This window comes from Hemicordylus capensis, chromosome 2, assembly GCF_027244095.1.
Source record: "Hemicordylus capensis ecotype Gifberg chromosome 2, rHemCap1.1.pri, whole genome shotgun sequence".
NCBI lineage: Eukaryota > Metazoa > Chordata > Lepidosauria > Squamata > Cordylidae > Hemicordylus > Hemicordylus capensis.
In genome coordinates this window covers 146,895,594-146,967,682 of record NC_069658.1, presented here as the reverse complement: position 1 = coordinate 146,967,682, position 72,089 = coordinate 146,895,594, and positions in this window count along the sequence as shown.

The following is a 72,089-nucleotide window of genomic DNA, read 5'->3' as shown; positions in this document are numbered from 1 at the left end:
ATGTAGTAAATCACTTGGGAGGCTAGAATCAACATGCATAGCTAGTTCCCACAGCCAGTCCTCAAATGAAGCACAGTGAGATAGCTGCCCTACAGGGGTGTAGCTACCAGTGTTCAAAGGTGTCCAATGAACACAGGCCTCCATGCCCCTAGGGGCCCTACCATCTGCCTCTCACCCTCATCCCTCCCACTCCCACAGCTTGCCGACTGCCCTGCTGCCCCTCTCCCACATTGTATGCCTCCTGCCCTGCCACTCCTCATTCCTGTGCTCTTCGCCCCTGCCTCTGGGGCAGGGAAGCTGTGCATGCACCCTAATGCCTAATCAGGGCACGTGCACACCCTCTATTGTGAAGCCGGTCACTCAGTGGTAAGGGGTTTTATATTTTCTCTCATTCGAGCAAGGAGAGAAGCCATGGAACCCTCCCAACATTGTGCAAACTGGCAATGACTGATAGGAGCAAGGAACAATGAGGCAGGAGTCAAGCGGCAGGAGTGAAGAATGGCGAGGGCAGCAGGAGGAGGAGGAGCATCAGGAGTGGCGGTAGTAGATTAAGGAAATAAGTTACAAATGTTCACCAAGGCCCCTTGGCCCCCTAATGTTTATTTATTGAACACAGACCCTTGCAGGCCTTGCTCTGTCCCTGCTGCCATGGGCAGCAGATTGGCAGAGATGGTAAATTAGCTGTCTCCACTGGCACACCACCTCTGGCACCTGCCTTCATGAACCACTTCACTCTGCTTTCCAGTGGCATTACAGATGGTGCATCTGCCACCACTACACCACAATTCCTTCTCCTTCTCCTCCAACCCATGCAAGACAAGGTCCTCCACACACTATTTCCTGCTCTGCTTCATCCTCCCGCCAACGTTTTCAAAAGGCAGGGAGTGAGACAGGTGAGTAGGGGGAGGGTGGTAGTGGCATACTCCAGGATGAGAAGTGTTTGGGGGAGTATTAACTTGAGGAGACAGATCAGGGTGAGAAGGTGCCTCACAGGATGGGGGGAAATTGGCCCACAGAGTGAGAGTGGGAGGCAGAGATGGGGTGGGAGACAGTGGCTCATTGCAAAGCCGCAGATGGCAAGGATGTTTGGGCTGGGCTTGCCAATTCCAATAGCGTGTTGTAAACATGCAGCTTGATTATTATCCTGTTCCAGGCCAAGCTGAGGCTTCTGCTGAGGCAGGGATCTCAAACCTTGGACAGCTCTGATGAAAAGGCAGTTCAGGACCTTGGATAGCTCAGCGCAGGTGATTGAGCTGGGTACAACAGACATGCTGGAGTTGCTCCAGCAAATGCTTGTAACTCTTGCCTTTTATAGTTCCTGTCCAGTTAGAGTGCACTAGCCTTTCCCTGGGGAAAGGCTTTGTTATTTAAAGGAGCCTTGCCTGATTTTCTAAGCACTGTCAGCATGTATGCTTGCTCCCCATGTGCTCAACCTGTTCATTAGTGCATTAGAAAAGGCAACATATATCTTTCTAGTACATACTGTTGCAGATCCCCTGATGGCCCACAGCCTGCCGTAAGAGATCAGACAGGCACCCGGAACCCTACCTTCCCAGAGTGGCCAGTGTCAGTCCCTCCTGGCCATGCAGCCCTGGAGGTGGCTGCTTGCCCCAGTGAGGGAGCATCTGCCTGGCCCCCACAGGATAGCAGTGCACCTTCACTTGATGAGTCATTGCAGGATCGGGGGCAACTCATGCGAGTTCTCAGCTTGAGTTCTCATGAGACTTGTTCCACCTGCCAAAGGTTATATAAACTAGAGCCGGCCAGGGATGAGGGGCCAATCCAGGAGGAGAGCTGCCAGGAGAAGGAGCCCTGTGACTCCCTTGGAGAGCTGGAAGCAGCAGTTCCCTGGGGCAGTCTGTGAAAGAACAGATGAGCCAGCAGGGGAATAGTGCTCCCCCAGTGGCCACAATTCTGAGACCATCTGGAACCCTCTACACAGGAGGAGGTGGAACCTTACACCTACCATCATTTGAATATTGGTTGTTGTCAGGGGAGGGCTATTGCTGTCATGCCCCATTCATGGACTTTCCAGAGGTATCTGACTGGTCACTGTTGGAAACAGAATGCTGGACTGGTCTGATCCAGCCGAGCTCTTATCCAAGGAAAGCGACAATGGCCGCATACGCACAGAATGAAAAACTGGAGCTTGCCGAACCCACACTTAATTTTTCAAACCATAAACCATATTGCAGATGTTCATCCTATTGCAGATTGGCAACCTCCATTTTCAGGGCAAGGGACCCCCTCCCTCTTCTTGGTCTGCTGAGTCCACATCCCAGCAAGCTCCATAGTGCTTGCATTGCCAGACTGGGCGAGGCATCAGAATGTCTGCAAGATGGCAGCCATTGGCCACAATCTTCAAGGGGATGTGCTGAGTGCAATCATGCCTTTTTGGAAAGGAACGCCTGCCCTTGGCAGGGAAAGGGCATTTAAAGGTAAAGTTGTGCCGTCGAGTCAGTGTCAATTCCTGGCAACCACAGGGCCCTGTGGTTGTCTTTGGTAGAATACAGGAGGGATTTACCATTGCCTCCTCCCGCACAGTGTGAGACGATGCCTTTCAGCATCTTCCTATATCACTGCTGCCTGATATAGGTGTTGCCCATAGTCTGGGAAACATACCAGCAGGGAAGTTCCCATAGTCTGGGAAATATACCAGCAGGGATTCAAACCAGCAACCTCTTGCTCCCTAGGCAAGTTATTTTCCCGCTGTGCCATTAAGTGGTTCAAAGGGCATTTAAATCCCTTTAAATGCCATGCAAGCCCTCCATTTGACAATGATTGCACCACTGCCTTTATAAGAGCCCTGCAACGAAACAGTCTTGCACAAGCACAATTTCTAGCAGCAGGGGGATGCTGTAGGGCACTACTTTTCTGTTACTCTGGAAAGAGAAGGGAACATGTTGACCTCCTAGGAGGGGGTATGTATGTGAAGGACGGCAAAGGATCCTGGAGTCTGGCTCATGGTGGCCAAGGAAGCTCTTGTGATGGCTCACCCTGGCAAAGGGAAGGGAACATGGAGACCAAACCATGGAGTCCAAACCACACTCTGGCCCCCATGGCAGCTTGCAGCCAGGGGATTAGTGCTCTGATGAGAGGACCAGTCTACTGGGGAGGACCTTAGGCTTGGCAACCTTCAGTCTTCCATTGGACTGCACACTCATGAGTTGAGCCATCCAAAAAAAGGGGGCCTGCTTTTGTGGGGGCCTGTTCTCTCTGATTAATGATAGAACTTTTGCACAGTGGCTCCCTCCTCTCCAGGGAAGCCTTTGAAGCTCCCAAAGGAGAATTTGAGGTTCTGTGTGTCTGGACGTTGCTGGGTGAGCGGACAGGGGACACACTGGGACCAGGGAAAGATCTTTACCCTCTTTCAAATTTCCCAGGTTCAGACTGTTGTAGCGGCATATGCATATCTGCCACCATGGGAAATCACGGGAGAGGGAAGCCCTGGTTGTCCTGGTTGTCTGCAACCCTAGGAGAATGGGGTCACTGCTCTGGGCAAAAATGAAGATAGATGTGTTCAGATGGGCGGAGAGCTTCTTCGTGGCAGTTGCTAAGACAAGGAGAGGTGTTGCTGGGGTACCTGTCTCCGCAGCTTGTTTGGGTTAAGCAAGCAGACTGGGTGGCATCTGCCACCTCCCCCGCATGCCTGTCTCCATGGCCTTCCACTCTCATGAGAAAACGGTCCACTCAGGAGCAGCATCCGTTGTCATCACACATGTAGAATCACTCCTTTAACTGGAGGCAGTGCTGATCCTGCTGCCCGGCCCTTCTCATGAGTAAGCCTAGGGACAGCTTGTGTAAACCCAAGGGGAAGGGGCTGGGCCCGCTTCCCAAAAACCAGTGTACAAAAAATAGACCTGAGTCACTCAAGAATTCCCATGTGGGTCTGCCTTTGAAACCTGACCCCAGGTATTGCTGCACTGTCATATGTTACTATCCCAATGATCTAATGGGGTTGCCCTGTTTATGTTGCCACTGCAACTGCATGCGCTTGTGAACATATATCTTTATTGCTTCATTTTCGGAGAGCAAGGCACATAGTGCCCATCTTTGCGTCTTGTCAACTTTCTTTCCTGATTGTCGGAGAGTGGTGGGGAACAAGGGACATAGTGGGAAGAGGGCATGCCCCCATGTGACTTTCCTGTTTGATAGGCTGACAAGCTTGGAATGGGATGTGGTGGTGTCCCTGTTGCCGGGCAACTGCTTTATTAGATCAGAGACAGGGGGCAGGGCAAGTGCTTGGAGAGGTGGCCAGTAAGAAGCACCATAGGCATGGAATGGGTGCAGTCCTGGGCAGGTCTGGGCTGCCCTCTCTATGATTAGTTTTCCAGAAACAGCAGAAAACCATGGTTATGGCGGCATCCATTTTCGGACATAACGCTGCTACCACAAAACCTCACGTTGGGGAAGTGAAACTCACTACAAACTGAAGGTTCAAACTGGAGTTTGGTGAGGGAAACCCACAGGTCGCTTTTGCCATGAAGCCGTGGTTTCACACATTTGGACGTACACAAATTCAACCTCTGCCCCATTTAAATGTGGTTTTGCATTATGTACAAATGCGGCCAATGTAAAAGGTTTCCCTGGAATTCCAAACCACTTGGGAATGAAGAGGGTGATATTTCACAAAGATCTGTGCTTGGTTTAGCACTAATCAACAATTTATCAGCCATCTTGATTAAAGTGATCCTTGCACAGGTTGATAGATAACTAATTAAGGAAACAAATTGGTGTCACAAAAGCATTTGGAGGAGTTTGACACTAAGCAGAATGTAATTCATTAGGACTCAAACAAGGCCAAAATGATTCAAGTCTAGTCTATGCAATCAGCAGACTCAAGTGGTAAAGCATTTCCTGGATGATACTGGTGAAGAAGATGCTCCCTGTTTAGGAAAACAGCATATCAGGAAGAAGGCTAGGTGGAAACTTAGTTTGCTACATGCAGGGAATCTTCTTCTTTGGAGAGGATGCAGTCCTATACCTGCAGTGGTACAGGCCAGAAGAAGAAATGCCACTTGATTATGTTGATGATTGGCTCAAAGAGTGTTTACAGGAGGATAAATGCTTAACCTGGCAACCAATGCTTTGCAAAAAGACATAGGCAGGACTTTCTCCCAGCAATTTGGAGCTGAGGTGGAAATGCACATTGCACCTCCCTCCCATGAGGCACAACCCACCAGGAAGTTTCCCCTCGCAAGCCTCACTGAAAGTCATCTATTTAGGGTAGATTTGGAGACTCGAGGCTAAATCAGGGAAAGGGGAAATGTCATTGAATCTATTTTGTAGATTATTGCTATTGTTTCCCCACCCTGAACTTTCTGTATGGGGCAGGCTATAAATCTGAATGGATGGACGTACATGTGCATACATGCATGAATTAACTGATTGCAAAAGAGCATTCAAAAGCTGCAATTAAGGTTGGCTGAGTGGGAGGCCGAAGGTTTAAGGCAGCCAGGGTGTGTGTCTTGAACCAGGACTTCTAGCCGTCGGTCTCTGGCACCTTGCCTGACCCATCATCAAACACATTTTCCCACCTCTGGCCCTCCATTTTTCACCTGCCCTTATCTGAACTGGGCCACTCCTGCTGCAGCCTACCTTAGAGTTTGGCCAAGGCTTAATGGACAGTTCTGAAGTCTAATCTACCAAGACGTTCTCCCACACAAGACTCATTGAAATGAATGGGAGCTTACCGGTTGTATTTTCTGGCTCATTTCATTGTGATGTGCACCAGAAAACGTCCTGGAGGATTATGCACCATGGATCAGAACTGTCTGCCTCTCTCTTTGCCTCTTTTGATTGTGCTCAGAATCTGCCACCTAAATGGGACATCTCACTTTGCCTCACCATTGCGTTGTTCCTGCATGGAGTGCTCTGTCCATCTTCACTTCAGTACCACCTCAGTTGCTGTATGAGGCTATAGCAAAATGGGGCTAATGTGATAATTGAATGCACCACATCCAGCTCTGCCAGATGGGACAAGAGCTCATTTCTGATAAAGAACTCTCAAGAATATCAAAACTCCAACTGGGGAGAAATCTGACAGTCCCAACAAGAACATCAAAAAGAATACCCTACAGCACTATGTATTTGGTCCACCCATAACCTATTTCACAACCTTGCTAGTGTGGGAGGAAGAAATAAATGGTATGCTTATCGCTACAGCCTTGGAGATAGTGATGATATTATTTTCAGTCTGCAGCTTGCTGCACACCAAAGCCTCAGGGTAGATAATAATAGGTCATTCATAAATAAATAAATACATTAAATAAATAAATAAATAAATAAAATCAGCTTAAAAGAGCTGATGCTTCCTACTACCAGGAAACACCCCCCCCCTCCATTGGCTTTATCTCACAAAAGATGCTTGCTCCTTAGTGCATTGATATAGGATGCTTGGTGTGTGTATGTGTCACTACAGGCTTTGGAGCTTTACCTTCTGTGCTGCCAGGGATAGGTTTCTGCCACACACTTTGCAGACTGAGCTGTGTTCCTCAAGGATACCTCCTAGGCTGGAAAATAACTGTGCTACTCACCTCTGGCCCCATTAATGGACTCTTCCCTTCCCCAAGACCCTGAAATGTGACTACTTGGGGCCTGATCCTTAATGGGCCCTAGCAGTTACAGGAAAAAGGGTTTCCATAGTTGGTTAATTAATGGTCATGAAGAACGCGTGCTATCCTGATTTGGTACACAGATCATAAATTGAAAAGGGCATTCAGGAGAGCTGTGTATACTTCCCAGTTCCATACATATGAAGTAAAAACACGTTGCTGTTTATAGGAGATCTCAGCTTTCTGAGAATTTTGTCTTTCTTTAACAAAAAAACAAATTTGTTGTCCTTAGGGCTGTGAAGGCATCTTTTGACCATCACAATCTGAGAGGCCAGTGGAGTGGTTGGATGAAACTTCCAGTACTGAGGAGCTGAGTTTCTGTGCCCTTCCTCTGTAGCTTCTAAGAGAGAGCAGAACACTTTGGATGGCTGAGGGTGGTAGAGTTGGAAGAATAAAGGTCACAAGCAAGGAAATATCTGAAAAATAGTTGGGACAAAGCCAAGATGAGATGAGATGGAGGACAAAGCACTTGCAGGAGATGAGAAGCCAGTGTTTTGTTGAACTATATTAGAGTTCAACAGTATGAACTATGCTGTCAAGTCTGCTCACAGAGAGACAGACAACGGGTCAAACTACATGTTACATTATAAATGCCATTTGGCCCACTGATCCAAATTGGGACCATGGTAGAGGTTGCTTTGACCCTTTCCCTCCATCGTGGTCCCAATCAATCCGGATTCCCCCTGCCTCTGTCAATGACCTGCAATTGCTATTTTTCCAGGACAGATGCTCCCATAAGCACCAATGGATATTTCAGGAGAGGGCAGAAAAATAGGATGGGGCAATCCCGCCGAAACAGTGCTGGCAAAAGGATTGTTGGCACCCCCCTGCACCCTTTACCTGTGCGGGTGCCCCCCACCCTTCACCTGAGTGGGCAGGCATCTCTGGGAGGGCAGGCCGTCCTCCTTGCCTGGCTGCCCACTTGCTCTCCTCACTGCCTCTGCCTGCTGCCGCCAGCTGCTTCTGGGCAGGTGGCTTGCTGCAGCATCTTATAATGACATCGCTGCACAACGTGGCAACATGATTATAGTGCGCTGTGGCAGACCAGCTGCCCAGAAGCAGCCAGCTGTGGCAGAAGCAGCAGCAGAGGTGATGAGAATTGCAAGCGAGAGGCTGACAGGGATGGGCAGTGTCCTCTTGGTCTCCCACTCGCTCTGATGATGGAAGGTGCACCCATCTGCCCAGGTCGCATGTGACCCAGGCCATCGGCACCTCTCCCTCTTTGGCGCCCTAGGTGCCTGCCTAGTTCACCTAGTGGATGGGCCAGCCCTGCACTGGAAGCTATGAAGGTAAGGACAATAGGTTTGTGCATGATGAGAAGCCTAAGTATGGAGGCAAAATATTTAGCAGCCATTATATTGTATGCATCATAAGGACTATCTTAACTGCTAAGTACCCATATCAATTGAGTAAGCAGTTCGTCTAGAGTACAGATGATAGCAATCCTTGTTGTTTTCTAGCCCATAGATGCCTTGCAGGGTTGCAGGAAGACAACTGAAAGAGCAGCATCTGCTATTTTTATATAAATCTCACTAAATAGCTTTGTGATTCTAAATGTTTAAAGTTTTTGCTTCTGGGCCAAGTGCTCTGCAAAAATGTTGTATCCCTCCAACATTTTGGCACGCCTTGATCTGCAGCACTTGGTGTTAACTGACAGCCCTCGGGGCTAATGTCTCTCGCGTTCTTTGTTTAAAAAGTAACATGGGCTTTTAAAAACACAGCACTCTACCCGAACAAGAAAGAATCAAGGCTTTAAAGCCCTAATGCTGCTTGCGTCCCAAGGTGCAAAATATGCCAGCTTTCTGTACACACAGCTCAACTTCTTTTATCCACACTGACAGGCAGGAATGGGGGGGGGAATCACATGATGAGAGATTTCGATCGAGAATGCTATTTATGTAGGCTACGTTGCAATTAAGCCCATGGAAGTGACTTGGTTTTTATTTCTATATTTTATAAGTTATACCCTGCCAAATATGGCTTCATGGAGTCCTTGGGGTAACTAACAATGTTGCATACGATAACAAAAACAGTATCAATTTAAATTACACTGAAAAACCACAAATCAACAGCAGCAAAGGGATAGGAGGGAAACTGTCCAGCAGATTCATTAATCACAAACACTTACAGCAGCTTATATAACAAGGCCTCATCCCCATAAAGGCCATTGGAACAAAACAGGTTTTACTAACCTAACAAAAATCGAGCTGGCTTCCAGACCTCTTTGGGGAAAGAGTTCTATAATTAAGGACTCTGCCAAGATGGAACTTAAAACAGGAACCTTCAGCTGAGCACGGTGTAGGGGAGGGCTCATATGAGAAGATGGCTTTAGAAGATGGAGAAACTGGACTTAGACTGACTTTAAAGATTATCATGCCTGGAAACAAATGTGTTTGGGGGAGCAATACAGATTGGCTAGAACAGATGATGACCTTCCATTGACTCACTCCTCCTGGTGTGAGGTATTGCATTGCATAGGATTTTGTGCACGATGTGTGGGCCGTGCCACCGGTGACCATGGAATGATTCTCCCAGTCTGTGATGTGGATTGGTGGGGATCATCACTAGGGATGTGCACAAACTGGTCCGGAGGCCATTGTAGAGGCCTCCGAACCGGTTCGAATGTGGCGCAGTTCGAAGGTTCAGCGCTGGGGGTGGGTGGTTCTTTAAGGGTGGCGGGTGCACTTATCCTTCCCGCCACTTTCCCCCCACCGGTGCTCCTTAAAAAAAAAAAACTTCTTGGGGCAGCAGCGTACCTCCTTGCTGCCCCTGCCCCTGTTTTCAGCCGGAAGTACCGTGTGTGCTCGGTTCTGCTGGCTCAGTTCTGGCAGCCACGCTGGGTGGTAAGAATACCTTTTAAATGACCTCTCTTGCCACCCCCACCCCCGCCTCTTCAAAGGAGCCAGGACCCCCACTTAACCGGATTCCCCTTTACAGGTATAGCTGTCTAACTGCTACGGTAAAACAGACCGGACCAGCTAGTTGGTTCGACTGAAACTGTTTGGCTCAAATTCGATTCAAATTTGAGCTGAACTGCATTTTTTGGTTCATTCATACCCCTAGTACGAAAGGTAGATGAAAACTCTTTTGCTCAATGTGCTATAACTTTCCATGGGCAGGACAATTTTTGATGTGAGAAAGCATCAACCTGCACAGGTCGGAAAGAGTACAGTCCCAGGCAGTGGGTATAGGGAGGGCATCATAGGCAGCCTGTGTTCTCACAGGCAATGCCTGCTTCCCCCCATGGCAGCGGCATGCTCCCTACCTTGTTGAGTGTTTCCTCTCCTGGTGTTGGCAGCAATAGCTTCTCCCCCAGCAATGGCATTCGGCATGTGGCACACCACAGGGGATGGGAAGCACATGCAGGGAGGAGAACCCCGCTGCTGGAGACTTCCATTCCCATGCCACTTCCCCCAGGGCATGCTCTCTCACACAGCCTTGCCGTGCCACACACCCCACACCCCACCCCACAGCAGTCCCTGTGGAGCAAAGTGGCTCCAGAGGCAGGAGGGTGCAGGTTCTTCGGACCCATGCACCTTATTTTAGCTCTGCCCCTGGTCACAGGATGGCTGTACCACATGATATTTCTGAGAGTCCTGAGTAACAAATAATCAGCTCCACATATCATGTGTCAAAGAGCAGTGCTTTCAAGTTAGGGCCATTTCACCCTTTACATTTCTAGGTGTACCTGTAATGTTTTTGTGTACACCAAAACATGTAAAGGGTGAAGGAGATAAATATGTGTTTGGAAACATAGGGCTGGTTCTCACAATCGGATGTCTCTGCCTCTTCCATAAAGTAATTTTGGAAGATACACAGGTGGTATATAAATATGACATATAATAAATATTCATTATTACTAATAATAATTATCAATATTTTTTTATTATTAATAATAATAAGTATATATAATTATTAATATTTATATTAATGACACATTAATATTTATTAATAATAATAATAATAATTTTATAAACTATTAATAATAATTATTTATTTTATAAATTAATAAAATTGAGTTTGAGAACCTTGAATTTACCTGTGCCTGTTTCTGCAGTAATGTTGGTTGGGGATCAGGGAAGTGATCATCTGCTTCAAGCAAGCTGAGTTGGGTGACGCAAGCAGCTGACATCAGTAATCAGAGATTTGATGTAGGGTGGAAGGTCTCCCTGCCCATACCGCCTGACTGTGATTGCTTGCAGTAGACTATCACTTCCTGGTCTCAATCACACAGTCAATTATTGGGAGTGTGCACAGCTCCCAAATATCGGCTGGAGCCTCCACCTCCTTACATCTAATTGTGAGAACCAGCCCATACTATTATATAGGAACATTCATTAGAGTGCTGAAATTGGCTTTAGCTCCCTTTGGCAAACTTTCATTTGCTGCTGGCACGTAATGTATGGAAAGGCCCTAAGGATGTATGACTTCCAGGCAGGCTCGAGCCTTGGCAATTCACTTCCAGCAAATTGCTTCCATCCCTCTGGATGTGAGTTGCTGTGACACCTTGTGATGGGGAATTGCCTGTGCTGTTTGGCTCCATGGCTCTCCAGCAAAGGCAGTGGGCCAGATGCATTTCTAGGGAGAACAATTTGAGACAATTTTGTCACAGGTGGACAGGTGGACATGGTGGACAATTTGAGACCTCACAGGTGGACATGGTGGCTACAGATCCTGCTGAGGCGCAATACTAGCCATGCCTTGGCCTCTCCAGACTCTTTCAGCAGTCAGGTGTGACCCTTCCATGTACTGTCATGAATGGGAGGGATATTGTCCTCATCTGGATTTCCTGACATGAGACTCTCTGTTCATCCAGTAAAAGTTTAGGCTCAGTGGTTTTACCTTTTTCAAGCCACTCCTACCCCCATGGCTTATTCTTGACTGCCTCAGTTATTCACCGCCGTGGGCTTCTTTCCTGTCCTGGCTCTGCCCCCTGGATCCCCCCACTGCTTCTGATATGCCCTACTTCTCTCTCCACTTCCAGGTCTGTCCCTGGCCTCTCGAGTGAGTCATGAGGTCATCTATCAGAGTGGGTCCCATTCCAATCATATAGTAGTAAAGCTTTAATATTTCCAGTCTTCCGTGTGCAAATTGAATTTTCCCCTAGTTTAAAAACAACAACGGATAGCTGAATTATGCGCCAGCACACACTTGGAGCATGCTGTGGCATCAACCCTTCTTCTTGTTGATTTTCTTGCCCAATTAGTCATGCCATTAAATTGCAATGCCTATAGGACAGTAAATTCAAAGAGCAGTAAGTATATTCAAACGCATTGCTGCGCTCCTATGACTGTATTTAAATAGACACTGCCAAGAATAAATACATCTCACCTGCCAAACTGCTAATAACCTTTCCGAGTGTCAAAATGAAGTTTTTGCGTGAAATGCAAATCTGGCCTATTTCTGCAGTTTTGTTCCTTTACACTTCCAGCTATACTAGCAAGGAAGTGATATTCTCCAAGGATCCACACACAACAATAACAACAACAAAATATCTATATACCACTTTTCAACAAACGTGTCCAAAGTGGTTTACATAGAGAAATAATACATCAATAAGATGGATCCCTGTCCCCAAAGGGCTCACAATCTAAACAGAAACATAAGATAGACACCAGCAACAGTCACTGGAGGGGTACTGTGCTGGGGGCAACTTGGAAAATATGTAGGGCTGTTCAGATGTTATTCCTTCGTCGCCAAGATTGCACACCAGAGAGATTGGGAGTGGCTCTCGCAGGCTCAGGCTAACCTTCCCGTGTTCCTTTCAACTTCCTCCCATTTGGAAGTGACTGAATGAACAAGAGAATCACACACATAACTCAATAGAAGATCTATCCTGCCCATGAGATTACATTTTCATTCACGAAGGATTGTTTCAGTTCATGTAAACACAGGAAGCCCTGATTTGGTCCATTGCAGCTCCCCATAGTTACCGGTATCTCATACTTCCTTCATATCAGCAAATGTATTTCCATTTAACAAATAGATGAATTGGTTAAAATAAAAATGACCAATTAGCTAAAACAACTTTAATTGGTGACAGCTTTACAATTTCCTCGCTCAGTCTACCATTTAGGGTGTATCCTAAATAGGTAGTAAATACTGGAATTCACTTAATAGCTGTCATTTGGTTGACACCATATCAAGGCTATTCACTTGACTGTGCGGGTGGAAGAGGGAAGACAGGCAAGGTCCAACTCACCTTCCCCCCAGACAATCTGGCACATGTTGCTGGGAGTGTGGCTCGCGCTCCTGGACAACCCATGAAAATGGCTCCCTCGCTGTCTTGCTTGCTGTCATGCCAGAGGGCTGGTGTGGTGTAGTGTAGCGGCTAAGTGACTGAACGATGGACCAGGAGCTCCCTGGTTGGAAGTCCACCTTGGGCTTCTCTCTCTCTGCCTCAGCTACAACATGGGGATAATAATGGTTACAGGGTTGTTGCAAGGATTACAGCAAGAGAATACATGCAGAGCACTTTGACTATCTGAAAGTTCTATATGAATGCGAAGCAGAGTCATAGGATGTAATTCTTCTTTGCAAAACAAGTGGGCCCTATTTTCTGAATGGATGGTATGATCACTATCCCAGATTAATCTTGCAATTACTGTTTCCTGTAAATGTGAGCTCTATCCATGTTAGGAGTGTGCGGACTGGTTTGAGCTTGATCCGGGTTTGAGTCAAATCGGCCTGGTTCAACTGGTTCAAGTTTGAACCAGAAGGCCATCCAAAAAGCGGGGCAAGTCTGAGTCTGAGCCGAACCCGGTTCTACCAGTTCAAATGTTTGCAAAGTGAAATCCAGTAAGGATTCACCTTTACAAGCATCAAGGGTGGTGGTGGTGGTGGAAAAGGAGCGAGGATGGGCAGGAGGTTACTTTACATGCCACTGTGGCAGTGGCAAGCCCAAGATGGACTTTCGGATAGTAAAAGTGCTCTGCATGTATTAGCTTGCAGTAATCCTTGAAACAACCCTGTAACCATTATTATCCCCATGTTGTAGCTGAGGCAGAGAGTGAGAAGCCCAAGATGGACTTCAAACTACTATGGCTCCTTGGCGGTGGGCTGATGGCAGCTCCCTAGAACCTGCCGGTGCTGCCCCCCATCAGCCTGGGCTGGTAGAAGCCTGGTTTGGGCCTCTGCGCAAGCATGGAGATCACTCTAATTGCCTCCACCCTTGTGTGGAGGCCCGAACCAGGCCCCCGCCAGTCCAGGCTGATGGAGGAGAGCGCCAATGGGGCCTAGGGGAGCCACTGCAGCCCACTGCCAAAAAGCCGCGCTGCTGCTGCTGCTGCGGTGCATAAGGTAAGCTCTTACATGCCCCCGTCTGCCGCTTTTCAACCCATCCTTTCCCACCCTACCCCCCATGCTCCCTTTACAAGCATCCAAACCAGGGTGAACTGGACTGACCCAGTTCATCCCGGTTTGACTGCTCTGACCGGATTGATGCTGGGTCAAATGAACCAGCTTGCGGACTGGTTTGAACTCGAACTGAACCACCCTTAGTGGTTCCATGTAGGGGTGTGCACAGAACCGGTTGATCAAACCAGTTCAGTCCGGCACCCCCACAAATGCCTCCAGTCTGGTCTGGGAGGTGTGTGTGTGTGGGGGGGGAGTTTGCGGACCTTAAAAGTAAATTATTATTTTTTAAAAAATTACCCCCTCTGGGAGGCTTCTCCAAAGCGACAGGGGGTCCATGGAGGTCCCCCCTCCCCCCCTCCCGCCAGCCTTCCTTCCTTCAAAAATGGCCCTGTTCAGTCTTTTTTTTTTTTTTGGCACATTCAGGTCTTTCTCACAGCGCGGCAGCCATTTTGGAGGCTACTGCACCTGCATAATGGGTCTCTGGCCTCTAACAGATGCCATCCCTCCTTTCATGGCTACCCAGGACATAAATTGATGTAAAAGTGTGGGCTTATTTTGTAGGCCTTCATCATAAAGGATTATGCATTGAGATGGGGTTGCTTCAACAGAGTCTTGCATGACCCAGGCCTCACAGAGCCCATTGCGCAGGTGCGGCGGCCTGCAAAATGGTTGCCGTGCCAGGCGAAAGGACCGAACAGGCCAAAAAATGGCCAAATGGGGCTATTTTTAAGGAAGGGTGGAGGGGGAAGGGGAACTTTCATGGAACCCCCCACCCCACCCGCTGCTTCAGAGAAGCTCCCCAGAAGGGGTAAGTTTTTTTTAAAAAAAGAATTTATTTTTTTTGTAAAATGTCCACAAACCCCATAAACGGGCTGGGTGAGTGGGGTGTTGGTCTGGCATCAGGCCGAACTGGGGTGGTTCGGCTCGACCCCCAGCCTTCAAACTAAACCGGTCCGACTTCTAACCAGTTCATTTCTGAACCTGCTCTCACATCCCTAGTTCCATGCACAAGCCTTATCCACATCTTTCCTGGGTCATATCTTTTATTAGACAGACCTAGGCAGTTGCTTAGAGTACTAGTAATTGGGCGGGGGGGCTGCCTAATGCATCAAATTTTGATGGACATGGATGCTGTGCTGCCCAATACCGCAGTATACCAGTCAGATATCTTACCCACCTGCATGCAATGCTGTCTGCCTGGCTAAGGGGAAGTTGCTGCGTCACTGCTAGTACCACAGTTCCATGGATGGAAATCAAGCAAAGCTTCCAAACTCCATTTTGGTTTGGACCATTTGGACACAACATGAGGAATCTTGTAATGAAGAGTTACTCTAGTGTCTTCCTAGAAGCTTTTCCAGATGAACAACTCTTCTGAGAAGTTCTTCTGCACAAACTCCATTGAAGTGAATGGGAACCATTGAAGTGAATGGGAACCATTGAAGTGAATGGGAACCAAGTGAATGGGAACCATTAGTACTTTTGTGTGGCTCCCATTCATTTCAACTGAGCTTCTTGGACCAGGGGTGTAGCAAGGTTGGAGGCAGGCCTGGGACAAGATTTAAAGATGGGCCTTTCAACCCTGTCACCTGCCTGGTCACCTTGACTGTCACCACCTGGCTGGCCAGCTTCACCAGAGCTGCCTGCCCAGATGGCCAGCCTCACCATTGCTGCCCAGCCGGCTTCACTGCCACTGCACCTACTTGTTTCACCCTGTTGTGGGCCGATATCACAGGCTGTGCAGATGATGAAGAACAGGGCTGCTGCTTAAAGGAGCTGTCTGTTCTCGCTGGGATCAGGGCAGCTCTGTGCAGCTCAGTGATATTGGGGAACTGCTAGTGGAGCACACAGTGCGAGTGTGGGTGCAGGGGAGGTGGATAGCGGCAGACCTTGGAGAGCCACGGCCCTGGGCATTTCCCCCTCTGCTCAGTTGTACCTATGCAGGGAGAGAGAATTTTTAAAGCTGCAAACAGAACTCCATTAGTCAGAGAAACTAGCCCCAGGAGGCCTCTGCCTTGAAGACAGCACATGACATGTCTGCAGCAGCCAATCCTAAACTTCTGAACATGGCATCATGTGCATTCTATAACTGTTACGGCAGCTACTGGCTGGGCTGCAACTGCTATCTGGACCGCATGTTTGTCTCCACAGCCTGACACTCTCGTGAAAGAGCGGTCTGTGGGAGAAGGGATGTCATCGCACATTATTAGCAATTCTGCCTGACACCCCTGTCCCCACAGATGGTTCTTCTCATGAGTTGTGAAGGGGTATCCCCATGGCCTTACACTCTCATGAGTGAGCAGTCTGCTCAGGAACAGCATCCATCCTCATCACAGAGGAGAAATCTCACCTGTCACTGTTGGCATGGCAACACTGATCCTGCTGCCCAGCATGAGACTACATGTGAGCACTGTAAGAAATCCCCCTTAGAGGATGGGGCCACTCTGGGAAGAGCAAGAAGGTTTCAAGTTCCCTCCCTGGCATCTCCCAGATAGGGCTGAGAGAGAGACTCCTGCCTGCAGCCTTGGAGAAGTCGCTGCCAGTCTGGGTAGGCAATACTAAGCTAGATGGACCAAGGGTCTAACTCAGTATATGGCAGCTTCCTATCTTCCTACTGTACCTTTAATCAGAGCAACTGATGAAGGCAGAAACCAAAACATCTTGAACATTATATTTATGTGCTAATCAACAATATTTCTCTGTGTTAATCAACTCTCTGTGTGTGTGTGTGTAAATTGTAGTTACAGATGGTTGTTTTTTAAAAATCTTATTTTGTTCATGGAGCTGTGCTCTCTTTGTACTATTTTTGATAGCCTCATCCTGTGCTAACCCACCTTGCACTTGTTGCCTCCATTTTGACCTCAGGCAGTACTGCCATGAGATTAAAAAAAAAATAAATTTCAATTCTACCAGGGCTTTTTCAAAACAAATCTCAGAAAGGAGTAATAACTGATACCAACAAGCACTTCCCGCAGATGAAAGCAAAAATAAGTAAATATTTAATCAGGCTAGATGAAGGGATGACTTAATTTAGGGTAGCTAGATAAGCTGTACTCTTGCCAGGGAAAACGCCAATGCACCACCCACCAACTCTTTCAGAGATAGGAATGTGAGATGTATTCCTATGCTTTGTAAGGCTGACACCTGATTGAAGAAATTCTAGTTGATTCCTTGCTTACATTCACACATGGGTAAAAGCAATGATGCTGAAGAGAAAATCATTTTCTTTGCAGTGCCCTAACTAGCCATTATAGGTTCCTGGTTCCATGATCCCCTGTCCCTTGGACATTTTAAAAAACATCTAGCTTAGAAACAATTTGTAAAGTAGTTAATGTCTGAAACAGAAGTTATCCCTAGACTTTCTGAAAACAATCTGAGGTGAGTTACAAAGTGTTGTGGACCTTTAAGGGCACTACTGCTGAAATTCCATGTTCTCTCTCTCCAGTAGCACGTTTCTGATTTTTTCCTGCCAGCAGTATTGTTTGTGCTCTGCTGTATTAGGCTGCTGATCCTGTGCCAGTGAGAAGCTGCGGTGGTACCAGTCTGCCTGGCCTGGTACCCCCACTAAGCCTCTGAGTACACTGACATCTGTCTCTTCATATGCCCTCTTAAAACATCTCCAATTACAGTGGTCCCTCGACTTACGAAGTACTCGACATCCGAAGATTTCGACATATGAACGACAAAAAATACCGGAAGTCGTTGCCAGTTTAGATGCGGCTTCCTCGACCTACGAATTTTTAGATGCGGTTTCCTCGACTTACGAGTGTTTCCGGACCTCCGTGGATGCGCTTTTCGACTTACGAAAATTCCGACCTACGAACGTGCGTTCGGAACGGATTATCTTCGTAAGTCGAGGGACCACTGTATTCCAAACTGAACATGTTGTTGCTACTGATATACCTATATATCCTTTGGTGCTCCTGTCCAGATGCCCCTGTCACCCTGCCCAAGTTAGCACTGCTGTGTCAGAGGCCGTGAGAAGTGCTGGGTAGGCTAAGAAGCTGTGCCTGAGATCCAAGATCCTCCGTATGCTACTGAGTGGATTAACTGAGCAGCCACTGCCCCAGCAATGGCACATCTGCAGGACAGATGCATCCTTTGGGTCTGTCCTGCATAGCGCTGCCACCTTTTTGTAATGGCCTGGTGCCTATAGATTGGGCAGTGTGGGGATTAAGCAGGCTTGCAGAATGTATGACCCAGCCAGCAAGCCAAAAAGCAGCCCATCCGCCATTTTTGTGTGTCCCTGCAGGGGATTAAGAAAGCTCCTGTATTTGCTGATTGCCCGGCACTGCAAAAACAGGACAATTGCCAAGCACCTGGCAGATCACAAGGCATGGCTGCTGGGGGCTGCGTTTGGCTTGCAGGGGATTCACAAGTTGTGCAGGCCTAAAGGGTGGGAAAAGCTTTGCCTGTATCATTGGGTGTGTGTGTGTGTGTGTGTGTAAAGGTGGCAACTCTGTACTACTACTTTGAGAGCATTGTGCCCCAGACTTAACACTTACCCAGAGGTCCTCCACATGAGCTGGACTTGCTCAGAGCAGGTCTGTGCAGCCTGGTGCCTTCTTAGCCGTGGATGCTTCTGAGGTATGCAAAGACCTCCTGGCCAATTGTGCAACATTGTCCAAGGGGAGAAATTCCTTTCACCCAAACTGTCACCTCATATCCTCCGGCAGGCAGGTCGGTGCTTCTTATCATTCCCTTTGCATGCAGATGCATCATTGACTTCAAATTATCCACCCCAGCTTCCAGATCTGCCCTGAAACCTTCAACACGGAGGACATTTATATCCCACTTTTCAACAAAAGTTCCCAAAGCAATTTACATAAAGCAGTGGGGGGGAAATAAAGATGGCTGCCTGTCCCCAAAGGGCTCACAATCTAAAAAAAGAAACAAAAGGTAGATACCAGCAACAGCTACTGGAGGGATGCTGTGCCTGTGCTGGGGATGGACAAGGCCAGTTGCTCTCCCTCTGCTAAATAAAGAGCACCACCATGTTAAAAAGGTGCCTCTTTGTTCAGTTAGCAGGGAACATTCAATTCACTTACCCATGCAACAAATTATATTTGATAAGCATACGGCTGTTGTTGTTGTATGTAGATTTTTCTTATATGGTCAAAGTGCTTCATATACATAAGCCAAAAGATGCTGATACATACTGAGATGTAGTTGCTAATTTAACTGAATGTAGAAAGAAAATGAGAGACTTTGAATGTGAGAGGAAGATGGGCTCACTCTGTAGATGCTGCTTTACAGCTAGATGTGCCTCAACTCTGCACATGTTTTGGGGAGCAGCCCCACTGACTGAACTCAGTTAGACGTCCTTCTGAGTAAAAATGTGCATTGGATCAGGAAGGCTACAAACAGACCAAAGTATTGAGGATCACAGAATTTAGTGTTTTGTGGTGCAGATTTTGGATTCTTTAGGACAGTGAACTTCACCACTTTTTCAAGTGAGAGCCACTTTGGCAAAAAAAACCCTCAAAAAACTTTGATGTGAGAGCATTTCCCAATGTGCTGACCTCCACGCAGTGCCACGCTTTTCTCAGCAGTGGGGTGGATCCTTTAAGAGAAATAAAATCCCGCTGAGCCCAGCACCATCTTGAAGGTGTGCACAGAATGCTGGGACGTGTAGTCCTGTCCAGCACTCTCTCCACAGAGTTCTTTGGGGAAAGTGCCAGGAAGGAATACACTTCCCAGCACTCTGTGCATGCCTTCAAGATGGGGCAGAGGCTTGAGAGAACTCTCTTTCCCTTAAAGAAGCCTCACCAGTGCTGAGCAAAGAGCAGTACTGTACAGTGGGAACAGTGGTCACCACATGGTGTCAGGGGGGACTGTGTGGAGTGTTTGGCTTTGACTGAAGCTTTGCACATGCCTAATTAATAATAATAATAAACACACTTGGGAGTTGAAGAGTACTGGCCAAGGTGCAGAATTTTTGTTTCATTTTTATCTTGAGCATATCATGCTCTCCTGTTCATATCCCTGACTTTAAGGCCTTTTAGAGCTGATCTCCACATTCAGAATAATTAGAGTAACACTTGATTGAGGTTATATTATTTCACACTGTCCCCTTGTGCAAAAAACAAGACCAGAACAGCTCCCTGCATGTAAAAATTCCCCCTGGTGCGCTAGTTTTCTATGTGCAGGGAGGGGTGTGGATTTTTTAAAATGTATAAGGTAAAGTTGTGACGCCGAGTCAGTGTCGACTCCTGGTGATCACAGACCTCTATGGCTGTCTTTGGCAGAATACAGGAGGGGTTTACCATTGCCATCTCCCACACAGTATGAGATGATGCATTTCAGCATCTTCCTATATTGCTGCTGCCTGATATAGGTGTTTTCCATAGTCTGGGAAACACAACCTCTGGCTTACTAGTCAAGCCATTTCTCCACTGCACCATAAGAGTATTTAAACATGCAATCTCCTACCTATAGTTTGAACGAATACAGTTTTGAGCTGTGCCATCTGGTTATTCTGAATGTGTAGTATGAATGGAGTTTTGAATGATGGACTGATACGATCCTCTTCAGAAAGAACAGAAGAGTTGCCCTGTGGGTGTACAATAACTGCAGTGCTGTTGTGTGCATGTTGGGGGAGAAGATCTGAGAACCAGCAAGCAGCTTGCCTTTGAGAAAGTATGAAGCGTGATTTGTAAAAACAAGCAGGGTTTATAACTCAGATAAGGGGCCTGTCTTAACATAAAAACCCAGTTTTGCAACAGCCAATGATTCATTCTTTCAACCTTCTCATATTTATCCCCAAACAACTCATAGCAGGCGCCAGTCAGACCAGTGCAAGAGATTTCTAAGGCTTTCCAAGGACAGCTGGGAATGTTTATTCTGCAAGCATTTTACCAAGCCACCTGGACTCAAGTGGAACAGGATTCTGCAGGCGTTCAATGACGCTGCTTTAGCATGAAATGTCTTGCTGGATCAGGCCAAAGTCCCACCTAGTCCAGCATGCTGTTTATATCAGGGGTCAGCCAAATGTGCCTCTTAAAAGCCACAGGTACAAAGGCATGAAGACAGTAGTAGGCTTCTTGTGGTGTTTGGGCCCTGCATGTGATATTCAGAGAGAGTCTGTCTCTGAACACGAGGGTTCGATTTGGCTATCGTGACTAATAACCAGGGGCGTAGCTATAATTGAATGAAAGGGTTCAAAGAACAAGGGCCCCCAGCTCCTGAGGGCCCTCCAGCTCCATCCCTCCCTATTTTCTTCATTGTCTGGGGGGGCCCCGAGATAGGGATGAACACGGGCCCCCTCTCCCCTAGCTACGCCCCTGCTAATAACCACTGATGAATCTCCGTGTATTTCAGTCTTTTTGAGCCATATAAACTAAAGGCCACCCTCAGATTTTGTAGTAGTAAATTCCATGAGTTAACGCTGCATTCTGTGAGGAAGTGCTTTCATTTATCTAAGCTCTTTGTTTATCTAGCCTCTGAGTACTTTCATTTATCTAGTATCTGAGAAAGGGTGAAGGATTTCTTAGAATTTCTCTTTCTACTCTTTCCACACAATGCCTAGTTTTTATAAATCTCTAACCTGTTCCACCTTAGTCCTTCTTTTTTCAAAACTGAAACATCTCAGAGGCGTCCACTTCCACCCTGTAAGCAAAGTTCTTCAGCCTCTTAATGATTCAGTTTCCTTTCTCTGTTCCTTTGCCAGCTGTATCCCGCCCTACACACACACACACACACACACACACACACACACACACACTTACTTTTTTTTTAGATGGGGCAACCAAAGGGTATCTTAGTATTCCATGACCTCCTCCCTGATTGGACTGTTTGCTTTCTGTAGAAAATGCATGTTATGTTACTTAGGTTGGGACTGATATGTTATGTTGTGGGTCTGGGAATGTCTTTTGGAAAGCATATGGCATCAGGAACTCATCATGACTTGCAAACTGTTGTGGAATGGATAGAAATTCTCAGGATCTGTGAGAGTGGTGATTTGCAGCTGAGTGTACCCAGGAAACTCTCCTTAAAATGTTCCCCGAAGACACTAAAATGGGAGCCATTGTCTGGAGGCCTTCCATCTGGCTCTTGATCCTTTATTTGTTACATTCTCACTGCTTAATTTCACATCCTCCTGCTAGCAACTCTTCGCTTTCCATTTATGGCTGCAATGTACATCTGCTTTATAGTTGAGATTTGCATAAGAAAAGGAAGCCTGGGCAGTTAAATCTCCAGGACTGGGGGCGACTGCTTTTGGGTTTTCAAATGCAAATAGACACTGTTGGGTAAAATTCCTAGAGATTTTTGCTTATTGTAAGACTGTAATCTCCCCCTACCCCCAGGATACTTTTGAGTCGTTTTAATGAAGTTGATGGCACAACTCTAGGGAAAATGTCTGGAGAGGAGCCATGGCTCAGTGGCACAGCTCATGCTTTGCATTGTGAAAGTCTCTGGTTCAATTATTGGCATCACCACTTCAAGGATTTCAGAAGAGAGGGCTGGGAAGGCCTTTGCCAAGACCGGGGAGAACTGCTGCCAAGTCCAGGTATGGACCAGTGGTCTGACTCAGAATAAGGCACTTACATATATCTGACTTAAGCCTGCATACCATTTTATTTCCGTATATTTTTATACATACAAATATTTGAGAGCCAGCGTGGTGTAGTGGTTAGAGTGCTGGACTAGGACCGGGGAGACCCGAGTTCAAATCCCCATTCAGCCATGAAACTAGCTGGGTGAGCCTGGGCCAGTCACTTCTCTCTCAGCCTAACCTACTTCACAGGGTTGTTGTGAAAGAGAAACTCAAGTATGTAGTACACCGCTCTGGGCTCCTTGGAGGAAGAGCGGGATATAAATGTAAAAATAACAATAATTTTGATATGTATAATTTATTTTTATATACATACAAAATACTCATGCTTATATATACTGCTACAGGATGCCATGTTCAGAAAAGTCATCTTAGACCTTTTTTTGCTCCCTGTGATTCCAGAAAAGCAGCTTAGGTGTATATAAGAAGCTGCCTTAGACTGAGTCAAGACCATTGGTCCACGTAGGTCAGTACTGTCTACTCTGACTGGCAGCAGCTTTCCAGGGTTTCAGAGAGAGGTCTTTCCCAGCCCTACCTGGACATGCTAGGGCCTGAACCTGTGCTCATCAGCATGCAAGCATGCCTCTGCCGCCCTCCAGATGTTGCCAAACTACAATTCCCATCACCCCCAGCTACAATGTATTGTGGCTGGGATGATGGGAATTGTAGTTCAGCAACATCTGGAGGGCTGCAGGTTGGGGAAGCCTGCTGGCCTCTCTGCCATGCTACGCTGCTAAATCACTCTCTCCTCCTCTCTCCAGCAGCTATCTCCCCTTCCCTCCAGCATGCAACTTGCCCACTTTTTCTCTAGACAAATCGGTGCTGGAGGAGAGAGAGAGAGAGACAGAGAGAGAGAGAGAGAGAGAGAGATGCTGCTGTGAAGGGGAAGAGGGGTGGCATTCCTGGACTGTTGATGCAGGGGGTGGAGCCAATGAGGGAGTGGGGTGCTGAAGGGCCTTGCCGCTGATACTGTGCTGCAAAGGTGGCAGCAGCACACACTCTCTCTCTCTCTCTCTCTCTCTCCTGGAGACAAAATGGACAAGTTTCATGCTGGAGGGAAGGAGAGGCAAATGGGACAGAAAGGGAGAGAGGTGCTGCTGCTGTTGCCACCTTGGCAGTGCAGTGTGGCCCAGAGGGCAGGCAGACACCACTGCTGGAGGCACACTCCTCACTGCCTCCCAGGGATGCTGTGCTGTGTGAACAGCCAGCAGAAGCAGCCGTGGTATGCCCCAGCTGCGGAGGCTGGTGGTGAGGAGGAGGAAGAGGGTGGTGCAGAGTTGGGGACAGTGAGGGGCAGGGCAGCGAGGGGGGCTGGGCAAAGAGCCAGGGCTGCTTTCCCAGTTCACAGACCCTTGCATGGAGCTGTGTGCATGGAGACCCGACTTTTGTGTTTAGGGACCAAACTGCATACTGCGCCACAGCTAGGTATAACGCGTCCACTGAGTGCCTGAAGAGAGAAAGAGTATACCTTGAGCCCAATAGCTGCGTCTCTGCACCGAAGTGTTCTTAGCTGAAGGGAATTTGCAGTTGCGTGGTGAGAGAAGAAGGTGCTTAATTCTTCCTCCTCACTCCAGTCCCCCCCCCAATTCTTGCTCCCCTGCTGCTTTTACACCCACTTTTCAAACACAAGTTTGTAGCCTCCTGAAGGGAGGAGGAAGCAAAGGGAGTTTCAGGGGAAACCATTGGAGTGGGAAGAGTTAAGCATCCACCCCCTGCTCCTTCTCTGATGCAAATTGCCCTCTCTCAGGGATGCTTTTAAGTGGAGAAGTGGCCATTGGAGTAACACTACATGCAGCTTGAGTATACCATGTAGTTAAGCCCTGAGGATCTGGGGGCTGAGGGCCCTGGAAGAGAACATCACTGACCACCTAGGCCCACACAGGGAAATCTCTCGGAAACAGAGGATCCGCTTTTCCTGGTGCTCCCTTCCCTTCATCCCAGGTCAAGGTGGGAGAATGGTGCAGTGGTAGTGTAGTCCTTGGGGGGCCCACCACATGAACAGCCAACAGCGTCACAGGCCGAGTAGGTGTGCTTCGTGGGCATGGAGGTAACGTGTGTTCTGCACTCTCTCCCAGTAGAAACTATATCATCAAAACCAACCTAATTTGTTTCATGTAAGTCATTACTACATGAAGCAGCCATGGATTAATAAGCATGCATCTTTGAAGTCTTCCTCAGGGCCAGACTAGATATAACAGGAGTGGCCAGGTTTGTGGTCCACATGTCTATCCCATTCCTGTATAAATCAGGAAGCAGCAGGTATAACATTTGCACCAAAAGGGGCATGGAGTGAAGAGAGCGGAACCTTCCCCCGTCTTACCTCCCATATTTCCATCACCCCTGGTCGAGGAGGCACTATTTTCCAGCCTAGCTATGAGACCAGAAATGAGCTGGGCTGAGAGAAAGTGCCTGAAGCAATGGAGAAAGGCAAGGTGAGGCAGGAAAGAATTCCTTCACCCATACACACCTTTTAATGTTAAAACTAGACTCACCTTTCCCCATTTTTTGTGTGAATGGGGCAGACATGGGAACCACCAACTTTTTTAGAAAGCATGTCAAATTGTGGCTTTTACCCAGGTTTTTATATGATTGTCTCTGCTGCTGCTTCTTGTATTTTGTACTGTTTTTATGCTTGTGTTTTAATTTCATTATTATTATTATTATTATTTAATCAGATTTGTTTATATATTTTTTAGCTCAATGTTTTAATGTGTCTTTTTTATAACCTTGTTTTTAAATTTTATTGTGAGCCGCCTTGGGATTTTCTTAATGAAAGGTGGGGTATAAATTTAACAATAAAATAAAAATAAAATAAATGGCTGCCCCCATCAGGTCTCATCTGGGTCTCCGTGAGATGCCTGCCAACACACTGTTCCAGAGCATTCTCTCTACTCCAGAACACTAATTACCAGCAATGGTAAAACAGAAAGCTCTTTTCACTTGCAGTAAGGAGAACAGATAGGTGCCATTTCACTAATAAATATATATTGTATATAGTCTTTAACAGAAGGATGGTTGGATAAATATGTCAAGCAGAATTATATTATCGTCTACAGTAATGTTAAGAATTACTTCCAGGACGTTTCAGCTCATACCTCAAGCCTTCATCAGCTGAGGTAAAATGAGTTGAAATGTTCTGGAAGTAATTGCTAGCAGCACTGAAGAGATAAGAGTATAACTTCGCCTGACAGGGCTAATCTCAGTGGACGCCTCCATTTGCCAGCCTTTAATCTTTCCTCAGATGAAAGCAGAGAAGACATCCATGGTCCCAGGGAGGTGTGCAGCTGATAGAGAGGCTCCTAGCTTTCGTGAAACATCCTGAGGGAAAGTCTGGCCCAGATTTTGGATGTCTTTGTCAGTTTTGTCAAAAATATCTATTTTTTGCAGGCATCGTGTATGATAACTGTTTTGCTTTTAGAATGATTATGTCATATTACATGAATACTTTGAGACTGGGAGAATGGCATAGCCGGATTTCATTCATGGAGTAGGTGTCCTTGTCGCACTCACTGCCTTCTAAGGCAGGTTCCTTCCACAGCAAAGCATCCCCAAGGAAGAATACCATCGCTCTGGTGAGCCAGGCTGTGAATCATTCACTTTGGAGCAGTCCTTTGAGCATGGTCCTTAGGAGGTTAGTGTAGAGATTGCAGTGTTTCTTCTTCCAAAGCCTGGGCAGATTCCCCAGGCATGGCCCCAAAAGGCTCTCGTGGGGGAACTTTTGTGCTCCAAGTCTGGGGAATGGCCTTGTGTGAAACAGCCTCAAAAAACCAACCTCTTTGCACTGATTACCATTTTTCCCATGAAATATTCTGTCTCATAACTGGAATGCATGGAAATTTTTGGCTCAGCCCTGCTAGCAACCCTTAGAAACATGAGGTCACTCGCCTCAAAAGCTACGGACTGATAGGTTCATATGTGCTTAATATGGTAAGGCTCAAGATACCCTCTTGTCTTAAAATTCAGTTTTACCCACAGCCTGAAATAACTGGTCACTATGGGCCAAACTAAATGTTAATGGTGGAAGGAGCGGGATACACATGTTCATTGACTTGCCCCTTCCATAGGATTGCTAGAGGCAACACTTTGCAGGATCAGGGCAGAGAGGAACACAGTCCAGCCTTGCTGATTGATTGATCGTTGCATTTTTATACTGCCTTTTATTAAGGCGGTGTGATTAGTGTGGCAGTGGTACGTACAGGCGAAGGGTTTCCTGATTAACCCAGAGACTTTTGCTGATCAGTATCCCTGAAGCTTCCTGCTGCTTAGTGGGGGCCATCTCGGGGGCGGTGCGAGGACCAGCATGATACATGAGTGAGTGTGTTACTCACGCAGATGAGAGAGGCTGCTGGACAGAGCAGCCGGGCTGTCTGAGTTAGTGCCCATCCCCGACAACTGGCATCAGCATCCTGGGGCCAGTGGCAGTCACGGAGCTGCGGCAGCAGCAGTTAGGCAGCTGCACACAGGTGGGCGAGCCACTCCTCTCCTCCCCCACTTCCACTCCAGATGGCAGCTCACCTGCGTCTGCTATGCTGGGCAGGGGGGCTGCAGCAGTGCATGGGCCAGGGGTGGGCCTACTGCGGTGAGGTGGTGCCAAGGATGAAGAAGAGGGAGGAGAGCAGCCAGATTGCTTGCCTGCCTTTTCGCTGGACTGGGAGATGTTCGGGAGCCATCCTTGGGCCAGTTCGGGCACAATGGAGGCAGTGGAGCCAAATACAGGGGAATGGATTACCACCACCACCCCAGAAATATGGGATGTCCTGGATAATTTGGGACTGTTGGCAACCCTAGGACTGTACCCCTACAGATTGCTGGTGGTGCGTGCATGCGTGCGGTCTAGTTTGAATGCTCTCCCACATTTAAAAAATCCTTGCCAGTAGGATATTAGCAAATATGGGATAAAGGTTCTAGTCCAGCCCTTTATCTGTTCTGCCACTTTTCTATTTGCAGGGAGTTTTTAATGTGGAGAAGAATTCAAAGTGCTATCTCCCCTTGCAGTCTGAAGTGGTATATTCCATTCTATCATCTCATTCTGCTGCATGTGGAGAGTACACCTGAAGATTTCCATCTTCACCTTTTCAGGAAATGATGTTGCCTGTGACTTCCAGCGGCATCTGGTGGGCCACTGTGCGAAACAGGATGCTGGACTAGATGGGCCTTGGGCCGGATCCAGCAGGGCTGTTCTTATGATGTGTTTCCCAGTGATTGCACAGAACTATCTACAGAATTTGTTTATGTTTGTAATGCCTGTTGGATAATTTGTTGTGAAGGTGTAGTGGGATAATATTTGTGCACTGAACAATTTACTGGCCAACATCCAGATTAATGAAGTATGTGTGTGTGTGGGGGGGGGGCGTGACACTGCTTGCGTACCACAAAACAGGGATGATTTTCGCCAATCCCCCCTTCCTCTGTGGGCAGCTATGACTCCTGAAATATGTCTGTGAGGGTGTCATGGCCCAGACCTCTGAGTCAGAAGAGTCAGAGGAGGAGCGGGAGGATTTGGTTGGGAGAGCAGGCTCAGAAGCACCACAGGAGGATTTGGCTGTCAGAACAGACTCTGAAGCTGAGGTGGAACGGCAGCAGACAGGGGAATCTGAACAGCTGGCAGAGATGAGGACTAAAGAGACTGATCAGGAGGAAGCTGGAATTTCACCTGTATTAAGAAGATGTCTCAAGAGAAAGGCTCAGTGGGAGACATGCAGGCGTAAGATCTCGCGGGAGAGGGAATAGAAGTGCTGAGTCAGGACAGCCTGATTGGCTGCCGGTTATCTCGAGCCCTACATCAAGCAAACGCTGTTCCTGAGGCGGTACTGTCAGCAATGTTGCCTACCGCAGACAGTGTTCCTCATGCTTATAATTGTTCAACCTTTCTTGTTTCAGCCTTGTTCTGTTCCTTCCTTGCTCCTTTGTTTCAGTTATTGCTCAGATATCATAGTGGGGGCTACCTAGTTTAGTTTCAATGGGAATTTTGTTTCTACTACTTTATCTTTGAGAGTCATGCTTCGCTTTCATCTGTGCAGCTAAGCTGCTACTTTCTTATCTACAGAATTTCTATCTTGACTCACAGAAGTGGATATGGAGGGACCATAAATCCTGTCAGGTCAGCCGTGCCAACATATTTACAACAGAGGGTCACACAACCCTCAGGGATATACTTTCAGGAGTCACAGTCAGATGGAAGGGGAGACAGATAAGAATCATCCCTGCCCTGCAGTGTGTGCTACATGTTCACTGCACTGGCTTAGTCTGGATGGTAATCACTATATTTTTACTTGTATATCCCACCTTTCTTCCCATCATGGAACTCAAGGCAGCATACATGGAGTTCCCAAGCAGTCACCTATCCAGTCACTGACCAGAACTGAATCAACTTACTTACAGCAAGGGGGTTGTATCATGTACCTCTAGACGATGTCTTGGGTGCTGATGTGATCTTGCCCTTTAAAGTGATAGCCTTGCATAGAAGAAGCAGTGCTTCCTTTTGTGTGGACCATGAAGTACCCAGGAGGTCAGCCTGTCAGGTCAGCCGTGCCAACATATTTACAACAGAGGGTCACACAACCCTCAGGGATATACTTTCAGGAGTCACAGTCAGATGGAAGGGGAGACAGATAAGAATCATCCCTGCCCTGTAGTGTGTGCTACATGTTCACTGCACTGGCTTAGTCTGGATGGTAATCACTATATTTTTACTTGTATATCCCACCTTTCTTCCCATCATGGAACTCAAGGCAGCATACATGGAGTTCCCAAGCAGTCACCTATCCAGTCACTGACCAGAACTGAATCAACTTACTTACAGCAAGGGGGTTGTATCATGTACCTCTAGACGATGTCTTGGGTGCTGATGTGATCTTGCCCTTTAAAGTGATAGCCTTGCATAGAAGAAGCAGTGCTTCCTTTTGTGTGGACCATGAAGTACCCAGGAGAATGACTTGCCAGTTGGCTAGTGGGGGAAATGGCTTGGCCACAGGAGTGTAGGGAGGCTGGCGGCAGCCCATGTGCAGCTGCCACCGCAGCCTCTTGGCCCCGCCCCCGCGTCTGACGTCAGTCGCAGGCGTCCAGCTAGCCAAGCCCCCGCACCTGACGTCAGACGCAGGGGTGGGGTCCCCCTTCCAAACGGGCCGCATGGCCTTCATGGTCCACACAAAAGGAAGCACTGCTTCTTATGTGACAATATAACGACCAGAATTTAACAGTGCAGACTTTGACAGTATAGCATAATGGACCAGAAGCTCAACAGGTTAAATGTTACAACTGAAATATAAACTGAAACTGATCCGTGGAGAAGAGAGAATGAAATGCATGGCTAGAAGACATAAAAATGCATGAAAGGGCCTCTACCCTGTGCTATTATAATGCTAACCGGTGATGGTTTTGTGAAGGTGAGCGACAGGGCAGCGTACACGCCAGAATCCTGGCAATGCCAAATATCAGTTAAGATTAAGGGCTGCATTAAAGTGAAATATGAAAAGTGCACATCAGGTTAATGAAATTATCCAGCAGCGACTCTCCATAATGAAACCCCCTACCTGCCTCTCATCAATCAAAGGCCACCCTTGAGCACCTCTCGGCCCAGGAAGCAGCTGCCTCTTTATACAGTTATATAGATTATGGAGCAGAGGGGAACCACAGAAGGAACATATTGTGATTCAAAAACAGCAACACGGTGGCTATGCAAACAAAAGGAGCCATTGGCCAAGATGGAAGTGTGGGGTGGGAAGTATTGAATACCTTTCAATCGATAATTGTCCAGATATTTTTTTACACTTAATTTTTCAACAAGGGCAACTGATAGTATATTCTCCTGAGGAATAGTTTGGCTCAGCTTAACTATGTAGGCTGAAGTCTTTCCCAAAGCATAAAGGTATCTTTATATGCCTGCTGAGGAGCGTTTAAATCAGATACCGAGGCTATTCTCGCGGTCTGCCAAAATCGGGCTAAGGGAGCCTAGCCCGATTTTGGCAGACCGTGAGAACCACCAGGCTAGCAGGTGAGCCCGGTTTCTCTTAAGTGGGTCACCCGCTTAACTACCCCTCCCCTCAGCCCAGGTTAGCGGAGCAGGCACTCCGCTAACCCAGGCTTTTGGATCATGTGTTGCTGAGGCGTGGCTCTGCGCCGTGGCAACTCATGAGGAGACCCCTGACCAGGAGGCTAAAAGGAGGCCTCCTGGCTCGAGGGTCTCTCCAGCATGCAGCCCCCGATCCCCGCAGCCCCCGCCGACTCCGTGACAGAGCCGGCAGTCGTGTAGACGGCCGATCCGGCTGCCCAGGGCTGCAGCAGGGATCGTCTGCGGGGAGACTGGGCTAAGCTCGCTCTTCCCACAAACCCCGTTATGGCGGGTCTTACCAATTGTGAGACCCGCCTCACCATCTTGGCAACATACTGTTTGGGCTGGGAAGCTCAGCTGCTGAAACTGGCCTAGTGAGCTATTGGGACTGTGCAGGTTTTGGCCTCAGAGCCTTTACAGAGAAAGGAGTGAACAACATTCGTCTCTGCAATTAGCACAGGCCTGCTCAACGTTGGCCCCCCAGCTGTTTTTGGACTACAACTCCCATAACCCCCAGCCACAGTGGCCAATAGCCAGGGGTTATGGGGGTTGTAGGCCAACATTGGCAGGAAGGCCAAAGTTGAGCAGCCCTGCATTAGCAGGTAGTTTAGCCCTCTTCTTATGTCATGTCCCCAAGTCCAGGGAATGTGTGTGTGTCGATAGTGGGAACATGATGGCTAACTAGGCTCCCTATGTCCGTGTGTTGCTTAGCCAAGCCCCTCATCAACTCTGCACATTTTCAGTGTTTGACTGCAGAGGCAAGTACTGGGCATTTTCCACACAGGGTTTCTAAAGCCCTTTAGCTCGCATCTCCTCCAGAATGGAAGGTGTGCATTCACCTATCGGGCAGATTGACCCCCAAAGTCCCCGTGAGCTATTGGAGAGCACTTCACACACAATTCGGGTTTTTCACTGTGCGTTAGAGTGTAGCCCGATTTATATCCGGACGTTGAGCCTTCCCACTGGCCACAGGGCCCCCCGAGTACTCAACCGGTCACAGGGCCGAGAAGACGGAGGCAATACAGCTCCTGGGTATAGGCAAAGCCAGCTGGGACCTTACATGGTTGCCAGGGAGAGCCAGGACACCCAGGGATCCACAGACCGTGGATGGGCCAGCATGGCCGAGCAGGTTGCCTCCTGGTGGCGAAGAGGAGAAGGCAGGGCCTCAACGTCAGGCAAGACCGGCGGCAGCTGAAGGAGGGAGGAGGCAGGCAGCTACCTTGGAGAGGGCAGAATCAGGAGAGGTGGTTGGGAGTGCCCTGATTGCAGGGCATTTAAGGCCAATGAGGAGGGGGTCTGGAGAGATGGGTGTGACTTGGACTGAGAAACTCCTGGTGAGGATCAGCCTTACCCCCACTCCCTGACAGCTGGTGGAGGAATAGGGTGACAATTAGCCCCCTTACCAGCACCTCTGAGGCCACCTCTATGGGGTGGGGGGCAAAGCCTGCAGTCGTATAGCCCATGGGAATAAGTCCCATTGAATTCAATGGGACTGGCTCAATCTGGGGTGGGGGGAGTGCTCCCTCTTGCCCTCCCCCTGGACATCCATGCTTGCACTTCTGATTCTCAGCTTTTCTCATTATCTGATGACAGGAGTAGCTTATTTATTGCAGGTTTCTATTCCATACATTTTTCCCTATAGGAGGAATCTCAGGTCTAATAACCCCCAATATCCTTTTCAGGGGCATAGCTAGAATTGAATTGGAGGTGTGGGGAGAGAAATGTCCTTTGGTGCCTGAGGGAGGGGCCTCTCTAGCTAGGGGACAGCTTGCTCTTTTCTCTCCCCCCTGCTCCCTTTGAAGTGGAAGATGGTGCGGGGAGAGCAGGGGCCCATCTTCACTTTTTGCCCCAGGGCCCACTCCAGCCTTGCTATGCCCCAATCCCCTTGGCTTTCTGGGCTGTACTCCTCCAGCTTTAAAGCTCCTTTGCCTGTAGGGTTGCTTGCCAGTGCTGCTGCTGCTACTTCTTCTTTTGTTTAGCCCTGCTCCTGTGCAGATAGATACACCCACAAGAGTTTGCAGGTAAATATTTTTCCATCTCTTTGTCTGTATGCTAAATGTTTGCCGATCAGGCTGCCATACAAGGCACAGGAGCTGGGCCAAGGAAAAGCTCGCAACCTTCCGGACAGAAGCTATTTTGCAGAAGGACAGCATCCACATTTGATCAAGAGCAACTCCAACCACTGCAGAATAACAAAACTGCCACCCATCTGTTCAGTGTCTTTTGCAGTTGGCTAGTGATGCATGTTTATAATGCCAGAAAGGAAATCTGCACAGGGAAGTTGCCCACCATGTACATATTCCTGCAGCTTGCATAACAGGCCAAGTCCTGTGTTCCTAACCAGCTTCCTTGTATTTTTGAAGGAGAGAGCTGGTCTTGTGGTAGCAAGCATGACTTGTCCCCTTAGCAAAGCAGGGTCTGCCCTGGTTGCATATGAAAGGGGGACCAGAAGTGTGAGCAATGTAAGATATTCCCCTCAGTGGATGGAGCCACTCTGGGAAGAGCATCTGTTCCAAGTTCCTTCCCTGGCATCTCCAAGATAGGGCTGAGAGAGATTCCTGCCTGCAATCTTGGAGAAACCGCTGCCAGTCTGTGTAAACAATGCTGAGTGAGATGGACCTATGGCAGCTTCCTATGTTCCCTCTTTGGACATTACACAACAAGCATCACAAGCAGCTGTTGCCAACTGTCCCTCATTATTTATTTTATTTTATTTATTAAAACATTTTAATACTGCCCCAAACCCATGTCTCTGGGCAGTTCACAACAGAATAAAAACAAAGTAAGACATTTGCTAAAACAAAAATGGGGGGGTGGGGAACACTCACATCACAACAATTTAAAAACTTTAAAACAATACCCCCAAACAGCATTAAAACCATTAAAACATTAATTAAAAGCCTGGGGGAAGAAATGTGTTTTTAAAGACTTATAAAAAGCTGTCAGAGATGGGAAGGCTCTTATTTCACTAGGGAGAGCATTCCAAAGCCTCGGAGAAGCAGCAGAGAAGGCCCATCCCTGAGTGGCCACCAGACGAGCCGGTGGCAGCTGCAGACGGACCTCTCCAGCAGATCTCAGTGGGCTGTGGGGTTCATGCAGAAGAAGGCGCTCCCTTAAATACCCAGGGCCCAAACTGTTTAGGGCTTTATAGGTTATAGCCAGCACCTTGTATTTTGTCCAGAAACATATCGGCAGTCAGTGTAGCTCCTTCAATACAGGAGTTATATGGTCTCTCCGAGATGACCCAGAGACCAGCCTGGCTGCCGCATTCTGGACCAACTGTAGTTTCTGGACTACATACAAGGGCAGGCCCACATAGAGCGCATTACAGTAATCCAGTCTGGAGGTTACCAGCAGATGTACCACTGTTTTGAGGTCATTCACCTCAAGAAACGGACGCAGCTGGCGTATCAGCCGAAGCTGATAGAAGGCACTTCTGGCCACTGCCTCAACCTGGGAGACCAGGGAGAGGCTCGGATCCAGAAGCACCCCTAGACTGCGTACCTGTTCTTTCTGGAGTCACAAACTGGAACTGATCCAACCTAATTACACAAGAGGAGTCGCTGGACACCTCCACATCAGACACTGAGGTAATTGTAGAGACAGAGTCTAAGTCGGCCCGAATACGAGAGATTTTTTCCACAAAGAATTCATTAAACACATCACAGCGGGTAATCAATGGTTCCAGATTCTGATTCAAGGGAGGAGGAGCACATACTAGCCATCTCACAACCCTGAACAACTCTGCCAGACGTGAACTTGCAGATGCAATACGGGCAGAAAAGAATCACTTCTTTGCCGCACGTATTGCCTGAGCATAGGTCTTCAAATGAGCTCTATGTTGCAGTCTGTCGGATTCAAGCCGAGTCTTTCTCCACTTGGGCACCAGTGAAGTCCCCCGTAGTTCTTCCATATACCAAGGGGCCAATTTTGAAGCAGGTCCGAGAGGACGCTTAGGAGCAATCATGTCTACTGCCCCGGTGAATTTGCTGTTCCAATTCTCCACCAGGGCATCAACAGGATCACCAGCAGAGGCAACACTAAATCCCTCCAAGGCTTCTTGAAATCCTATTGGATCCAATAACCTTCTCGGGCAGATCATCCTAATAGTCGCTCGCCCTTGTGAAGGTGGGAAGTGATTGTGAATCCGACCTTAACCAGATGGTGGTCCGTCCATGACAATGGGGAAATCACAGGATTCGCCACCCACGGAACACCACCCTGATCAGAGTGAAAGACGTGTGACCAGTAATGTGCGTCGGCCCCGAGACCACTTGGGATAGGCCCATAGTCATCATGTCCTCTATGAACTCCTAAGCCGCCCTGGACAGATTGGTCCCAAAGTGAACATTGAAGTCCTCCAGCACCACAAACCTGGGGGACTCCAACACCAAGTCCGAGACCAAGTCTGTCAGCTCGGTTAGGAACCCTGTTGAGGAGCAGGGTGATCGGTACACCAACAGAAGTCCCAGTCTATCCCTGGTCCCCAGTCTTAAGTACGCACATTCGATATGGTCCGACACTCTAACAGGGATCCTGGTAAGGGAAAGGTTATTCTTATAGACCACAGCCACTCCACCTCCCCGCTCACGGTCTCTCACCCGCTCCTCAACAGAGTAGCCTGGAGGAAGAAGCCGGAACCACACTAGGCCCCCAGCCTCCCCCAGTCAGGTCTCTGTATTACATACCAGGTCGGCACCTTCATCCAAAATCAAATCATGCATGGTTTCTGATTTATTCTGGACCGACCTGGCATTACAGAGGAGCAAGGTGAGGTTCCAAGGATGATCGGCACTGCTCCCCAAGGTCAAAGAGCTGGCAGGACAGCCAGAAGGGGAAACATCTATTAGATTTCCAAGTCCCCTTCCCCTGTAACGGCCTGCTGACCTGCCAACGTTACTTCTTCTGTTCCCCACCATGACCAGAATGGCTGCCCCAAAGTCAGTGGACAGTATGCAGTATGCAGTATGTCCCTCATTTCAGGGATGAAATGTTGTTCCCTATAGGGACAGCATTTGTCCCTCATTTATTCAATAGCATATAATTCAATTACATGTACATCAGTGATATTCAGGCTTTTGATTACCACTGTATATACCTCCCAGCCCCTGCAGACATCCCCCACAAACTTGTGTCCCTCATTCTGGCAATGAAATGTTGGCAAGCCTTGCAGTGGTGCTTCTTTGTGACTTCTGAAGACAGAAGTCTTCAAAGACAGATGCATTGTTTTAAAGTAGGCACATTTGGACCCTCACATACAGTGGGAACCTGGTGTAGTACCTTGCATTTCAGATGTAGACTCCAGTAACCGTACGCTGGCTCAGCCATCAGATTTGCCCCTCTGGTTGAGCATCAATCAGGTGTGTTGTCTTATCTTTAAAGCAACACACATATGTTTACGCATTTATACCAGGGCTGCACAAATTGGGCCGTCCTAAAGATGTTGGACTACAACTTCCATCATACCATCATATTTCCATCATTCCATCATAATGAGCCCCTGGTGGCACAGTGGTAAAACTGCCGCCCTGTAACCAGAAGGTTACAAGTTCGATCCTCACCAGGGGCTCAAGGTTGACTCAGCCTTCCATCCTTCCGAGGTCGGTAAAATGAGTACCCAGAATGTTGGGGGCAATATGCTAAGTCATTGTAAACCGCTTAGAGAGCTCTGGCTATAGAGCGGTATATAAATGTAAGTGCTATTGCTATTGCTATTGCTATTGCTATACCTAACTATTGGCCATTGTGTCCAGTAATAGTGGGAGCTGTAGTCTAAAAACAACTGGAAGGCCAAAGTTGTACAACCCTGATTTATACCTACTCCCTTCATCTCACCTGTCTGCACCCCATCACAACCATTGAACTATGGGAGGAGAGCTGGTCCTGTGGTAGCAAGCATGACTTGTCCCCTTTGCTAAGCAGGGTCCACCCTGGTTGTATATGAATGGGAGAATTGATGTGTGAGCACTGTAAGATATTCCCCTCAGGGGATGAAGCCGCTCTGGGAAGAGCAGAAGGGTTCAAGTTCCCTCCCTGGCAGCATCTCCAAGATAGGGCTGAGAGAGACTCCTGCCTGCAACCTTGGAGAAGCTGCTGCCAGTCTGTGAAGACAATACTGAGCTAAATGGACCCATGCAATTTATAGCAGCTTCCTATGATCCTAACTAATGGTTCAACTGCTCTTGGGTTCAACTGCTCTGGGTCTGGAATATGTATGTGCTGATGATATTAAGGGTGTCAGCCAATGTAAAACCTTTATGGCTGACTCACCACCACCACCTTGGGTCCAACTGATTCCAGTAGAAAACTGTAGATCCCGCCCCCACAAGTTCTCCACAGGAGAGAAAACATTTATATTGAATTCCACCCCCCCACCCCGTTCTGTTAAGTGACATATTTTTTTGTAAGGAGGCCAAATCTTCTGCTTCCCATAAGGCCTGATTGCATTGCAAAGGACTGGAACAGGCCAGTGGAAAATCTAACTCTTTCCTTTCACACTTTGGAAACTCTAACTCTGCATTCATGAAGCCAAACAAGAAGAGAAGGCTGGGATTTGCTTTAAGCTATCATCATGGGCATGACTGTCTGCCACCACCATACATGACCATAGATAATATGATTACATGGCTGCCGGATTAGCCGCATAATTGCCCTCTCTGATTTTGCCGCGTTTTAATTGTGTTCTTTAACAATCTGCGCTTTCATAGGAAAGAAAGGGATTAATCTGTCTACTCTTCTTGCAGAGAAGGTAACCTTCAAAGTCTGATAATCGAAAAGTAAGCTGGCCCTAGGAAGAATTCCTGAATCCGCAGGGAAATGGATGCAAAATACTCAGTGCTTAATTTTTTTTTAAAGCAGGGATAATGGAGCTATAATTTGTTTTGGAAGTGATGCCCTTTGCCCTGGAAGCAAAGGGGCTGGTTGTAGAAAGGGAAATATTCTCTGCATGTGTGCACAGGCACTCTTTTCCTTCTTTGACTTCTAGTGGCCCATGATTAAACCTTGACACTGAACTAACCTCTGAAAGATGTGGATGGAGCAGAAACCAGAAAGCAGCAGAATGTGCAAGTAGCTAGTGGTGAATTGGAGTGGAAGTGGAGAGGCTGACGGAGTGACAGTATTTGCCATTCTAAAATCTGCCTTGGGGAAAGGGCGTTGCGATGATTTGTGTTCAAAGTGCTTCGTGTACTCTGCGAATATTGAGAAAAACGCTTTAAGGAAGGTTTAAATTAATTAGGGTCAAACTCAAATGTGACTTCAATCATGTTATTGGCCTAGGTGTGCTTGCTTCTTTTTTTTTTTAAAGAGTAATGATACACATTGGGTGGACGATCTGGATTAGGACCATGGAGAAGGGTAGGGGGCTTAAAATCACCCCCCCAGTCTTGATTGGGTCCCCCATTATGTGCTCTTTGCCATGGGAAAGCTTTTTTCATGGCAAATACATGCGGAAGACCCAATCCAGATCAGAAGGAGCACCTCCCCACACACCACTCACCACTCCTGCCATGGTCTCCACATGTGCTATTTTCTTTTAATAAAGCAAGCATGCCAGGGCCAGTGACATGATTAAAGTCATGTCTAGTTTGCCGCTTATCATTCCTAAATTTCAGATGGGGTGCCCGAGCCATATAGGTAGTCTGCCCACCGCAGATTGTGTTGTGAAACTATTATTGGACCCTGCCACATTTCAGACACAGGTAGGAATGGCCACATCATTAAACACTTCTGTACACAGAAAACTAGACCCAGGTGTAAAATTCAAATCCTTGATTCCTGGGCAAAGACCTTTCACAGTAATGGCATACCTGCCAACATTTCCCGATTTACCCATTCAGGTGAGAGGAGAGGGGCGTGCCTCGTGCTCCATTCTGGCAAACGCTTTGCTCGCCAGCTGGGTGTGGGGGGAGGGCGAGGGGCAAGGGTCACCCCGGCCAAGGGTGAAGGGGAGCCTTGGGGCCCCCAGACCCTGGGGGGGGCAGACCCTTGAGGACTTGGGACAATTGTCCCCACTTGCTTAATGGTCTCTACATCCTGTATTCCACACTTTCAACTGCCTTGGGACAAGCCACTCCTTTCCCCAGTTCCTGATGGATACTGGAGGGGAGGCAGAGGTGTGCCTGGTTGCCCATGAGGAGGGACACATCATGTTGCTGAAGCCACATGTTGATGCTTGGGCCTGGTCCAGATAAATTTAATTAGGGCTATATAAGGCAATCATACCCTCACACTGGCCCTGTTTTGAACTTATCTGGGCACTCACCTGCCCTTCTGTTGTCAGTGTGGGACAACTGGTCACCACTTGGGAGGCTCCCAGTGGAGACAAGTAGGAATTTCTTATTGTGAGCTGATGCCTCAGGTGAGATTTAAAGCAGGAACTCCCCAATTCACACTTCTCATAGTATATTGGGTTCCGTAAGTACAAATGCTTGTGAATGAGAAAATAATATATTCTTTTTGGTTGTTTTTCTTGAAGTACTTCTGTCTTTGTAGTTGGCTCTGCTACTTTCAGTTTCCTGTGAGGGCTCATCCTGTGATGGTTATTGTGCTAGCACAGTGCTCTATCAGGGAATGCCTCTACATTCCAGATGATTACTACAAAATCTTCCCTCTTAAAAATCTACAGAGCAGAGGACCCTACCACTTCATTCTGGAATGAGTCTTTACCACTCACTTCCGTAATTCTCCTTTTCCTCTCAACTGTTAATAAGAATGAAACATGTTGAGCCAGTTCTGATTATTATTATTATTATTATTTTATTACATTTTATATTCCGCTCTTCCTCCAAGGAGCCCAGAGCGGTGTACTACATACTTAGGTTTCTCCTCACAACAACCCTGTGAAGTAGGTTAGGCTGAGAGCGAAATGACTGGCAAGAGTCACCCAGCAAGTGTCATTGCTGAATGGGGATTTGAACTCGGGTCTTCCCGGTCCTAGTCCAGCACTCTAACCACTACACCATGCTGGCTCTTATTAATTATTATCAATTATTGTTAACCAGGTAGGACAAACATCCTACCGAGCTTTGGGAGCTGTACGCACTCCCAGTGTTTGATTGTCTACAAAGAAACAGGGTAGGAGGAAGAGGGAGAGCTCATGTGTGAATGTCCTGGACAAATTTTTGTCCTACCTTGTTCAACTGCTGGGTACAAGAGCTGGGTAGGATAGTGCCATCCTACCCAACGGGAGTCTCACACATGAGCACTCCCCATTCCTCATCCTCTATTGTTTACTCACAGATGATCTAAAATTGGGAGTGTGCACTGCTCCCGAAGCTGGGTAGGATGCTTGTCCCGCCCTTTTAACGATTGTCAGTACTGACTTGTTATGCTAATCAATGTTTGACCTGATGTGCCTAGTTTTTGTGGCATCTTCAGGAGCCCAATCCAGATCAGGACCACAGTGTGTGTAAAGCCCACCCGCCCCCGTACCAGGATCTTGATCCAGATTGCCCTCCACCCCATAGATGCTACTTCGCTAACAAACATTGTCAGGGCCACACATTTTATTCACCTAACACATAGTCTGGCCCTAAGTCTTTCTGAATTTTTAAGGAGGTCTCATTTCCCTTGCAGAATGTTGAGGTGCCATTTCCTGAGTAGAATCTGTATAGTTCTTTGGTTGCTGAGATCAGTCTTCTTCCTCTAGTTCTGGGGGAAATATAGCTGGTGCAGAACTATCCCATTCTGCCTCTCCTGCTGAAGACTGATATTGGTCTGGTAATAAGTATAGATCTTGACAGTGACAGCCAAATGTGTTCCTCTGATCTGTCTGCATGATAGAAGACCATAACTGTACTTTTCTGAGCCCGTGTACTTGAAGTGTAACCCCCCTTGGCAAGCTCTGTCAATTGGCTTCAGCAAAGGAAGCTCCTGGGATTGTCTGTCAGCGGATGGTTTCTACTGCTTTTCCATCCCCTCCCCATTCTGTGCCATGTCTGTTCAGTAGGGCATCATCAACTAGCACCATAGTGCATTCGTCTAGCCATATACCAGAGCTCTACTTCAACAAGCCAGAAATGCTTCCTACAAATCCCCTGCTTTCTTCAGTTGCTCCTTCATCAAGTTTTCCATTGTCTGTGGGGATCTTTCTATTAGGCTATGTGCTTGCGGGTAACAAGGGCTGCTTGCGTTGTAATGAAAGTCCCAGTTCATAAGCAAATTCTCTACATTCTGTTTTTGCAAACGGAGCCCTGTTTGGATTGCTCTGCCTTGAGAATCTTGCCTTTAGCAGTATCAGGAGGCAGCCAGGCCAGGTTCTAGCCAAGGGCCAATGTCCATCAGAAAGCACAACTCGCTGAGCCAGCTCCTGAACCCTACCAGTGGCAGTGGTGGCAAGAGTGAGCTGAGACACCAGAGGCAGCTTCCTGATGAGGCATGTGGCAATGAGTGTGCTATGGGTTGGTGGGTGCAGGCACCCCACTCTGTCCCCCACTGCGGGTGTCATCCACCTACTGCTGCCATCACCAGCCATCTCTACTGCCACCCTCGGTGTTCTGTGAGCTTTTGGTGAGCACAGTGGCAGTGAAACACAGAGGCCAGCAAAAGTGGAGGCAGCCCAGACTACTATAGCAAGGAATGGCACATGCTGGCGTCACGTTAGCACAAGGCCACAGCGTGCACTGCTTGATCCTTGCTGTATCTAGACTGGGCCCCCATAGCTGCTGGTTGCCATTATGTAAAGAGACAGGAGATGTGACCACAAATCTCCATTGCTTCATCCAGTTTGGCCTTGAGGATTCATGTCTGCAGGACAGACTCAGAGATCACAGCTGCCTTTGTCTTCTTGCTACCCTTGAATGACCACTTCGTTTAGATTCTCAGTGAGTCATATTTCTTGGTTTCCACCTTGATTTACTCTATTCTTTTATTTGCTTCAGGGTGTGATTTGACAAGCAAGTCTACGTAAGCTGTACCTCAAGCTGAGAGGTCAATGCTGCTTTCAAAGCAGGCTTTAGAGCTTTGCCGAAGGCATCAGCAGTAAACATATGAGTGTGTAGGTCACAATCAAACCATACTTTTTGAAGTCTGATGATCATTCATTGAATCCTTTAAGGGACAGTCATTCAGTGGTTTTCTGTGCAGTGCTACAAAGGGCTTGTGGTCTGTTTCAACTTGAACTGTCTGACCATAGATATGCTGAAGAAAGCATCAAAATTCCCAGTTGCTCTTTCTCAATGTGTGTATCTTATTTCAGCCTTGGTTGTTCATTTAGATGCAGATGCTACTGACTGGTTGCCAGCAATCATCATGTTTCTTCAGAGTGAACACTCCTACCTTAGCCTGTGATGTAACTGTTGAAATTTTGATGGCCCTGTTTGGGGCACAACTCTGCAATATTGGCTCTCGAGCAAGTTGTTTGACAGTAATCCCCAATTCCTCCAATTTCACATCCCAGCACCATTCATTTTGACATTCAAACATTTCCCTTGGAGATGCTGCTTTAGTAGATAAGTTAGGTATTAATTTCCCCAGGGAAGTCACCATTCCCGGAAAGAGTGTCTTTGATTGAAGCAGTGGCATCATTTCACTAGTCTGAACTTTCTTCTTATCGGGTTTAGTCCTTCATTGGAGATGATATCTCCCACAAATGACAACTCGGTAACCTAACATGCTTTTATCTAAGGCCTGTTTGAAGACTTTTGTCTGTTCAGTTTTAGATTTGCATGTTTGGTTCCTTCCAGCACATCCCAAAGTGTGATCAAACCTTTCTTTGGTGGAATCTCAGATAACAATTTACAATGATGATGAAGATAATGTCACAATATCAATAAAGATTATGAGGATATCATCCATAAACATTGTCTAACCCATCCATGTACATAGACCTTGGGTTGTTTTGTTATATACTTTAGAAGTTGAAGCTACGCCAAAAGGGAGACACAACAGACATCTTTATCTTCCAGATGGAATCTTAGGGTCAAACTTCACATTGAGGCTATTCCCACGATCATCAGAAAGTGAGCTAAGAGAGCTTAGCCTACTTTCTGTGGTGCGTGGGAACCACAGGGCTTGCGGGCGAGCTCAGTGCTCCCAAGGCGGCTAGCCTGCCTAAAACACCCTTTCCTTAAATGAGGTTAATGGAGTGAGTGCTCCGTTAACCTCATTTTGTTGCCCACATGTCGCTGCGGCGTGTGACGACACACGGGTAGACCCTTGGCTGGGAGGCTGCAAGCAGCCTCCCGGGCTCAGGGGGTCTCTCCAGGATGCCCCGTGCACTCGCTTAGGGCATCCTGGAACTTCCGGGGGCTGCGGAGCCCCCGATCCCCGCAGCCCCCGCCAGCTCTGTGACGGAGCCAGCAGTTGTGTGGACGGCCAATCCAGCTACCCAGCTATGAGCGCCTGCTTGTCTGCGGGGAGAGCGGTCTTAGCCCGCTGTAGAGCCCCGTCAGGCACTTCACACGTGTCGTGTGAAGCGCCTCATTACATACAGTTGTCGGGGTTCCACTCTCCACATATCTATCTTAAATGGAAACAATGCCTTGGGAAGCTGCCATTATAAGCAGAAGAGTAGTAGTGAGATGGGCTCACTACTGTCCATTTCCCACCTGTCCATTTGTCTGCTCAGAATTGCACACCCATCTCCTTTAAGAGAGGGGGCCCTATATATTTTCTTCCATGGGGGTGAGAAGCAGCTTGGGAGGGGTGATTTTGAGAAAGAAATTTGCAACCACGTGCCACATCTAGACTTTTAAAGGTACATTATTTAGAGCTTTCCTCTGTTAGTTTTAGCTGCCAAAGGTTTGAGGCAGCATCCAACTGACTGAAATATTTGGTACAGACAATGTGGGCCATGATTTCTTCTCATCCTGGCCATTTTGTTTGCTCTCCTATCATACTGATGGGGACAGCATGATGGCTTGCAGGTGGGGGCAGTAAGCAATGCATGTTGGGGCCCATGCTTGGTCTGTGTGTTCAAGCTGCTGCTAGGCTGCCAGTGGTGGTCACGGGTCATAGTGAAGGGAGTTGGCTGGCTCTTAGTTGTGTGCTCAGGTAGGTCAAGCAGGCCAGTTCCCTTCTTTCGTGTGTGTGTGTGTGTGTGTGCATGCATGAGCACTGTGTATCATGTTTCATGCGTATGTGAAAGCATTGTGTGTCTGACTGTATGTTTCCTAGACCTGCATAACTGTTACCCCTGTTAACCCTGTTAACTGAGCAAAGAGGCACCTTTTAAAGTGGTGGATCTCTGATATTAAGCAAGGGGAGAGCAACTAACCCAATCCAATCCTAGCACAGCATCCTTTCAGTAACTGGAGCCCTTTGGGGATATCGAGCCATATCTATCTATCTATCTATCTATCTATCTATCTATCTATCTATCTATCTATCTATCTAAACTGCTTTGATAACTTTTGTTGAAAAGTAGTATGTCAGTAGTAATGGTGGTGGTAGTAGTGTATGTGTTTTGCATAGCATTTCTCTGTGCCATAGACTAGGGCTATTCACATGATTGAAAAGAGGGTGCTGTCCTATCCTGCTTTCATACTCAGTATTTTAACCAGGTAGGAGGAAAACCCATCCTACCCAGCTCCTCTCTCACACATGATCACTTTCTCCTCCTCCTACCTAGTTGTTTGCTTGCCTGTGATCAAAAATGAGGGGTGCACACAGCTCCTGAAGCTGGGTAGTATGCTTGTCCTACCCACTTTTTGAACTTGTGAGCAGCCCTTATGTTTCTTGGGCTTTATTTATTTATTAATTTATTTGATTTGATTTGATTTGATTTCCAATGTAGCTCAGGGCGGTTTACAATTAAAACAAACCGCTAAAACAAATTAAAAACTAATATAACAATTAACAATTTCAAAACATTTTAAAACAACAATTAAACAATTACAGTTATTAAAATCCCAAAATCGGGTTTTCAATTTTAAAAATAAACCAGATATTAAAACCCTCAAAATTTAGGAAGCTGAGAAAGCTTGGGTGAAAAGATGGGTTTTCAGGTGTTTTTTAAAAATTGCCAGAGATGGGAGGATCGTATCTCAGCAGGGAGCGCATTCCATAATCTCGGGGCAGCAACCAAGAAGGCCCATCTCTGTGAAGCCACCAAACGAGTTGGCGGTAACTGGAGACGGACCTCCTCAGATGACCTCAATGGGTCATGGGGTCATAATAAAGAAGATGTTTTCTTAGATACCCAGGGCCTAAGCCGTTTAGGGCTTTGTAAGTTATAACTAGCACTTTGTATTTTGTCCGGGAACCTATTGGCAGCCAGTGTAACTCCATCAGTAAAGGAGTAACATGGTCTCTCCGAGATGACCCAGGGACCAATCTGGCTGCCGCGTTCTGAACCAACTGAAGTTTCCGGACTATGTAGCAATAGCAATAGCAATAGCACTTACATTTATATACCGCTCTATAGCCGAAGCTCTCTAAGCGGTTTACAATGATTTAGCATATTGCCCCCAACATTCTGGGTACTCATTTTACCGACCTCGGAAGGATGGAAGGCTGAGTCAACCTTGAGCCCCTGGTCAGGATCGAACTTGTAACCTTCTGGTTACAGGGCGGCAGTTTTACCACTGCGCCACCAGGGGCTCATGTACAAAGGCAGCCCCACGTAGAGCACATTACAAAAGTCAAGTCTGGAGGTCACCAACAGATGTACCACTGTTTTGAGGTCACTGATCTCGAGATACGGGTGAAGCTGGTATATCAGCCGGAGCTGATATAAAGCACCCCTGGCCACCGCCTCAACCTGAGAAACCAGGGAGAGATGTGAATCCAGAAGTACTCCCAGACTGCAAACCTCTTCCTTTTGGGGAAGTGTGATCCCATCTAGAACAGGCAGAACAAAATCGCCTCTAGAGTTTTGACCCCACACAATAAGTACCTCCGTCTTATCTGGATTCAGCTTCAGTTTATTCTCCCTCATCCAGCCCATTATTGCTTCCAGGCAGGCATTTGGGGAGGATATGCCAGCTCCTGAAGAAGTTGACATGGAGAAGTATATCTGGGTGTCATCAGCATACTGGTAACACCCAGCTCCAAATCCCCTGATGATCTCTCCCAGGGGTTTCATGTAGATGTTAAAAAGCATTGGAGAAAGTACGGAGCCTTGAGGGACATCATACATAAGCTCAGATTTTGAAGAGCAACAGTCTCCAATTGATACCATCTGGAATCTATCCGAGAGGTAGGAGCGGAACCACTGTAAAACAGTGCCTCCCACCCCCAACCCCTTCCAGAAGGATTCTATGGTTGATAGTATTGAAAACCGCTGAGAGATCCAAAAGGACCAACAGAGTCACACTTCCTCTGTCAATTCCCAATTGGAGATCATCCATCAGGCTGACCAAAGCAGTCTCCACCCCATAGCCCACCCGAAAGCCAATTTGAAATGGGTCCAGATAATCAGTTTCCTCCAAGACTGCTTGGAGCTGAGAGGCCACCACCCTCTCAATTACCTTGCTCAGCCATGGGAGGTTGGAAACAGGCCTATAATTGCTCAACTCTGAGGGATCTAATGCAGGCTTCTTTAGAAGAGATCTAATGATTACCTCCTTAAGACAAGGAGGCATCCTGCCCTCCCTCAGAGAAGCATTTATGATTTCCACCAGGCTGTTTACAACAACCTCCCTGCTAGATCGAACAAGCCATGTTGGACAAGGGTCAAGAGAACAAGTGGTAGGCCTCACTGCTCCAAGCAGCTTGTCCACATCCTCAGGAGCCACAGACTGAAACCGATCCAGTTGAATCATATAAGAGGAGTTGTTGGGCACCTCCAGCTCAGACATCAAATTAATTGTGGAGTCTCCGTCTAGGTTGGCCCAAATCTGAGTGATTTTATCTGAGAAAAACTCTTTAAACACATCACAGTGGGTAAGTGATGACTTCAAATTCTGGTTTAAGGGAAGGGGGACAGATACTAATCCCCTCACAACCTTGAACAACTCCACTGGACGTGAATTCGCAGAGGCAATACGGGGAGAAAAGAACCACCTCTTTGCTGCACATATCGCCTGGGTGTAGATCTTTAGATGTGCTCTATGTCACAATCTTTCAGATTCGAGTCGAGTCTTCCTCCACTTGCGCTCCAGTCACCTACCTTGCTGTTTCAGCCCCCGTAGATCTTCTGTGTACCAAGGGGCCAAATTTGAAATGGGTCGGAGGGGACGCTTGAGAGCAATCGTGTCTACTGCCTTGGTGAGCTAGTTGTTCCAATTCTCAACCAGGGCATCAACAGGATCACCAGCAAAGCCAACATTAAATCCCTCCAAGGCTTCTTGGAATCTTAGTGGATCCAATAAGTTCTTTGGGTGTAACATTCTAATGGGCCCCTCGCCCCTTGTCTGTCTTTTGCATCTGCATGCACAAGAAAGTGTTTGTACATGTGTCTGGGGGGAAATATAAAGGAGGACCAATAAAATAGATGCATATATTAGTGTTTTAAGTTCTTTCTTTGGGACTAATCTTTCTTGGGACTAATCTCAGCCTCAGTGTTCCTACTACGTAATTTGGGTAAATATGTTCTAAAATGCCTAGATGGGGTGGCCACATTTGCAGATGACACCAAATTATTTTGGGTAGTGAAAACTAAGACCGATTACAAAGTGCTCCAAAAGGATCTCTTCAGACTAGACGAATGAACAACAAAATGGCAAGTACAGTTAAATGTAAAGTGATGCACATTGTGGTAAAAAACCAAACCCTGCAAATCCTAATTTCACATATATAGTGATGGAGTCTGAACTGGTGGTGACTAATCATGAAAAAGAATTTGGGATTGGGGTGGGTAGCTCAATGAAAATGACCTATTGTGTATAGCAGTTGTGAAAATGGCAAATTCCATGCCAGAGATGGTTAGGAAATGGGTTGAAAATAAAACCACCAGTACCATAATGCCCTTATACAAATGTATGTTGGGTCTAAACTTGAAATATTGTGTACCATTCTGGTTGCTGCATCCCAAAAAAGATATTCTGTAGTTGGAAAATGTGCAGAGGAGGGCATCCAAATCATCAGGGAGATGGAGCATCTTCCTTAAGAGGAAAGGCTATGGAATTTGGGGCTTTTTAATTTAGGAAAAAGAAGACTAGAATAGGACATGATTGAGGCCCATGACATTATGTATGGTGTGGAGAAGATTTCCTCCCTCTCTCACAACACTAGAACCAGGGGTCATTCCATTAAACTGATTGGCAGAAGATTCAGAACTGACAAAAATAAGTACTTCTTCATATTGTGCATAATCAGTCTATGGAGCAATCTGCAACAAGATCTGGTGATGGCTACTAGCCAGGCCTAGATGACTTTAAAAGCTTAGACAAATTCATGGAGGAAAAGTCTGTCAATGGCTACTAGTCATGATGGCTTTAGGTTCAGAGCCAATATGCCTACATGTTCCACCTTGGGCTTCCCAGATGCATCTTTTTGGCCAGTGTGGGAAACAGGATGCTGGATCAGATGGACCTTTGGACTGATCCAGTGGGGCTCTTCTTATGCCCCCCTTAACTATGTCTGGATCTATTGCTCTCTAAACTCATTGGGCAAAACTGCTGCATACTGTATCTGAGACTCTCACAGAGATCTTTAGGCTGCTTTGTGCTGGCTCCACATGCTCTGAGATTCTAGCTTCCCATCCAGAATTTCAGCTCAGATTCCACCCCGACCAGCACTTCTGGCAACAACATCACAGCCATAGCATCAGTAAGTACAAACCTTTACGAAAAAGAAAACAACAATTTTCAATTTTTTTAAAAAAGGGGGGAATTAGATTCTCCATTTGCTTTCAGTTTCCCAAGAGGACTTATCCTGCTGTTTCTGTTTCCCTAGCATAAGGGCTCCCTAACAGAATGTCTCTGTATGCTAGCTTGGATCACACGACTCTCTTTGCCACTATACTGCATCAGCTTTGGTAGCTTTCCTGACATGGCAAGCAAAGCTTTGAGGGAAAGCAGCACTTGCACTGTGGAAGACCCCCCAACCAATACTCATTCCCATACAGTTTCATTCCTCTTCAAAGGGAAGTATGATTCATCACCGCGACTAAAAGGAGCCACACATATGGAAGATGTATAAGGTCACCTACAGTAATGGATGATGTTGGATGTTCTGGGAGCAATAGGAATCCGTCTTCTTATGTAAGCCCTTCCTCTAAGTGGTCATATATCTTTTGTTGTATTGTTGCGGATATATTGCTGCTGTAGGAAAAGGAGGCTGCTGGGAATAATGGCGTCTTCAGAAGATTGAAAGTTTAGAAAGCCCTTTAGACATTGCAAGTGAGATTAGAAAACTGGAGTGTTTCTCCTGGTGACATCATGTTGGAAATGCAATCAGGAGGCAGTCAGGGTAGCCAGATGACAGCTGTGATTTCATTTTCATTATTGAATGTAATAACATGGCAGACAAGTCCTATGCATCAGTTTGCTGGGGGTGGATGAAAGGTGCTGCTGTGTTTGTTATGTCGTGTCATGGCAAGAAACTGGAGTTTAGCGAGCAACACTGGCAGAGAAGATGCTACGAAACCAGCCTCGAAGATTTCCAAATGAGTTGGCTCTGCTCTTTGAAACTGTAGCGATGGGCAAACGACCCTCGACTCATTCGCAATTATTTATTTATTATTTGATTTCTAGACTGCCCTTCCAAAAATAGCCCAGGGCGGTTTACACAGAGAATTAATAAATAAATAAGATGGCTCCCTGTCCCCAAAGGGCTCACAATCTAAAAAGAAATGTAAGACAGACACCAGCAACAGTCACTGGAGGTACTATGCTGGGGGTGGATAGGGCCAGTGAGCTCTCCCCCTGCTAAATAAGAGAATCACCCTCTTTGCCAAGTTAGCAGGAGTAGTGTAATTAGTTCTGTATTTATGAGTAGGAGTTGCTGGTAGGAGTAGCAGCAACCCTGCTGGTAAGCAAAGCCAAGGCTTCAGGGCCTGGGAATAGCAGGAGGCTGCAGCAATATGCAGTACGGATTCTTAAAAATCTTAAACTCTATTTAGCCTATTAAGAAATTTGTGGAATATAAGTTAATAGGTGCACACAAAGAGATGGCTTGACATATAAAAGAAACAAAGGGAGGGGATGGCCTAGTCGATAAGTACTTTCCCCTCCTGCCTGCGCTCCCCATGTGTGGGATACCATCTACTTCCATCTACCTTGGCTCTGCACAGATCCAGAGATATATCCTTGTAAAAGTTATGTGTGCATGCATTTTTCATTGCCAGGCTTCAGAGGGAAGATTCCCCCCCCCCGCTTTCTTGTTCTGGGAATTCATATCTCTACCAGAAATTTTTTTAAAAATTGTTAATTTCAAAAAAGTTACCTTGATCTGGGAGAGGAGGGGCAAGCTGCCAAACCTGGATTCTGTGCCACTGAGACAGAGATGGTGGCCGACATACAGAGCAAGGATGCACCGGGTGTGCAGTGAGAGCACAGCCTAACAGAACTGACCAACTAACTGCACCAGTGCAGCGGAGAAGTTGCAATTTTTGACATCCCCTCCTTCCCTAGGAAGCCCTCTGTGCACTTTTCAGGGACATAATTGTGGGTGGCACAGAGAACTTCCCGGGGAAGGGGAGGGCATCACAAAGTGCTACTTCCCCGCTGCTCTGGTGCGGTTCGTTGGGAAGTCCTGCTAGGCTGCTCTCTTGCTGCACTGGGGCATCCTTGCTCTGTAGGTCAGGCAGTAGCCATATTTAGGAGCTCATGTTTCATGTTCAGTGAAAACACATGGGGAAGGATGGCCAACTCATCCTCCTGACCCCTGCACATTCCCTGAATGCACCTGGAGTTTGATAGTCAGCTCCAGTTCCTGATTTCCACGTGTTCATTGAATGGAGCCCTCACATGTACAGTTATTCATGTGGGGTTTCTGTTTAAGCATTCTATGCATGCACATGGGGAGCGGGGGTGGAGCCTGCTGTTCCACTCCTGGCACACATTCATTCAAGATGCAACTTACATGCATAAAAAGGGGCAGTCATGTCTAATAATTCACCCTGCCTTGGCCTCGGAGGCAAGGGCAGAGGAGTGGGGAGCCTTCTGCCCCTGTTGTCCCTCTCTCCCCTTTTAGCATGCCCCCGAAGCTCCCTTTAGCCATAGAGGAAGTCCTTGGGCTTGAGATGTCTCTCCAGGACATCTCAACCCTCCTCCTCGTTGGTGCCTCTTCACCGTTGTCTGCTTCCTTCTCTAAGAACACTTGGCAAACTAGGCAGTCTTCTTGTAGGGAGAAACTCCCATTTTGTGAGAGTTTCTCCTCCCACGAGAGCTCCAGTCATCCTCTCTCTGTCCTGGGAAGCTCTGCCATCTCTAGGATGTGAAAGTGTGGCCCAACCTTCCACCATGAGAAATCCTGACAGTGGCACCATTGCCACATCATCAGCATTGAGGAGCAGCCAACATGGGGCGGGAGTTGAATCCCATAGGGCCAGCAAGGCCCCACCCCACCCACCCCGGTTCCCTGATCAGTCTTTTGCCACTAGCCAGAACGAGCAGATTGAGTAGCTCGGCAAAAGGCAAAGAGTGGGTGCCGACAGGATGCCAAATGTGGGATTTATTGTAGAGATAAAATTTCTAACACATTTTGTCAATGAACCTTCATCGGGGGCACAAAACATTTTCCTTCTATGGCATAATCCCCCCCAAATGGAGTGACTAGCATGTTTCTAGAGGCCACAGACTTGCTAGGATCACCCTCTTTTTGTGGGAATCCATGCCACATAAGGAATGCTTTTTGGACCCATCATAAAGGTTCATTACTGAAATGTCTCCACAATAAACCCCACATACGGTATCATTTGACATCCTGCTGGAGTTTGTCTCCTATTTTCCTTTTGCTGCTTTTGGTGTGTCACCATTTTTTCCTTTGCTTTGACTTGCACAGACTGGAAAGTGAGCCTGATCCAATAGCTTTTATAGAGGTCAAGGAGCATCACTTAATCCTGTCTGGCCCATTGGTGGAAAGATGCTTCCTTAGCTGACCTTCTGGCCTTCCTCCTGCTCCTCCCCCCACCCCACCTACTTTGGTCAGAACTGGGGAGTAGCAGACAGGTAGAATCCTGGTCCAGAATTCCTCAGATTAACTACTGGCCTGCCATCCCTTACCAGTATATTTCACACAATGTACAGTTTCAAAGACCAGGGTTTGGAGGCAATACACGCCCCAATTTGTACTAGGGCCTGTCTTCTCTGTTTAGGTTGGTTGGTTGAATTTGTGCCCTACATATTTGAGAATGTTGATGGGTCTACCTGAGTACATCCATGCAAAGACAGGAGAGTGAATTAAAATAAGCACTTGCTGCTCAGATGCATGGAGCTGCAGCACAATCACACGGAGACAGGGACTCCTGGAGGATTCTCTTGTACCAGGGTTGCTATTTTTAGCCTGAAATGCCTCTTCCACTTGAACAAATACATTGGATTCTCCAGCAGCTGGCTTTCATAGACTAGCACACATCGAAAAAGCAGCCATTGTTGCAACTCAAAGAAAGTGACGAAGCAAGTCTGCCTCCTTCTCTTTCACCTGTTATCGGCTGTCATCTCAACATCTTCTTTCCCCGGAGTTCTCAGACTCTTCCAATGGCTGGTTAATTGGCATATGACATGCCATCCTGTCCCTGTGCAATTGGACACAGTTGGACTTGTTATTATTGAGAATATGTTGGTCTTCAACAAAACATTTACAAAGGGCTAAGAAAATGAGAGAAAGGAATGAGAAAATGATTCTCGGAGCCAACGAGGCTCACAGTCTAAAAAGAAACACAAGGAAGTCACTAGCAACAGCCACTGGGACAGAGGCTATGTTGGCTTGAAGAGTGATAGTTGCTCTCCTTCTGCTAGATATAAGAGAGCCACCACCACTTTCAAAAGTATTTCTTTGCTCAGTTAGCGGGGGTGGGGGTGGACTTCTGAGCAGGGCTGGGCCAAACATTCTCATAACAGAATTTTGGGCCAAATATGGGGGTGGCTTTGGCAAAAGAAGGTGATACTCAACCCTTCTTGCTTTCAACTCTGCCTGTAATTTGTGGTGGGTGACAGCAGCAGTTGTAGCTGAAGCATTTTCGCTCAGTGGCCAATAACTGGCAGCCAACCCCCCCCGCCAACCGCCCTCTACACAATGTCATGTTTTGACATGCAGAGGGGGATTTGGGAGTAAAGTGTGTGGCCACTAACTAATGGCCACTGATGCAAAGTTAGTGTCATGCAGCAGGGATTCTGGAGGAAAAGGTGGGAGCCATCAATTGTTTCCCCCCAGATTCTCCCTCTGTGCAACACCACGTCATGATAAATATTCTGGGCTGGGAAATGGTGACCAGCAGCCACTAGGACGAGTTGCTGCCACCACTGCCTATATAAATATGACGAATATTTATATACCACTTTTCAGCAAAAGTTCCCATAGCAGTTTACATTGATATAAATAATATGGATAAATGTAGTCCCAACCCTGAATTTCATACAACACTACCCCCACCCCCCAAAAAACCCCTGCCCAAATGAGGCAACAAATATGATAAGGATGTCAAAATTAATTGGATGGTGGGCAGGATTTGATCCCAATGCACCTCTGGGGGGGGCACACATTACCTTGTACCGCCTTCTGTTGCTTCGTGCCCACCTCGCGCCACCTTCTGTCTTCCTCCTCCTTTCTCTCACTCTCTTCCTTTCTTCCTCCCTCCCTTGCCCTGCCACTTAAATTAGTTGAATGCACCACTTTTCACACGAGAATATGCTCAGGGATTTTTATTTATTTTATTTTATTTTGTATTTTTAGAAGAAATTCGGAACACAACCATCATATTTTAACTGTTATTGTTCTCAATGGATTTTTAACACTCAGTACTGAGATCAGTAACTTCAAAACAATATCATGCCCCGCCCAAAGCAGAACCTGTCTTCCCCCTACCTTACCTTCACTCACCCTTATTTCTTCTTTTTCCTTCTTCTTCTCCCTCTTTCTCTCACTCCCCTCTTCCTTCAGCTTCCTCCCTTCCTTGCCCAGAGGAAAATGTGCCATCTTCTGACTGCAAGAGCGAGAGACAGAGAGGCTAGTGGTGGTAGGAAGAAGGAAGCTGGATGGAGGGGGAGGAGCATGGCACCGACGGGGAAGAGGAGTGAAGATCCCTTTGCATACACCAGTCCCACTGTCAGCCCTGCGTGCACTGGATTCTGCGGCCTCACTTGCTACCGGAACATCCAGCCTCTGACTTTCCTCACCAGCCACCACATCCCCTTTCTTTCCCCCACCAGCCCCACCACACGCTGAAGCTGGAGTCTCACTTACTGCCAGTGGTGCTTCTCGGCTGCTGTGGTGGCAGCAATGGCCACTTAGGAACATAGGAAGCTGCCATCTACTGAGTCAGACCATTGGTCTATCTAGCTCAGTACTGTTTTCACAGACTGGCAGTGGCTCCTCCCAAGGTTGCAGGCAGGAATCTCTCTCAGCCCTATCTTGGAGATGCCAGTGAGGGAACCTGAACCCTTCTGCTCTTCCCAGAGTGGCTTCATCCCCTGAGGGGAATATCTTACAGCACTCACACTTCTAGTCTCCCTTTCATATGCAACCAGGGTGGACCCTGCTAAGCTAAGGGGACAAGTCATGCTTGCTACCACAAGACCAGCTCTCCTCTCACTTCTTGGTGGTGGCACTGGCAGCAATAGCTGCTTCTCGGCCATGGCAGCAATGGCCAGTTCTTGATCTTGGTGGCAGCAGTGGCAGCAATGGCAGTGAGACTACACAGGCCAGATCCAGCCCACAGGCTGGAAGTTTGACACCCCAGAAATATAGTGTGCCTCAGCCCCACTTCCAAGTAAAGAAGCATAGGATTGTGCAGTACATGTAGGAATCTTTTTCCGTCTGAAGCGTACTACACCAAACAGAGCTTTACCTTATTGAGAAGTTGCCCCAAATCTCCTGCCACAATGAAGTTAATGTTCTGTTTGCAACTTTGTGAGACATTCAGCCTCATGAAGTGCTATCACTTTGGTTTCCAAGTGAAATGTTTTGGTATTTTGCCATTTTCTCACACACACACACACGGCTGCTGGAATGTTTTTGGTTGGGACAAGTTATAACAAAAAAACAGTCTTTTTCTTTAGAAGCTTGTGATCCTAGAATATCCATTTTAAAGTAATAGATGCCAATGGAGTAGGATTAGTTTGTGGTGTTCAGTACAGAGAACACAAACTATGCTGGACCTATTGCCTAGACCACCAGCACAATAAATATTTATATTCAGTTTCTCAACAAAAAAGTTCTCAAGGCAGTTTACGCAGCAAAAGGTATGGGGAGAGGATTCCTTGTCCCAAAAGGGCTCATAATCTAAAAAGAAACATAAGGGAGCCGCCAGCAACAACACTGGAAGGAGGACCATATGTCGGGACTGAAGAGGGACGGTTGCTCTCCCCCTGCTAAATAGAAGACCTTCACTAAAAAGTGCCTTTTTGCTAAGTTAGCAGGAAATGTTGCCTAGGCTATACCTATTATCCACATATATATTCCTGGATTCCAAAGGAGGACATCAACTGAAATAACAGAAAAGATCCCTGCAGACAAATGAATAGATATTCTAAATGCACAGTTTTGCAGAGTATTTACTCTCTGCATTGATTGCCGGCAGCTATCAAGATTCTAGCCTATTGTTATAAGGCAGTCTTCAGTTAGTTGTGTTTTTTTTTAAAAGTGCAAAGCCAGCTAGTCAGAATAACAGTATCACCATCCCCAGAGGTTTAAAGAAGGAGGCCGGGTTTGCAGTGTTAACAAGCGGTGGTGTCACATCCTGGTTGGGAGCACAGAGTTGGATGTTCCTGCTTCAAAGCTCAGCTCAGCCATGAATTCCCTGGCTACTGCCTCCCAGTCTAATATATGGAGATAAAAATAGGGACTTACATTACAGGGTGGCTGTAAAGATGGCTGAGAGCCAAATGAAGAACATAGGGCAGGCATCTGTGTGTTTTGCCCATTCTGGGGGTTCTGTTCTTTACATGAGAAGAAGCATGCAGAGAACTAGCCTCTTTCACTGCTTGATCTTGCTGCACTCTGCTGTTTTAAGCAGCCCCCTGCCTCCCACCAGCCTGTTTCTGATACCAGCAGTGAGCAGAACTGAGAGCAAACTACTTAAAGCAATGGTGGTTTCACTCCTCTCCCTGGGTGCTCCTTTTGCGTGTAAATGCCCTCACCCCGCCCCTGCCTTATAGGTTGAGGGAGAATTAGTGAAGCTCATTTAGAAGTAATGACAAGCCTGCTGACTACTGCCAAGTTGTGTATAATGGCTAATTGGAAAAATACGGCTGCTCCATCAGTATTGGAATTGGATGCAAAGATCTATGCTGTTGCTATCAAAATTGTTGTGGAAGATCTCATGCCAGCCAACAACACGTCAATAACTTTGTTCAAAATGGGATATTTATTTATTTATTATTTATTTATCATATTTTTACCCCACCCAAAACTTACATCTCTGGGTGGTTTACAACAAGATTAAAAAGTAAAACATTAATTAAAACAAAAAAACAAAAAACCCCAAAAAATTTAAAAGCAAGAAATTTAAAACACAATTTAAAATTTTAAAACAATATTCTAAAAAACAACATTAAAACTATCAAAACAATATCATTTAAAAGCCTGGGTGAAGAAATGCATCTTTAAGGACTTTTTAAATGATGTCAGAGATGGGGAGGCTCTTATTTCACCATGGAGCGCATTCCAAAGCCTCGGAACAGCAACAGAGACGGCCTGTCCCTGAGTAGCCACCAGACGAGCTGGTGGCAAATGCAGACGGGCCTCTCCTGATGATCTCAATGGGCGGTGGGGCTCATAACGAAGAAGACATTCTCTTAAATACCCAGGGCCCAAGCTGTTTAGGGCTTTATAGGTTATGACCAACACCTTGTATTTCTCCCAGAAACATATCGGCAGCCAGTGTAACTCCTTCAATACAGGAGTAATATGGTCTCTCCTAGATGACCCAGAGACCAGCCTGGCTGCCGCATTCTGGACCAGCTGTAGTTTCTGGACTATGTACAAGGGCAGGCCCACATAGAGCACATTGCAGTAATCCAGTTTGGAGGTTACCAGCAGATGTACCACTGTTTTGAGGTCGTCTAACTCAAGAAACAGACGCAGCTGGCGTATCAGCTGAAGCTGATAGAAGGCACTTCTGGCCACTGTCTCAACCTGGGACACCAAGGAGAGACTTGAATCCAGAAGCACCCCTAGACTGCGTACCTGTTCCTTCTGGGGAAGTGTGACCCCATCCAGAACAGGCAGATCAAAATTGTCTCTCGAGTTCCGACCCCGCACAATGAGTACCTCCGTCTTAACTGGATTCAGTCTCAGTTTGTTATCCCTCATCCAGCCCATTACTGACTCCAGGAAGGCATTTAGGGAGGTTATGCCCTCTCCCGATGATGCTGACATGGAGAAATTTGAGTGTCATCAGCATACTGATAGCACCCTGCACCAAATCTCCTGATGATCTCTCCCAGCGGTTTCATGTAGATGTTAAACAACGTCGGAGACAATACAGAGCCCTGAGGGACACTTACAAAAGTTCAGATTTTGAAGAACAGCAGTCCCCAAGGGACATCATCTGGAACCTGCCCGAGAGGTAGGAGCAGAACCACTGCAAAGCAGTGCCTCCCACCACCAACCCTCTCAGACACTCCAGAAGGATACTATGGTCGATAGTATTGAAAGCCACCGAGAGATCCAAAAGGACCAACAGAGTCACACTCCCTCTGTCAATTGCCAGTTGGAGATCATCCATCAGGCCGACCAAAGCAGTATCCACCCCATAGCCAGCCCAGAAGCCCGTTTGAAATGGGTCAAGATAATCAGTTTCATCCAAGACTGTCTGGAGCTGGGAGGCCACCACCCTCTCAATTACCCTGCCCGGCCATGGAAGGTTGGAGACAGGCCTGTAGTTGTTCAAGTCCGAGGGATCCAAGGTAGGCTTCTTTAGAAGCGGTCTAATAGGAACATAGGAACATAGGAAACTGCCATATACTGAGTCAGACCATTGGTCTATCTAGCTCAGTATTGTCTTCACAGACTGGCAGCGACTTCTCCAAAGTTGCAGGCAGGAATCTCTCTCAGCCCTATCTTGGAGAAGCCAGGGAGGGAACTTGAAACCTTCTGCTCTTCCCAGAGCGGCTTCATCCCCTGAGGGGAATATCTCGCAGTGCTCACACATCAAGTCTCCCATTCAGATGCAACCAGGGCAGACCCTGCTTAGCTAAGAGGACAAGTCATGCCTGCTACCACAAGACCAGCTCTCCTCTCCATTAATTGCCTCCTTAAGATTAGGAGGCATCCTATGATTTGTGATACAAAGAGAAGGCGTGTCTGTCTAACTCTTTCCCTACAGGCAATTTTTCTGAACAAAATCAGACCTCAAAACAGGACTGGCTCCAGTGGCTTTTGGCCAACTGCCTTCATGGGGACCCCAAGCATGAATGAACTTCTTTCAGAGTTCCCTGTGTCATTACAGGGGGCTCTGATAGAAACCCATTCATTGATGGGGAAGACACCTTGAATGAGAGAACGACAGAGCAGCTTGCTTTGCTGAATGAGTCGCCAAAGCAGTTGCTCTATCATCTCTTCTCACCTTTCCCTTCTATAAATAGGAGCTCTTCTCAGAAGCCTTTGCATCAATGCAGAGGCCTCTGATAAAAGTTCCCATTTATAGAGGGCAAAAGCAAGAGGACAGCTGACTCCCTCAGCTGAGGAAGTTGTGATGCTCGTGCCACTGCCACCACAATAAGCACCTTGCAGATGGGCCTGGGGGCTTAATCATCATCATTTATTATGGTCTACAACCAGCCAGTAATTACAACAATTAACAGTTACAGGCAGGCCTTGGGGCTTGACCATAGGCCTTTTGATGGTCCTGGACCCCTAACTGGCTGAACCCTAATGCCACCTCTACTTCCAACAGGTGGTAAAACAAAGGGATTTTTTTAAATTGGGAAAACATCCCATAATAGGTATGTGCATGAACTGTTCAGTGGCAAACTGGTCTGCCATGAACCAGTCTGGTTCGACAATTTGATCACAAACAGCTTCCAGGAGAAGCGGGCTAGTCCAAGATAAAACCAGATTGGGCGCAGTTCAGCTTGAACCAGAGATAAAGGTATTATAAAGTTAGGAATAGGATAAAGCTTAGGGCAGCCATGGTGAAGACATAAAGTAAAAATCTCTGCAGACTGGAAACTAAATGTCAAGGAAAAGGCTAGGCTAAATTCCTTCTCCCTGGTATCTACCTCTCCCTCCTGCCGCCCTTTATGGAGAAGCATTCATCCTTGAACTCCCCTACCTACAGCTTGAAGTAGTTTGGACAAGACACAGGTTTACTCCTGAGAAATACTCAACGGTGCGCCTGTTTATGAGAAGCAAGACCAAGACTAAATAGCCTCCTCAGTCCCTTGTAAATCTGAGAGTAACTGGTTTATTTTGGCATAAGCATTCACAGACTCCTCCAAATTTATGAATGGGACTGAAAAGATGGAAAGCAAAGCTTTGCTAAATTTGAATTGATGAATGTTTTTGACATGAGACGTTGAGTTTTGGAGGACCCAAAATGGTCCTTGCTGGGATATGTACTCAGTGTGATGATGTCATGATGCCACATTGCCAGTTAGACTTGGCTATCTAATGACATCTTGAAGCTAAATCAGAGTGAGGACAATTCATCCTGCTATCAAATATCACATAATGTGATGATGTTATCATTCTGTCACACTGCCAATGAAATTTGGCTGTGTGGTATCAAAAATTGAAACCACAGTGAAGGCTATGGTTCCTGCCCTCACTCTGAATGGCTATTTTCATGCCATTTTACAGGCCTCTTGAACTATTGCTGAAATGAGTGTTTCCCAGGAGATGGGGTGTGTGTCCCTTTTGACTTAGTGGTAGGGTTTATGAGCTTGGATATACGAGTAATTGATGCAGTATGCAACCGATCTTTCTCACTTCAGCATCAAAATGGCACTGTGTTTTCAGTGTGTCTCGGCAAGCTGAGCAATAAAAGCTTTTATTAGTTTGTAGTACTAATTTACTTCAGATTGATTGTTCCATTAAGACATCACTTTCAATATTCTTGCTGGGAAAGACTCATAAACACACACACACACACACACACACACACACACACACACACACCAATGAGAAGGTTTCACCTTCATCTCCTTCTGGGGAAAATGCCTGACACAAATGGCAAACCACGCATACACAGATCAGGCTGGGGTAGTGCATAAAGTCATAGTTGCTGAAGTGACAGACCAAACAACGTCAAGCTAAGAGGGTCTATGGAGCTAACAGATAAGCACCTTGATCAGAATTTGCTGCCATCTTAGTTCTTGGTGATTGTGGTGGTATCCAGAGAGATTCCTTCAGGGTGCCCTATCTCTCCTAGACCCAATTCTGGCTGGGGCCTGTGTGGTACGGTCCTCCTTTGAGAAGGAGCGCTCACCTGATTCTGGCCCTGGGAGCTGGCAGGTCCTGCCAAAGCTGGAGTTGGTCCTGGGAAATCAAAACTTCCCAACCATCCTGTAGTGCCAATAACCTGGCTCTAAGCACATTGGCAGTGAAGTATGGCTGCTAGTACACAGTAACAACACTTAGCCTGTCAGCACTCAGGTCTGCTCAACTTAGGCTCCCCAGCTGGTTTTGGACTACAGTTCCCATAATCCCCAGCCACAGTGACCAATAGCCAGAGATTATGGGAATTGTAGGCCAACATCTGCAGGATGGCCGAAGCTGAGCAGCCCAAACATAATGCCACAGTGGAAACTTTTCTGAAAATGTCAACCTGTTGTGCGGCACCATTGAAAATGCAAAATACATTATTACATAATGTATTAGGGAAATTAGGGAATGAGTGCATTAGGGAAAGAGTTGAAAATAAGGTAAAACAAATATTTGCTAAGGTTCAAAATTCTGCCAGAATTACAGATGTCATTCAAATTCTGAACCAAAATTGCAAAACTGAAATGCAGCTACATGTTTTGAATAATCTTAGCTCAGATTTTGAAAACTAATTGCTCTCGATTTGTTAACTTCTCCTGGTTTATTTTCATATTGGATGCCTGTCGTACTGAAATCTCATCATAACAAGCTATCAGTACTAAATGCCAATTACATGCTTACTGTCAAATGTTGTCAGATATTAAATACTGAAATCCAATATTATTGGATGTCAAGGGTAGATAGAACATATTTGGCACAATTTAAAATAGTTGGAGAATATCCTGCACCTGTTCAACATCTAAATTTAAAGGGAAGCATTTCCAGGGAAGTTTTTGGGAGCAAATTCACTTCAGTTCTGATTGAAAACAGAGCAGCATAATGACTTCACTTACATGACATAATCTGGCTTCATTTGCTTTGCAGGCATTTTCCTGGGCTACATCTGCTCTCTGCTTGTGGCATGCTGTGGTCTTGGTTATGTAGGTTATTGATCTGTTGCTGGGGGGCAGGGTGGGGGTGGTGGAATGACTCTGCCCTGTAGTAGGGAGTTGGTCAGATTGTATGACTCCTGCCCTATGAGCTGCCCAGAAATCAGCAAAACCAAGCACTGACTGAGAACCACTATAATAGATTGCTTTACAGAACACTGACACACTTGCCATTGTGCTAAGGTTGAACATTTGTAGACATTATATGAGAACTGAACTTCAGGCAAAACTACCTTGAAATATCTTCTACAATTCAGGGCTTCATGTGCATTAAGCTAATAGAACGTATGTTCCTCTGAGCTTCTTTCCCTTTTCTGCTTACAGAATTGTCCTGCAGAGCTTACACATGGGGGGACTAACCAAAGATCACTAAGTGGAATAAACATAACATCTCCCCATCTGTTGCATTGGCTGTCATTACACAGCTGGCATTTTAAAAAAAAAAAAACAAAGATATTTATAGATAAATGATGACAGCTGGAACACAGATGACACTGCTGAACTAATTTCTTCCAAATAGCATTGAATCCAGGAGGCAGGGACAACCCCTTGTTTCCCTAGTTTCTTAGCTACTGTCATAAGATTCTCATGATTTCATTTGATGAGGCTCTGACTTATCTAAGGGTGCTTGGCTGCTATTGGAGTGTTATTTGCATATGTGTGCTGGGCATTTCTTTAACTTTTTTAAAAAATTAACATACTTGTTAAAGTCAGATTGTATGACTCTTGTCATAGTTATCATTGCCTTTGATGTTTGCCATTTATTTATTTATTTATTTATTTATTTATTTATTTATTTATTTCTCACTCACTATATTGCCCTCGAGAGTGTTCCTACAACCTAAGACTGACCCTGCTGCTGTACCAGACCAAGGGTCAAAAAGTGACTAGCCACATGCTTCCAGGAAGCTCACAAGCAAAACATGAAGCCAACAGACTTCCCCCATTTCATCCCTATCCCCACTTCCATGAAACTTTTGTCTTGAACGTTCATTGTATTTTATTATATATATATATTTCCAAGGCAGTGTATAGCGAAAAACCAAAAGCGTGAAATCACAGCATGGTGTTTCATGTGCCCTACTTGCCAGAGTGGTGAGAATCTCTAGAGCTAATGCTATGCAGGGTTGGATTTCTTTGGTGAAGAGATGACTGGAGGCATATGGCATTTTTGTACTATTTGGTAGGGATGTGCAAACAGGTTCGAGTTAGAACTGGTTCAAATTTGAACCGGTTCAGTTCGACAGTTCTAACTCAAACCAAACAGGTCCCTCAGATGACAATGCTGCTTGAGCTCAAACTGAACCTGTTTCAGTTTGGTTCCAACTGGTTCGAAGGCTCGAGCCTCCATTTTAGGTGTCGGTGGCCATTTTGTGACCACTGTGTCACTGGTTCTGATTTGCTGAGCTCCTGCTTCCCTGGTTTGCCAGCTGTGTCTGGCCTTCTGGTAGGCTTGCCAGTCATGAAGAACCGGCAACCTATTGGCTAGCAGTGAGGGACGGGGCGGGGGGGGCTCCAAAGGGGGAAAGATTCAACTTCTACTTAAGGCCAGCCCTGGGCCTTGCAAAATCACTCTGTGTCTGCTGCTGAGCTGAACTCAGCTGAGAGAGAAAGACTGTCTGGAGCTGCTGCCTGGCCGCAATTTGCTGTTTCTGGTGTGGCGAGTCAGAGCCTTTCAATCAACTCTGCTGCCCTTCTCATCCACCCCCACTGGCTGGCTGTGTTAACTAACTTCCTTATCTTTTCAGAGATTTTTACAGGGCTGCTGCTAGCCTGCCTGCCCAGCTGCCAGCCAGGGCCAGGTCTTTGGCTTGAGGCCGCTGAGCCTTTTTAATTCTCCCCCTTTCTGCTTTTTTCTGGGTGCTTTTTGCTTTTTCTGGGTACTTTTTGCTTTTTCTGGGTTGACTTTCTGTCCCCAGTATGAGCCTCTGCACAGGTTCTGCTCAGGCTTGCTGCATTTTTAAATTTGTTTTTAAATTGGCATTATTGTTCTTTTTGGAGCAGTTGCTTTCTTCTTCTTCTTCTTCTTCTTCTTCTTCTTCTTCTTCTTCTTCTTCTTCTTCTTCTTCTTCTTCTTCTTCTTCAACATTGCTCACACACATTCACAGCTATTGCTGACTGTTTATCGGGGGTCCTCCTTGCAGGGTCCCAGGGCCCCTACTAGTCCTTCCCTAGGCCCTTCTTTTTTATATTTCTGGGCCATTCCTTGTCCTCCTTCTGTAGTGTTTTCTCCCGCTGAGTGAACTCAGGGATTTATTTTAAAGTGCACTGCAGTTTTGCACCTTTTATCCTTTTATTTTTATTTTATCAGTGTTTATTTTAATTTTTTTGTTTGTTGTTTGTTTGTTTGGGTGGCCCACCTGCAGGCTGCCCACCTGCCCCACCCAGGCTGGCTGTGTGTGTGTGTGTGTGTGTGTGTGTGTGTGTGTGTGTTGCTGCTCCTGCTTTCCACTTGCTGCTGCCAGCCTGTGTGCTGCTGTGCTGGGCTGCAGCCCCTGGCCTGGACTGTGCAGTGTAGCAGCCCAGGAAGAAGACTTCAGGACAATGAGAGGGGGTAAGTCAATTGTTTTTTGTTGCCCCCTTTGACCTTAAGAACATAAGAACATAAGAACAGCCCTGCTGGATCAGGCCCAAGGCCCATCTAGTCCAGCATCCTGTTTCGCACAGTGGCCCACCAGATGCCGCTGGAAGCCACAGGCAGGAGTTGAGGGCTTGCCCTCTGTCCTGCTGTTACTCCCCCGCAACTGGTACCCAGAGGCATCCTGCCTTTGAGGCTGGGGGTGGCCTATAGCCCTCCGACTCGTAGCCATTGATAGACCTCTCCTCCATGATGTCATCCAAACCCCTCTTAAAGCCATCCAGGTTGTTGGTTGCACCATAGTTTTGTATAAGGGCATTATAATGTTAGCTGTTTTATTTTCAATCCCCTTTCTAATGATCCCTAGCATGGAATTGGCCTTTTTCACAGCTGCTACACATTGAGTCGACACTTTCAATGAGCTGTCCACCACAACCCCAAGATCCCTCTCCTGGTCCGTCACCGACAGCTTGGATCCCATCAGCATATACTTGAAGTTGGGGTTTTTCGTCCCAATGTGCATCACTTTACACTTGCTAACATTGAACCGCATTTGCCACTGAACCGCATTTGCCTCATTGAACCGCATTTGCCATTTTGTCGCCCACTCCCCCAGTTTGGAGAGATCCTTTTGGAGCTGCTCACAGTCCATTTTGGATTTCACTACCTGGAATTCTACCTGGAATTCACTACTCGGCCCTTAAATTCTGCTAAATAGGGCCTCCTCCTGGGCTAGTTTTGGGGAAGAGATTTTTCAGTGCTGTATCTTTTGCAGGTTCTTTCTTGTTTTTACAGGTCGCACACAGAGTGAAAGCTCATGTCTGAGATGGTGTTGGCACTTGAGCCCTTCTTGTTTGCCACAAAGAGTTTGTGTGCCAATGCCACTCCTCTGCCAGGCCCTTTCTGCTGCGCTTTTCCTGGAGAAGCTCACGGGTGAATTCAAGATCTTACTCACCATGCCCGAGGGTCACGCTCTGGCTGAGGTCTGGAGTTGTCGAGAGGCTGGTAGGATCGCAAAGAGGAGTGGCTTGTCTTTGTGACCCAACTGTCAAGGGCATTGTCATTTGCACTGGCAACGTGCCCAGGTGGAAGGAACTCCTCCAGGAAGGAGGTGATGGTGTGCTCCATGAGAGTGCGCAACCCAAACTCAGCAGCAGTGCGGGCATGCCTTCCTCTGCCACCCCTTCCTTTCCCAGTCTAGCAGTGCAGCATCCCAGGCAGTGGCACCAACACAACAGGCAGATCCTCCCGCTCATTCTGCCAGTGGTTCAAGCAGGTGTGCCTTGGCGCCTTGCCCAGGGTGCAGGAGGCTCGGCCTACCAGGCCCAGCATGAGTGCTGAGCAATCCGTTGCCCAGTACCTGCTGGAGCCCGTGGAGGATAGCCCTGAGATGGACCACACACAGTTCTGGGCAACCCGCCACCAAGTCTGGCTGGACCTGGCAGTGGTCACTGTGCACCTGCTCTCCTGCCCGCCGACTAGTGTCCAGATCAAGCAGGTGATCTCATGTGCAGGCGACATGGTGGCACCCCATTACTCTTGGCTGTACCCTAGCTTGGTGGAGTAGTTAGTTTTCCTCAAGATGTGAACCTCCCCCTGCTGGGCTACCCCGAGCTGGAAGTTGAGCTGGGCAAGTGATTGACCCATGGTTTCAGGGGCATAGCAAGGTTGTAGTGGGCCCAGACACAAGATTTTAAAATGGGCCCCTTGCTCACAGAAGCTCAGCTCATGAAGTAAAGAAATCTTAAATGAGGCTGAATAGTGGAAACAAAAAGCATAGTTATCTATCTATCTATCTATCTATCTATCTATCTATCTATCTATCTATCTATCTCCTATGTGCCACAATAGAACATCATCCTAAATTATTATTTAAAATGTTTTGTAAATTGTGGATGATGCAAATCATTTACTGGTACTAGAGAAAGACATGCTGTTCTGGTAGCTCCAGGTCTTAACACTCACATCAGTTTTGGAGGATGAATACAACAGAAGGATGCCCGGGTGGGTGCGCGGCTGGGGGAGTCAGTCATTTGACTTGCCTCTTTGGGCTCCCCAAGGCAATGGGTCCCCAGACAACTGTCTCTCCTTGCCCTATTATAGTTACGCCCCTGCATGGTTTACCAGGATCCATGGTGTTGGTCTCCTGCCCGGCAACATCTCCCACTCAACCCTAATCCTCCTTCGTTCTTTCCTAGCCATGCCGTGTCACAACGTGTTGCTAGTGTTGTGACATGACATAATCTGCACTTACACCCACTGGTACAACCCGTGATGCTGAACATCCCCTGGTTCACCTGGCCAGCAGCACTCAGGGGGTCATGGGCACACACACAAACACGGGGGGGGGGGGGTCCGCACAGAGCTTGGCAGTGTATATTTGTAAATGTTTCAATTTGTAAGTATGTAAATTTGTTGATTTGTAGATTTGTAAATATGTAAATTTTTGAAGGTGTACATAGGTGACTTCGGGGGGGAGGCAGCGGGGGACTGTAAAATTGTAAATATTTAGAAATATAGGTTTTTGGAAATTTATATTTTAAAAATTGTAAATATGAGAGAATGTACATAAGAGAAAATGTAAATCTGCAAATGTGTAGAATAAAAGTGTAAAAATGTAAATGTGTAGATATGTGAATATGTATAACTAGCTGCTGTACATGTGTAGAAGTGTTGTGCAGATGTGTGTCCATGTGTGTGTGTGTGCAGAGGTTTTTGTTGTGTGGGTGGGGTGGAGAGGTTTCTTTTGTGTAGATAGTGTTTTGGAAGCTTTGGTTTGTGTAGATAGCTGGTGTGTAAACAGCTGAACAAAAGATGTGTCTGTATAATATATTTGTAAAATGTGCATCTAGGCCCCCCTTTCTTTTCCCCTTAGTTCTAGCATGCACCAAACTTGCATGCACTGCCAATGATGAGTCAGTGGTCTGGTGCCACCACATGTCTGGGGCCTGTGGCCTCCAGCAAAGATGTGGTGGACCTGCCAGTCTGAGGAAGATTTTTCCTTTATTGTAGCCACATGCATGAATAGAAGAGAAGAAGATAAAATCTCAAGGTGTGATATCTTAATGTTTTATTCAATGTGGTGTGTTTTTGACATTGTTTTGCCTCACCTGACACCCTCTTTCTTTGATGTTTGTGTGCTGGGTTGGTTTTAGCAATAGCAATAGCAATAGCACTTACATTTATATACCGCTCTATAGCTGGAAGCTCTCTAAGCGGTTTACAATGATTTAGCATATTGCCCCCAACATTCTGGGTACTCATTTTACCGACCTCGGAAGGATGGAAGGCTGAGTCAACCTTGCTGCATTGCTGCATTGCGCCATCTAGTGTGCCTTGCTATGTGTTTGTGGCTGTAGTGTTGTTTGGTTTTCTTGATTTTGCAGTTGTTCAGTCTCTAGTACAGGCAGATCTATCTCTGTGGTTGTTTCTGGTTTGCAGCTTGATATCTTTTTAGTTGCATCACTGTATGTTGGTTTGTGGCCTCCTAGGGGCACAAAACTGGGTTGGGGTGGTAGGCACCCATGGGTGTCAACTACCACCCAAACCCCAAAGCAATCAGGCACTTGTATGATTTTTAAGGATTTGCTAAAAGATTTGTCCATTATTTTTGCCATAGGGAATAATGGGGATTTGAGGTGGCCTAGCCGGCCCTTTCCCCGCCTTGGGGTGTGTGCAGGCACCCCAAAGTGGGTTTGTGGGTGAGGTTCATAGAGCAACAACTCTCCCCTCAATCCCCAGGGTGGGGTGTATGGTTTTTTGTTGTTATTTAGGGATTTTTTTTAGTTTTTGGCTTCTTTGACAGTTTTCTCAGTGAATCCCTATGAGAAAAAGAACTTTTAAAACAACCAAGAATCCATACATGGTGTGTGGGTTCTTGGTTGCTTTGGAAGTTTTTCTTCTCATAGGGATTCATTGAGAGAACTGTCAAAGAAGTCAAAACCTAAAAAAAAAAATCCTCAAAAAAACCACTATACACCCCACCATCCTGGGGATTGAGGAGGGAGTTATTGCCCTATGTACCTCACCCCCAAACCCACTTTGGGGTCCCTGTGCACCGCCAAGGGCAGAATTGGGGCTGCCTCAAATCCCCCCCAAAATCATTAAAAATCACAGGAGTATCCGATTGCTTTGGGTTTGCGTGGTAGTTGGCACCCATGGGTGCCTATCACCCAACATAGTTTTGTGCCCCTAGGTGCTCCGCAAATGGAATAGTGGGCAGGTTTGAGTCCCCATTAAACCCTATGTAGAACCTTTTAGAACCAGTTCGAGTTGGGCTTGAATTCAAACCGAGGGTGTTCCCCCCCCCCCCCAAGAAAGGCTCAAACCGAACTTGCCTGTCCCAGTTTGAGTTTGGTTTTATTTCGAACCGAACCACTTGAGCTGGTTTTGTGCACACTCTTACTATTTGGTTTATTTCCAAATATACAAGTAAAGCTCAGCAGCATGGGCACTCCTTCCAGGCAACAGATCTACTGTCTTTCATCAGATCCCAAGAGAGACACACTTTGCACTCTGTGAGATGCCTTCAGCTCAAAGCTCTCTGTCTATGTCATATTTGCTCTGTGTCTCTCTCTTTCTTCCAAAGTGCAAGCTGCTTCTTTTGTTCCTTCACATGTACATCTGTCCTTCCTCTTAGTTTTTGGGTGAGGTCATTTCCCCCAAGTTCTGAAGGCTTAAGAGAGATTAGATCTCCAGATATCTCCCAACCATTGTTCCCTCTAATTCTTTTCATCTGTGTGCAGAATGAGTTTTGTTCTGGGCAGCAGCATCAAGGCAGTGTATGTGCACATGTGTATTCAGAGTAGGGCCTTCCTGATTCAACCTGAGTGGGATCTAAAATTAACTGAGCGGACAGTAAAAAAAAACTTGTGAGCATGTGTACATGCACATGCCTTTGAGTGAACACTGCTCCCAACTATTAACCCCACCACTAATGAAACATCACTCGGGCATGCTGGATTACTAAAAACCAAACCAAACAAAAAACCCACTAAATATGTGAATATAAACTATATTGAAAGTAGATCAATAATTTATATATGGTGATCTGGATATATAGTAATAAGATGTAATGACCAAACAATACATATATACAAACAATAGAACAATAATATCAAAACTATGAGACCAGAACCGCTTCCCAGTATTATACGCTGTTTCAATGTGTCTTTTTCAAGTGTCCAATAAGTTCAATTAATCTTCGATAAGTATCAGCAGTGGTGTCTTGCTATTCTTTTTCTGTTGGACGATGAGAATTTCTCAGAGGGAATCCATCGGTTGTTTCCTGTCACCTGTCCATTCTCTCTCCTTGAAGGTTTCCAACAGACGCCTATATATGTATTGTTATAAATGTTTGATCATTACATCTTATTACTATATATTCAGATCACCATATATAAATTATTGATCTACTTTCAATATAGTTTATATTCACATATTTAGTGTGGGGGGGGGCGGGTGTTGTTGTTTTTGGTTATATTATCAGGATCTGTTGTTTTTGTTGTTATGTACTACATTCCAGAACCTTCAGGTTGTTGGTTTGGTGCCGGATTACTAACCAGTAAAATCCATCTAACAAAAGAAAAGGCCAACCAGCCAAGAACACTAACTCACTTTGGACACTGGGAGACTCAGCTTCTGAAGGTACAACAGAAGAGAAGGGTGTACAGTTAACCTTTCCTCAGAGGGATGACAGCAGGAAGCTAAACAGGCCTCCCTTGGGAAGGCATTCCCGAATTCCAGAGCCACAGCAGAAAAGGCTCTGCATTCTGTTGGTGGTCATCTTCAACCCCAACTGAAACAAAGCCTAATACATATAACCACATTTGCATATATTCAGCCCATTACCTTTACCTCTCCCTTCTTTTCTTTTGTCTCCCTTCTGTCAACCTGTAAGCTCCTCAAGCCAGGGATCTGTCTTTTTGTCATAGATTACTCTGTAAGGAGGTGTGTATACTGATGACAGGAGGTAAATGTGCTATCTCTTGCCCACAGCCTCTCTCCCCCTCCCTTTTCTCTTATTTCTTTTTCTGTTTGGTTTATTTTGTTGCATGTTGTGCTATTAAGATATTGGACTCTGTCCAAACCTGATGATAGAAGTGCATATACTTTAACATAACGTGGTGCAGGGAAGGTGTGTATGAAGACACTGATGACCTTGGCTGCATCATGAGCCTTGGATGATACCCTGGATGCAGTTCAAAGTCGCTCCCTTTAAGGTACATTTGACAGAACTGGAACTACATTAAAAAGTTGTGAATAGGGAACAAAGTGGATAGGAGGGCATGAATTCAGGAGCCTTTCTATACATACTGTACAACAAAATGTGCACTGCCCAAGACAGCTGTTGGAAGTGTGCGTGGTGGTGAGGATGGAATACATGTCCTCCTCACCCATCCCTTGTGCAAATGGGGCCCGCGCTGAATGTTTCTCACAACCCAGATGTGCATTTCCATCCAGTCTGCATGCATGATTCTTGATCCAGCAAAGAATGCTGCTTCCATGCATAACTCTCTTGATGGTTCAGGACAAATATCACATGTTATTTAAGTGGATATCTCACAATTACTTAAGCAGTAAGCAATTAAATATATCTCAACCCTTTTGTTTTATTTTATTTTGGGGTTTCTTTTTTGGGAGGGAGGGGTTGCATTTTGGCAGAGAGCACACAACAATTCCTGCCATTTCCACCCCTCCAAAAGCCCAGCTGAATCACTGATGTTTATGGCTGCAAGCTAATATTTTGCTTCAAATGCCATTCCTTAAAAGACCTGAGAACACAGAGCAGGAGCATCATGTTCTGTTGATTTTTTTTCTTGCTCAGCTAAGATAAAGGCAGATCATGCAACACAGAAGGTCAATGGCAACAGCTGTTTACCAAACAAAGGGCACAGGATGCCACATGGACCGGAATGTAGAATGAATTGGTGACACTTGCATCTGTGCTGTAACACCTGCTCCTCACTCCCACTGGAGATGCTTGCGATTTCACAGGGCACACAACTTTGTAACATCCAAGTCGGAAGCAAGACCTTCTCTCTTTAAAAGAACAATCATAAAGCCATCAAGGCTGTGGTTCAATGCCCCATATCAGCATATTCATTCATATATATATATATATATATATATATATATATATATATATATATATACACACATGCAAATATTTTTTAACAAATGACTCTTAACCCCTCAATGTGGAATTGCAAATGAACTCTACATTAATGAAATATTAATTGATTGTGGCAATTACTAAGGTTTAACAACCATGAGACATGATCCCCTTGTGACTCCAACTTACAAAAGCATTAGCGGGTCTAATTAATAATGTATGTGTGAAAGAAGGCCTAATTAAACAAAGGTGCAATTATAAATATATAAGAGGATACAAGGGAACCAAAGTGCACATTTAATACCATTATAATTTTATCTGAAAACTTTAAATCATGGATGATGGTCTTTTTAAAGCATTAATTAATTAATATTTCATACTGTATGTTATAAAATGGATCCCGTGGAGCTGAGCAAACCACTGGCAAGGGAAATTGTGGATAATACTTCAAGATATTCCTTCTCAAGGAACAAGATTTACTAGTGTTCTGACTGTTTGCTGTCTTGTAAGAAACATGAGTGCGTTTGCTGCATGTATTTTTGTCTCCTGAAAGACATCTTCCAAGGGCAGCAAGTGAAGTCGAAGAGGCTCCCATCTCAGCATAGGAACATAGGAAGCTGCCATATACTGAGTCAGACCATAGGTCCATCTAGCTCAGTATTGTCTCCACAGACTGGCAGCTAGGTGGCCAGATTTTGGCTTTTAAAAAGCCAAATTCTGGCTTACGGCCCATTTGACCCACAAGTATACCCCTTAGGTTCTGGCCACCCTGACTGGCAGCGGCTTCTCCAAGGTTGCAGGCAGGAATCTCTCTCAGCGCTATCTTGGAGATGCCAGGGAGGTAACTGTTGGGAATTCTCTCTGGTAAGAGAATCCCTTTTTCATTATAGCAGAGTACACAGATGCACAACACAGCGGAATTTGGTTAGGCATGCGTGTATGCTGAGAGTAAAGTAACTTGGAGCCAGTCCATAGTTTCAAATCAATCTATATGGCATTTATTAAAGAACTCCATTCTAGATAGGAAAGTGAGGACTTAGGATCTCTAATCTAGCTATCTAGCTGGATGCAGATGGATTCTGCATCTCTGCACACATGGTGCAGGGAGAGGAGCTTGCATGTTGCAAGGTAGAAGGAACAGGAAGAGAAGGGGGAGAGAGGAAGGAAGCGGCTGGAAGGAAGGAAGTCCCTAAGATTAGCAATCTACATATCAAAGGGATAGTGTCAGAGAAGTAGAGAAGGGGTGGCCAGTGTCTTGACCCTCTAGCCCTCTGACTCACTAGTCTGTCCTCCACTGACATTGAGACAAGAGACAGCTCAAAGTCCTTCACTTCCAACACCCCCTCTCGATGTGTTAACCCTCCCCCCTTCCCTCCCTGCTTGCCATTTCCCTCATTCCTAATGCTATCCATATTGCAAGTGGCT